Genomic DNA, 70929 nt, shown 5'->3' with positions numbered 1-70929 from the left:
TCCCAATTTTCTCTACTACATCAATTCTTTCACATGCTTAAAGGAGTTGGGTGACCTTGAGGTCAGACACAGTGGCCTGCAGGTGGGCCTCAGTGAGGAGGGTCAGTGGGGAGAAGAGTAGCAGGTGGAGGCCTTGGGGGGTCGGTAGGATGCCTGAAGTGGGTAAGGTGGGGCCTCGGAACGAGGAGAGAGAAGGTGTCAGAAGCAGAGAGAGAGACGTCACAGAGACAGCAGCCATCCACTCTATGGTTTTCCCTCTGGACTAGGGGAGTTGCACCGAAGAGCTGAAATGAGCACAATATAGGGGTAACAGTTGGGGTTCAGGGGAAAGAGGGGAGAAGGAAGCAGAGAGAAAGCAGGAAAGCAGTGCTGAGGAGCTTCTTTTATGAAGGGTCCAGTGTGCTCTTAGCTGGAAGTCCTCAGCCTTATCCAGTGGCTCTGCCCCACGGGTGACTTGTCCGCTCTTCTGAGCTGGGGCTGTTGAAAGGACCTGGATATGAGGATCTTGTGGGAAAAGTATCTTCAGTACACACTCTAACGCTGGACCCAGGAGACCTTGGTTCCAGGTATAGTTTGGCCTATCTAATTCTCCTATGACTTTAGTCACAGGAGCGCTAACTCCCTAAACCAGACTCCCAAACGATAAAATGGGGTTGCTTATACCTTCCTTGAGGTGTCAAGCAAGGGATGACTAAGGTAAGGTGGGGTCCATCAGTGTGAGCTGTAAGCTTTTGTAGCTTACAGGGGAAGAGGGGTTACCCTGGCTCCTTAGAATTTAGAGCATCTTCACTCCTTGTCTATTTATGACAAGCCCAGAGGGGGAAGCAGAGGTGATGGAAAGGCAGGTAGGTGAGATGTGTGTGTGTGTGTGTGTGTGTGTGTGTGTGTGTTCACATGCATACTGTCTCGTCCCCTCCACCTCACCCAAGTAGTGTGCCGCTCAGAGAAAAGATGTCTGAAGGAAACAGCTATGTCTTAGCCAACTATGCCTCACTCCGGGCATCGTCTTACTGACGTTCAGCCCTCTCTGACTTGTATCACTAATAAATGCCCTGGGGACCAGGTCAGGACCTCACTGTGGCTCAGGAATGGTACAGCCAGTCTTCACTAGGCAAGCTGTGGACCAAGGACTCCCTCCAAATACTTCCCATGTGCTAGCAGCCTAAGCCCTCCACTACCCACACGGACTACGATTTGTTTCCATCTCTAGAAATTAAAATGCAGAACAAACATCACATGGCAAACAGTTGGAGATGGAATCCCATAAGACCCCAGTGACTTTCAGCCCTGGCTCACACCACAAGGACAACAGAGGAGGAAGAGGGAGTGTGTGCCTCGCTCAGAGCCTGAACATGTCCAAGAGGGTAATAGGAATGTTTCGTGGAAAACATTTCAGTAGGAAAAGAGGGCAGAGAGAGAGAGAGAGAGAGAGAGAGAGAGAGAGAGAGAGAGAGAGAGAGAGAGAGAGAGAGAGAGTCCATAGCCAGGTGGGCTTAAGGAAGGTGAGCTCAGTGATATTAAAGCTAGTGTTTAGTTTTTTTAAACTCAGTGGCATTTGATACCTACTTAAGTGCTAAGGATGCTGTGTATCTCTAAGAAAAGCTGGCTATGTTTGGAATAACCTTGGTCAGTGAATAAATGCATCTTCCTTTCCTCCTCCTCCTCCTCCCCCTCCCCCTCCTCCTCCTCCTCCTCCTCCTCCTCGCCGCGGCTGACCTCAAGAACACCATGTAGCGGAGGTGGAGCCTCCTTCTACCTCACAAATGCTAGATTCCGAGCCCGAACCACTCTGCCCGGTTTATACGGTGTTGGGGGTTAGATGGGAGCTTCGTACCTGCCCCCCTGAGCCACAGGACCTTTTTTTGTAATGTGCTTCTACAGAGTACTGTCTGGAAACTCTGATCTAAAGCTGAGGGAATCTCTCGAGCTCAAAAGTGAGTAGCCAGCAGGTCAGGGTGCCCGTGCTGTGACTGTCTGGCTATCCCTCCTCCTCACCACCACACAGGCACACAGCAAGGGGAGCCTTCTTGCGCCGGTATATGACGGGAGCTGCCGCCGTGTTAACTGAGTCTACATATCTTCACAAAGCCCCATCTGCTTCTTAGAAAGGAGAGGGCACCAAAGCCAGGGACCTCTGGACTCCTGTGTGGGGACCAGGGAGACTGAGGTAGTAGACAGAAACAGATCCTGCCTTCTTGCGGCCTGTGCTCTGTTCCAATTTACTGAGGCATCCTCGGTACTCACTCCAAGAAAGTCCTGCCAAGGGCAGGAGGTATTTTTAGCCCATGACAAGAGTGTCCACTTATTGTCCTGTCTGAGTCATGCCCTGAGCCCCATTTGGGAACTGTTTTCTTTGTAACTAGAACCCCAACAACAGAAGGTAGCGGAGGCACTGGCCCTTTCCCCTCCTCCAGGACTATCACTATACTCAAATGAGCATCACCAAGCGAAGGAAGCTTCCCACACCCCAGGAGCAGGAGGCCAGCGTTGCAGGCTACAGAGGATGCGATTCGATTGTCACCAGAGCGAGCTCTTCTCGCCCACTTCTTCAAGAGCCACAGAGGTGGAGGCTAGCCCGCCCAGGGACTGCCAAAGCTCGAGTGCTTTTACATCACGTACTCTGTGACTTGACTTTACGCCATCTCGACTCAAGTTTCCTAAAGGCCTGTCTTGTTTTGAATTAAGTTACTTTTAAATCCAACGATGCGGTTTTTTAGACGCGTTAGATCACCACCGGAGAGGGAGGCTCAATCCCGCTTACTGGAAATAGAAGGGGACTGAAAACCCGCACAACGGAAGCAAAGCAGGGCTGACAGTTCTGTACACCGGCCTGCCCTGGGCTCCAGGGGACCAGCAGCAACTGGTCCTCCCATGATGGTATTAACTTGTGACCGCCTCACTGGCTTAATCGAAATGAGGCAAAAATGATTTTAAAACCACCACATGAGGCTGAGGGTAAAATGATGACTTGCTTGCATGAAGCCCCAGGTTTGGGAATAAATGATGGTGGTGGTGATGGTGATGATGGTGATGATGATGATGATGATGATGATGGTGATGATGGTGGTGGTGATGGTGATGATGGTGGTGATGATGATGATGGTGATGGTGGTGGTGGTGATGGTGGTGGTGATGGTGATGATGGTGGTGATGATGATGATGGTGATGATGATGGTGATGATGGTGATGGTGGTGATGACAATGATGTTGATGGTGGTGATGGTGGTGGTGGTGATGGTGGTGATGATGGTGGTGGTGATGGTGATGATGATGGTGTTGGTGGTGGTGGTGGTGATGGTGATGATGGTGATGGTGGTGGTGGTGGTGATGATGGTGGTGATGATGGTGATGGTGGTGGTGGTAGTGATGTTGGTGGTGATGATGGTGATGGTGGTGGTGGTAGTGATGTTGGTGGTGATGGTGGTGATGATGGTGGTGGTGGTGGTGATGGTGGTGATGATGGTGGTGATGATGGTGGTGATGGTGGTGATGGTGATGATGATGGTGTTGGTGGTGGTGGTGGTGATGATGGTGATGGTGGTGGTGGTGGTGATGATGGTGGTGATGTTGGTGGTGATGGTGGTAATGATGGTGGTGGTGGTGGTGGTGGTGGTGATGATGATGGTGGTGATGGTGGTGATGGTGATGATGATGGTGGTGGTGGTGGTGGTGATGATGGTGATGGTGGTGGTGATGGTGGTGATGGTGGGGTGATGGTGATGATGATGGTGGTGGTGGTGGTGGTGATGATGGTGATGGTGGTGATGTGGTGGCAGTGATGGTGGTGGTGGTGTGGCAGTACAATAATAGTAAATGTGGTGGCACAAACCTGTAATTCTAGCATTCAGGGGACAGAGGCAGGAGGATTAGGATTTCAAGGATATCCTCTGCTAAAAGGCAAGTTTAAGGCCAGCCTAGACCACAGGAAACTGCTTCAAAATAACAATAAAGCCATACTTACCGAAGGGCACTGGGTAAATGCCATCTAACCTCAAGTCAACACGCTCAACTGCTCTCCCTTTAGCAGAGAGAACTCTCCATGTCCTTCCTATTTCCACAGGGACAGTGGGTATTTGATGCCACGCCCAACTAGTACGGGAAGAGGACAGAAGTACAGACATCCTGATTCCTGAGGCAGGGCACCGAGGGGGTGTGCAATAACACCTTCACATCTTCTCTTCCTAGACATGGAGCAGACAGAAGGGAGCCCCTCTGAGGATGGGACCACTGTCTCCCCGGAGAATCCTGGGACACCAGGAAGTCAAGGCACTGCAGAGGAGGTGGCCGAAGGCACAGTTGGGACAAGTGACAAAGAAAGGCCTCCAGATGGGGCAGAACATTTGTGTGACACAGCATCAGAGGGCGGTGCATCAGAGGGACGCCCAGGGGAAGCAGGTAGACTAGATGAGCTCAAGACAGACTTGCAAAGGGAGGCCAGAGGGAAGGAGGAAGCCAAAGCTGACCTTGCCGAGGAGAAGGGTGAAAAGGAAGACACCACAGTGGCTTCTCAGGAAGACACTGGCAAGAAAGAAGAGACAAAACCCGAACCCAATGAAGTTAGGGAGGAAGAGGAGGCCATAGCGGCCTTGGAGAAGCAGAAGGTTGGTGAGAAAGAGACCAGTCTAGAACCTAAGGAGAAATCGGATGGGAACAATAAGGCCACGTCTGAATCCAAGGAGGATGCTGGAGCAAAGGTTACTGTCAAAGAGGCTGAGACTGAATCTCAGAAGGAGGCTGATGTGAAAGACCAGGCCAAGCCTGAGCTTCAAGAAGTTGACAGGAAAGAGACCGGAAGTGACACAAAGGAGCTGGTGGTGAGTGGGGGGAAAGATCTCAAGCCTTCTCCCCACGTGGAATCAAAGCCCCCCTGGTCCCCTTGTTTGTGGGTTTGTTGTTTGTTTGCTGTTACTACTACAAAACACACAAGCAAATCAAGTTAAAGGAGGAAACTCTTGGACATGGTTTCAAAGGTTTCAGTCCTGGCTCCGTTGCTTTTAGGCTCTTGACAAGGCAGAAATACATGAAAGTATATGTTAGAAGGAAACCGTTTTCCTATGGCAGCCAAGAAGCAGGAAACAGAAGGAGACAAGAAATCTCCAGACATAAGATACTCTTTTCCCTGGGCACAAACACTTGCTGAGCAAAAGCCAAGTTCTGAGTTCAAATCCTCAGAACCCACGTCAAAGTCAGGCTGGTAAATTAACACACATTTCTAACCCCAGTGTGCTTGATGGGAGGCCTCGACTGAGAAGAGAATCCTGTTATACACAGACAAACAACAAAGAAAACTTGTGTCTCAAAGAAGGAGGAAGTAAAGGTTATACCTAAGGTTGTCCTCTGACCTACACACACACACACACACACACACACACACACACACACACTGCAGCATGCAGGCGACCATACTCACGCATGAGTCTATTCACACAGGAACACACACCCAGACACATGCACATATCACACAGGGACAAACACATATGCACATCAGCACATAAAAGATAGGCCCTTCAAAGGCACAGCCCCAGTGATAGATCTACTAACTAAGCCCTACCTCCTATAAAAGCCTCAGTCAGCTACAAACTCATCAATAGGATAGTCTGTTGATGAGGTTAGAGACCTCGTGATACAACCAACGACCAACAGAGGTGTGACCACTTTCTATCCATACCATAATACCTTGGGAAAGGTACACTCTTCCTCCACCAGGTATCAAGATACGAGAGTGTGGATAGGGGAAGGGGAGTGTGGTTCAGGCTGCCTTCCAAATTTTCCTGGAGTTCTTAGAAAGCTTTGGGTAGCTGCCTACACAGATCCCGTTCCTCCCAGGAGCCAGGGAGTCCCACTGAAGAGCAGGAGCAGGGTAAGGAAAACGAATCAGAAGAAAAGGCGGCGGTGATTCCCAGCTCCCCCGAGGACTGGCCTGAGAGCCCCACAGACGAGGGGCCCAGCCTCAGCCCAGGTAAGGGACAGCCCAGGACGCTGCATGGCTAACCTGAAGGAGGACATAGCCCCAGCTTCCTTCCGCTCTATTCCTTCTCTCCAGATGGGTTGGGTCCAGAGTCTGCAGCATCTGGAGAGACCAGTCCTTCTGCCTGGTAAGGTCAAGCCCTGGGGTTCCTGCCCCTCCTTTCTCCTGATCCTTTTGAAGTTGATCATTGTCTTGTCCTGGGCCTCCCCAGATCCCAACTTCTAGGATCCCTGGCCCTCAGCCTTGTATCCCAAACAGATCCCAGAAAACAAATGGAGTCAGAGGCATGAAAGATGCCTGGTCTACCTCCTGCTCCGTGGCTGAAGCCTCTTCAGGCCCCCATGACTTCACCACAGCTCTCTAAGAATTCAGTCCTGAGTTCGGACAACGGCTCTGCCATTTACCAGACAGACATGTGACCTTGGTTATGTCACGCAGCTTTTTCACATATGTGAAGTGGACATACAACTGCATGGATGTCCCAGGGTTATGTAGGCGCCAATGGCTAGTGAGCAAAAAGCACTTGAGTACAGTGCCTGGCAGTGGAGAGCCCGTCTTACTCCTTCACCACCCCTGCGTTCCCTTGGGGAAGTGCGACCCGTGAATACTCACCAAGCATTTGCACAGCTTTGTAGCAAGTTCGGCTATCTGACCCTGACCTTCTGTAGGCCTCAGAATCACCTTGTCAGGTAGGCATTCTTGTCCCCACTTTACAGATGGAAAAGCTGAGGTTCTGAGAAGTAAGGTGACAGTCCCAAGATCACACAGCGAATAATAACAAAGCCAGGATCTACACTCAGGCCAGACCCCAGATGCGCCCAGATGCATCATGTGGCCTCAACAGACCATATGCTCCGCAGAGTTAGCTTGAGTTTGTTGATTGTTTCCTTGGCCCTTCCAGTGCTAGGCACAGGATGAGTGTGTGCACTGATCAAGCACACATGTATAGACTTGCATATGGCAGTGACCTCTGCCCAGCCCCCATGCAGCCTGTGCTGTCGGTCCAATCACCGTTCCTGCTTCTGCAATCTCTCCATGTAGTGAATCTTCGCCCAGTGAGGTGCCGGAGAGCCCCACGGAGCCCCAACCCACGGAGAAAAAGAAGGAACGGGCACCAGAACGCAGGGTGTCAGCTCCCACCAGGCCCAGGGGGCCCCGTGCACAGAATCGGAAGGCCATCATGGACAAGTTTGGCGGGTAGGATCCCAACCAGGAGTCAGGGTGGGCTGATATTTCCTGGAGACTTGTGGATGGGGCCAAGGGATAGAGGCCTTGGGGCCAGTAGAAAATCAAGCCCAAACCTTCCACCCGGAGCTAGAGATTCCCCACAGCGGCCCTTTGTAGCATCTTGCCCCTCCCTTCACAGGGCAGCCTCTGGCCCCACTGCTCTGTTCCGGAACACAAAGGCAGCCGGGGCAGCCATTGGTGGTGTTAAGAACATGCTTTTGGAGTGGTGCCGGGCCATGACGAGAAACTACGAGGTGGGTACGGGCTGGGAATACAGAAGGACATGGGACACCTTTCCCTAGGGCAATAAATACTGTGGTGGAGAATCTGAGAGCTCAGATCCCAAAGGGTGGGAGAGGCAGAGGCTGGGCTCTCCAGCCCAGGGGTCGCTAAGGTCTTCTGTTCCCTGCCCGCCTATCTCAGCACGTGGACATCCAAAACTTCTCGTCCAGCTGGAGCAGCGGAATGGCCTTCTGTGCTCTCGTCCACAAGTTTTTTCCAGAAGCCTTTGACTATGCAGAGCTGGACCCAGCAAAGCGCCGGCACAACTTCACCCTCGCTTTCTCTACTGCAGAGTAAGCCTCAGTTCCGGGATGGCAAGTCAGACGGGACGTGGGTGGCCTCGGGGGGCTCCAAATGGGTGCACAGGGTGCAGGGCAGGTAATCAGATGGAGAATACTGCCACATAGCCTGGTATCTGAATTATTGTTGCTTTTTTTAAGTACCTTTAGATTTGTAAATGGCTTAAATAGACAAAATTACTATCCTTGTGACTTATACTCTAAATGAAGAGATAGATCATAAGAACATACATGGAGATAAACATGTAATGGCAGACAGTGAGAGGTGCCCTGAGGAACATTCAGTGGGTAGGAGAGCTGCTTCAGTTGGTAAGATGGTTGCTGCCCAACCGTGAGGATCCGAGTTCCATCCAGGGCACACGTAAAATCCCAAGTGTAACCGAGACAGGCAGGTTCCTGAGCTTGGGGACCATATGGTCTAGCTGGTAAGAGACCAAGACTCAGATAACAAAATGGGTTGTGTCCAAGGTACAGCACCCGAGGATGACTTCTGGCCTCCACAAACCTGCATACACATGTTCATGTGAACACACACATCCCGAGAAAACTTGACATTCAAGCAGGGGAAGGGAGAGAAGAAAGGCAGGACTCGGTATTGGACAAGAAGGCACAGATTTTGATTCTGTGTAACCTCGGACATAGCCACTCTCCTTTATTTCCCACAGCCTCCAAGTCCCATGACGTCTCCTCCTTTACAGAGATAAGAACTCGGTAACACAATCAAGTCCCTGTAACCTATAGTAGGGCCTAACCCACAGCAAGTACTTCAAAAACTCTTGGCTACATCACTGTTACCATAACAAATTATATATCATGGTTACTATGACAATTACTTTGGGATCTTTCTGAGATGTGCACTGAGAGTCCATCTTAATACAAAACCAGCCAACCAACAAGAACATGGTTGCTAGGGAGATAACAAGGGCCTGAATGGGATTCCTGCCATCTTCAACCTCACAACTCCACCCTAGGAGAGGATCCCAGCAAGAAACATCTAAGTCACCAATGGAGACAGAATTATACAGAGGGAATGACCAGCAAGAGAACAACTCAGGCCCCTGATGGACAGCCAAGTGCTTTCCTAAAGCCCATGAATAGTGGTATGTGGCTACAGTTTCAGCACCTCAAGGCTGACGCAGGAGGATTGCTGTAAATCTGAGGGCAGCCTCATCTCTATAGTAAAACCCAACCCATCAGTCAATCAGTCAATCAATCAATGGCTTCGAATGTAGGTCAGTTTGTAGAGTGCTCATTTACCGCACACAAGGACCCGTGCTTGATCAACAGCTGTAATGAGGCATACCTGTAACCCTAGCCCTCGGGAGCTGGAGGCAAGAGAATCAAAAGTTTTAGTCCGTCCTTCACAGAGCTGGAGATCAGCTTGTGATACAGGAGAGTCTGTATCAAATAAATAAACAAAGAAACAAACCCTAGGAATTGGAATGCTGAAGTATCTGGCCTGGAAAGCAAGCTCTCTAGTCTAACCCTACCGGCCACCCACCCGTAGGAATGTGTATCTCCATCAGGAACATGAAAGTATATTGACCCAGCTTTGCCCGAATGTATGTCTGAGGGTATTGGATTCTCTGGAGTTGGAGTTACAGATGGTTGTGAGCTGGCATGTGGTTGCTGGGAATTGAACTCAGGACCTCTGGAAGAGCAGCCAGTGCTCTTAACCACTGAGCCACCTCTCCAACCCCTCTCTCAACAACTTTTTTAACAGCAGGTTTTCTCAAACATTAGTCTAATGAGCTACATACTGCTCATATTAAGGGGAAATCTCACAGTTAGGTGGAGATTGGTGCCCAACCCTCTCTTCCCAAGAGCGTCTCTGAGGCAGGTCCTTAGACACAAGGAAGCTATTAACAAGCCACCAGATGGCCAGGTGTGATGGAATTCGCCTTTAATCCCAACATTTGGAAACTGAGGCAAACAACAACTACAAAATTCCAGCTAGATTCTGTCTTCCTAAAGTGCTCCTCCAGTTTCGTGTTGTTCTGTTGTGGGACAGAAGACACGGCCAGGGACCATGAAGTTCCAGCCCAGCCATACCCGGTGCCGAGTGAAAACTCTAGAAACCAGTGTTTGTCCAGTCCAACTCACTGACTCCTCAAAGGGGGAGATGAGCAGAGGGGTTAAGGTCTTCCCAGGTCCCTACCGGAGGACTGTGGCAGGGTGGGTATTATGTGACACTCCTGGTCTAGCTAAGCTTAGAGACAACAAGAGTAGGGCAGCTCTGCCCCAGGCAAACTTCCCTAACCTAGAGAGTCCAAACCTGGTTCCAAGTAAGGATGACCACAGGCGCCTGGCAATGGAATGGGAGCAAGGCTAGAGAAAACTGAAGGGATAGAGAGTGGAGAGTCATAGTTGAGGTGCCAAGGTTTGAACCCTCACTCTGTGACCGGGAGCTGGTGTGCCCCTCCCCTAGTTCCCATGCCAGTGGTTTGGTTTTCAGCCCCGCCATGGCAGCCCCAAGAGAACATTTCCGCTGGGCCTTCTTGCTCCCATTGCTAGCACCCACGGTTAGTGGGTTTCAGCATCCCAGACTGCTGAGACCTAGTGTTCTCAGAGCCAAGGTGCCACAGGCTTTGGGCAGGCCTGGGGTTGAGTCCCAACTGTTACATTCTTTCACCTGGGACAAAGCACCAAACCCTCTCCGCTCAGTTCCTCCTCTGCTCCTTAGCGATAGAGAGGAGTAACCGAGACCATCTCCAAGCTGATAAGACACCTGGCACCGGGACGTGGGCCCCAGCAGTGATTAGCCCAGCTTATCGGCCTTGGCAGAGCCCAGGGGTATCAAGTAGCCTCAAAGTACAGCCGATACGTTAGAAAATGAAGTCTTGCTAAGTTCCCTGCAGTCCGGAAACACCAAGCAGCCCTGCTTCACGGCCCTCGCAAATGCTGTTTCTCTGCCTGGCTTCCTTATTTACTCTTGAAGCCTTCCTCCAGCACCCTATTGAAATGATCGGAAGCCCTCTCTAGCAATAATGTGGGCCTTTAGCTCTTCTCACCAACCCGATACACCCTCTGCCTCGCGTATAACAGAGTTTTGGCTATGCGCAGCCAACAAGTGGAAGAGTGCCTGGCACACAGTAGGTGCTAAATCAACGGATGATCTAATTGAGTGAAGGTGCTGGGGTTGCTGTAAGCCGGTACTCTGGGTAGGGTTCATGTTTGTCCTCTTAAGTGTTTGCTGTCCCTGCTCCAGACCGCAGCTCTACATGTGGAAGGTCCCATGTTGGCTCCCTCTTCACCTTTGACCCTGTGCTCCTCCTCCTCCTCCCCTCCCCTCAGGAAACTAGCCGACTGTGCCCAGCTGCTGGAGGTGGATGACATGGTGCGTCTGGCAGTGCCCGATTCCAAGTGTGTCTACACCTACATCCAGGAGTTGTACCGTAGCCTTGTGCAGAAAGGGCTGGTGAAGACGAAAAAGAAATGAATGGCAAAGCCGTGCGGGAGGAGGATGCGGGGGCCCAGCTGCCAACCCTGGCCTCAAGCTGCTTTTACGACACCAGGCATAAAACATGCGGCACCAGTATCAACGGCATTAAAAGTACTTTTGCACAATTCTTCTCATTCCTTGCTGCTCTCCGCACCCCAACCAGCCACACGCGTGTAACAGGCGGTGGCCAAAAATAAAAAGAAGCCTGCATTTGGAGCCATGCGTGGCAGTTTGCCCGGTGTCTTTTGCTCTCTCCGCTTCCTCCCACTGAGGGGCGGGGGTGGGACGGACTTCTAGACAGGAAGTAGACAGTCTCTAGACATTTCACAGAATTGTGCTTCTGGGGCCGGTCAATGGGTGGCGCTCTTGAGGTGGCCAACACGCTAACTAATTGGTGTCCAACAAAATTGATCATTCCTGCTTCGGCTGAAGTTCTGCCCTGTGCTGGCCCACCGTATCAAAGCTCAGTTGCTGATAGAGGACTCGTCTGGCATATACGAAGCTGTGGGTTCTTCTCTAGCACCAGGGAAGGAAATGCTTCCCAGGATGTAGGAAGAAACAGGGTCGCTGCTGATTGACAGAAAGACTTGATCAATGCACTGGTGAGCTGTTGCCTCGAGCAAAGCACTGGCGTCCCCCGTAGACCTTTGGCAGGCCCGCCAGAGGATGCCTTAATTAGCTCCAGCAGTTAAATGTGGCCATGCCTATGACAAGAGTGGTTGATTTCAGTCACTCAACAGTAAATTTGGCACCTTCTGTAGGCCCTGCCTTCTGAGCAGAGTCCTGCCTTACTCACCCCTTGGTGCCTGAGCCCTGGGGCATTCAATTTTCTGCCAGTTGACCTGGAAGGTAGCCTAAGATGAAGGGCTAGAGAGCAGGCCTCAAACTGCGTACCTAACTTCCAGTGACTCTGGAACCACCAAGGATGTGGGGACAATACGTCTACAGCCAGATGATTGCAGGAAGGAGCACCCCACACCACTCCCCCCAACACTTACACACACACTGGGTACAATATTTATAATTTGCAGCTACAAAGGAAACCTTAGGCTCAGGATGGGCTTCCCAAGGCCTCTGATATCCACCCATTAAGCAGAAGATCCAGGCAGAGAGGCTTCAGAACCAGAATTAAGAGGGTCGGTCCACTCCATATTTAAGGGTGAATTCTTCCGCCTTCTTCCTGAACATCTCAGGGTTCCGAGTCAGGAGGTCAGCAAGTTCCAAACGCACAGGCTCTTCCAGATTTGGTCTACTCACCAGCACGTTGAGGGCCTCCAAGACTGAAGGAGGGGACAGACAAGGGCATCAGGACCAAGGAGAACCATGGGAGGAGGTAAAGGCTACCCGTCCCCAGATTCTTCTGAAGGCCCACAATCATCCTCAGGGTACCCCAAGAGCATACCATCACTTAGGATGCCTCTGCAGCAAAGCAGATGTCCCTCTCATTCTTGATGGCTGAAGTTAAAGCCCTGACTCATGGGTCAGTAGCCCTCCATCCTCTCCTTTTATACAGGGTCTTACTCTGAAACCCAGGCTGCCCTCGGAACCAAGCTCGTCAGCTTCCCATGTGCTAGGATTACCGACACACACCACTGCACCCACAGTGTCCAAACAACTAAGCCTCAAAGACGTTTCTAATGAGATGAGCAGATTCTCCATCCTCACTTTCACGCTCTTTTATCGCTTACTCTTCTCTCATACATCAGATTACAGCCTCCCATCTGACGGAATGAGACCTGATGCCCTCTTTTAGTAGACAGCTACAGAGTCTTATATATAATAGTGTATATATATATTTATTAATATGTTTATTATATATTAGTATATATATTTAAAAAATAATTCAGGTCCAGTTTCAGGTGGACTACGACGTCAGCCACTCACTGGAGATACATCTGACATTTCCAGCACCAGGAAAGTGCCGTATCTGCTCTAGAGTCAGGGGTACTTGACTTGGGGCTCAACGCAAAATTATAAGCTTACCTAAACACGTTTATTTTTGCCTTTTGGGGCAATAGCTTGGTCATACAGTTCTCAAGCATGGATACTGTAGCAACATACTTTGACAACATCAGGAGGCTGGCTACATGCCCTAGGGCTTCTGTGTGATTAAAAAAAAAAAACAAGGCCCAAATCAACTTGTTGAAGAAAGGTCTTGATTAACTGACAACTCTCAGGTTACACTCCCTCATTGAGGGAGGTCAGGACAGGGCTGAAGCAGGGTCTACAAAACAGCTTACCGCCTTGCTCAAAGGCTGGCCTGCTTTCTTACACTACTCAGAACCAGCTCCCCAGAGCTGGCACCGCCCACAGTGGGCGGGCCTTCTTACATCAATCTTTAATCACAGAAATGCCAGCCAGACTTAGCTACAGGTCAACCGTATGGAGGCATTTTCTCAACGGAGAGCTCCACTTTCCAAAGGGTTCTAGCTCGAGTTAAGCTACTATAAAACTAATCAACATACTATACCTGCTACACGCTCTGCCCCTCAGTGCCTGTAGGTCCTTTACCTAAACCTTAGTGTCCCGGTTTAGGATGATGGTCCTCTTATTCCCAGATCTTCCCTCTGCAGCCCCCCCCTTCTTTCTGTGACAGGCACACAGAGACAAACACACACAAACACACACACACCATGGCTAAATGTCTAAACCATGCCTGCGAGAATATGCCAACCATCCAGTGTCTCAGAAAGCATCATTCCAACCAGCAGGAGGTTTATCTCACACTAACATTTTTATCACTCCAACTTATTTACTTTTAAATGCATTTACTAGGTATAGGTAGATAGCTCATCAATTAATAGCACTGCTTTCTCTTTAAAGAAACTGCATTTGATTCCCAGCATCTACGTGGCATTTAAACAAACATTCCAGGGTTCCGACACCCTCTCCTGGCCTTTACTAGACACACGCACGGTACACAAACACACATGCAGACAAAAATATCCTTACATATTAAATAAATAAATGTTTAAAATTTATATACGTTTTAAATGTTTAATGGATGTGTTTCATCTTGCACATACTTGTGTGTATCATGTAATGTACACTCTTCACCAGAAGAGGGCGCTGGATCCCCTGGAACTGGAATTACAGATGGCGGTGAGCCACCACTGCAGGAACAGAACCCTTCAGAGCAATGACTCCAGCAGCGCCATTTATTTCTGACACAGGGTCTAATGTAGTCAAGGCAGGCCTCAAACGTGCTATGTAACAGGATAAGCCTTTTTTCTTAAAGACATATTTGCTTATTTTATGTAAGTACACAGTCGCTGTCTTCAGACACACCAGAAGAGGCCATCAGATCCCATTACAGATGGTTGTGAGCCACCATGTGGTTGCTGGGATTTGAACTCAGGACCTCTGGAAGAGCAGTCAGTGCTCTTAACCGCTGAACCGTCTCTCCAGCCCCAAGGATGAACTTTTTATTTACGTGTGTGTGTGTGTGTGTGTGTGTGTGTGTATGTGTGTGTGTCTGTGTGTGTGTGTTGTGGCACATGGAAGCCACTGATCTCATGGAAAGGGCAGAGAACAACTTGTGTGAGTTGGCTCAACTGTTCCACTGTGGGGTCTGTGGATCACACCAGGTCGAGGCTTGCTCAGCAAACCTTTTTGCCAGTTCAATCACCTTACCCTAGGAGATGAACTTCTGACCCTCCTGCTCCCACTTAACAAGCACTGAGATCCCAAGTGTGGTTCATCACACCAGGTGTGGGTGACTGAGACAAGCACCAAGTTCCACCCCAAGTCACACCCCCTTCCCTGGGCCAGGCCCATCCCACCTTGATAGGTCTTGTTGTAGGGCTTCCAGTTCTCGGTGCCGATGAGAGGCAGGCACACCAGTCCTTCCTCACTGATGTTGGGGTGGTAGATCTTGGTGGTGAATCTCAAAGTAGGAGGCTTAAGTGGATAATCCCTGGGGAAATCAATCTGCAGACGGAAGGCCTTGAGGCGATAGGGAAATTGGTCCTGATCAAAGAGAAGAGGTTGGACTCTGTTCTGAGGACACCACTCCTCGAAAGACTCCATCTGGCCTTCTCTCCCCTCCCCATCCCAGGGTCCTAGTGGCCTCTACATCCAGGAAGAGAGGAACATTTGGTGATGGTTTTAGGAATAACAGATCTTCTGTGAAGAGCTCTGTGCCAGAACCTTTTATGTGTATGTTCCCACAAGTGAGCCACTGCCCATCCCTGAACCTCAGACTCTTCATCTGAAAACGGGGCAGAAACCCAGAAAATCGCACGGACCGCCCTGGTTAAGTGAGTCACAACACAAAACAAACCGGCATGTGAGAGAGGAAGAGAGGAGGCAGGCGGGAGAGCAGCCAGTGTGTGAATGCTACAGGTATGAAACCATCACAGGACAAATTTACTAACTAAAAATGGTGCAGATACAGTGGAAAGCCAGAAAGCAGCTCTCCAAAAATAAAAATACAGTCTATGAGTTCCACTTTGGCATATAGTTCTCAAAGAATTTTTTTTTCTTTTTTAATTTAATTTTAATTTTTTAACTTATTCACTTTACATCCTGTTCACTGCCCTCCTCTCCTCCCGGTCACCCCCTCCCAAAATCCTTCCCCCGTTTTCCCTCCCCCAAAGAATTTTTTAAAGATCCATTTATTTTATGTGTATGAATACCTGAATGTGTGTATGTGTGTGTGTGTACCACATGCCCATGGAAGTCAGAAATTGTTGACTCCCCTGGGACTGGAGTTACAGATGGTTGTGAGCCATTATGTGGGTGCTGGGATTTGAACTCAGGTCCTCTGCAAGAGCAGCCAGCACTCTTAACCACAGAGTCATCTCTCCAGTGCTGCTCAAAAGATTGTGTTTGTTTTTTTGAGACAGTTTCTGTGTATAGTTCTGGTTGTCCTGGAACTTGCTCTGTAGACCAGGCTGGCCTTGAACTCAGAGATCTGCCTGCCTCTGCCTCTTGAATGCTGGGGGAAATGGTGTGAACCACCATACCCAGGAGAATTTTTATTTTTAATAAAATCACTCTGTTGTAATGGTCTTACAAATAAAAATGTCACACAAGCTAATGTAGTCACTCAAACAAACATTTGCCAGGTCCTAAACTGTACATCTCAATAAACACCGACAGGAAGAGCAGCCATTCTGAACCCAAGTCATTTCCCTTAGTATGTTTGTTTGTTTGTTTTTTAATATTTTATCGTATTTTCTCTGTGTTTACATTTCAAATGTTATCCCTTCCCCCCTCCCCCTCCACTTGCTTCCAGGAAGATGCTCCCTCTCCCACCCATCCTCTCTACCAATGCCTTGTCATTCCAATACACTGGGAAAACGAGCCTTCACTGGACCAAAGGCCTCTCCTCCCATTGATGCCAGACACTGCCTCCTCTGCTGCATATGCACCTGGAGCCATGGTCTCTCCATGTGTGCTCAGTGGTTGGTGTTTTAGTCTCTGGGAGTGCTGGAGAGTTTGTTTGGTTGATAATGTTCTTCCCATGGTGTTACAAACCCTTTCAGCTCCTTCAGTCCTTTCTCTAGTTCCTCCTTTGGGGTTTCCATGTTGTTTGTTTTGTTTTATTCTTTTCTTTTTTAAAGTTTGTCTTCTCTCATACAATACCTCCCAATGGTTACTTACCCTGTCCCCCTCCATCTCCCCTTTCCCCCCAGATCCACTGCCCCTCTGTTTCCCTAGTGATATCAAACGATTAGGGTTTTACATTTTCACTTTTAATTACACGTTTATGGGCTTGTTCAGCACACACCATAAAGGAAAACTACAACAGAGTTCAAATTGGAAAAGCAATCACGTTTTGAAACAATGTTTTAAGATGTATCTTTCTTTTCAGTTCATTGGTGTTTTGCCTGCAGGCACAGAGAGATGTGAGTCACCGTGTGGTTGCTGGGAATTGAACCTGGGACCTCTGAAAGAGCAGCCAATGTTCTTAACCCCTGAGCCGCCAGTAATCACTCTGACAACCTCTTTCTGCACCTTCTTTCCCCCAGCACCTAAGGTCACCCTTTCTTGGTCTCCCTTCTAAGTGTTACTCTCCGCCGTACCTTACAGCTGCTCACACGCATGCATTACAGTCTAATATCCACCTAAGAGAGAACATGCAAATTCTCTTCAATTTAATATTACACTTTCCAAGTCTATCCCTCTGGTCTGAAAGCTTTATGGTTACATTTTTGCATAAAGTTGAAGAAAACAAACAAAATGAGACATGTGTTACAAAGAAATGTAATTTATCTTTAAAAGGTAAAAAAGTGTAATGTGCACTATAACTTGAACAGACCATGGAGATGCCACAATAAATGAAACAAGCCAGACAGAGACCCACATATTCTCCGATGGTGTCAATACCCTAAATGCTCAGACTCTATACATAACGCCTAGAGTGGCCAGATCTCAGAAGAGCACTAATGGGGTGCTGGAGGGATGGGCAAATGTTATCAAACGTAAGCAGAGTTTGAAACACAGTTTGAAAAGTTCTAGAAATGGAGGGGGATGGTGACTGCCTAATGTACTAATGTCACTGAACTCTTTTTGCCCTTTTATTTCTTTTACTTTTGAGATTATAATATAATTACATAATTTTCCTCTGCCTGGTCCTTCCTCCAAATTCATGTGTGTGTGTGTGTGTGTGTGTGTGTGTACATTTCAGTCTGTGTAATGTTCCTCAGTTGTATGTTTTTAGGGCCTACCACTTGGTACTGGACACCAGCTGGTGTGCTCCTTCCTGGGGAAGACCCCTCCTCCCACTGTCAGACCCCACAGCAAAACAGCTACGAAACAAAAACCATAGACTTGGGGGCTGGAGTTGATGATGAAAAGCTAGTACAAGAAGAATCGAGATCACGTGACCTGAAGACTCTCCGGGGCACCTGCCCTGGGCCGTCTGAGACTGGGGGTGGCACACATTAGTTAACCTGTAGAGCAGAGTGCAGGGAATATAAAGGCCCTGAAGCTGCCCCGCATGACTCCTGCCCATACTAGCTGGGTCGCTCTATGCCTTCTTCTAGCAATAACATTCGGTGTCTCCATAGGACTTAGATGAGAAACTGGTGATTTTAAGCCTTACAAAGGTATGGTGTGCCAGCTACTACCGATAAGTATGAAAGCCACGTGTCTCAGCATCTCACCTTCCAAAAAGGACATTGTGGCTGTGCTGCACTGGAAACTCGGTACCTGTTTGACGTGACAACCACATATGACCACTACTCTGTGCCCTCTGGTCACATTCCAGTGGGTAGAGATGCAGCCCAGTTGGCAGAGCGCTGACCTCGAATGGGCAAAGCCCTGGGACCAGTTCCCAGCACCACATACAACAAGGTGTGATGAGGCACGTGTGTAATCCCAGCCTTTGGGTGGTTGATGGAGTCCTGTCTTTCTCGGCTATATCGGAGGCTTGAGGCTAGCCTGGGATACATGAGACCCCTGAGACTTGAGGCTAGCCTGAGATACATGAGACCCTGTAAGAAGGAGAGGAAAGGGAAGAGGAGACAGCACAGAGATCAGGGTCCTTCAGGCTGGGGCCAAAGCTCTAAGTCCTTTTAGAATGTCCATTATTGAAAACACAGGGTAAAGACAGCCAGAATTACAACAGTGGTTGAACAGAGTCAAGTGTGTTGTGTTGTGTTGTGTTGTGTTGGACCCAAGGCTCACACATGCTCAAGAGGCACATCCACTATGACTTCCATCCAGAGTCATGATTCTGACTAAGTGCTCCTCCCTCACAGATTGCAGGCTTGGCTGTGTGGGAATAAGGCGGGATGCAGCTCCTGGGCAGATAACGGAAATGCTCAACGAATCGTCTCGATAAACAGAGACAAGGATGAGGTAAGACCCTCAGCGTCTTTACGTCCCGTCTACAGGCAGCTGAGGCCTAGCCTGCTCCTGTTCTTCCAGCCAAGTGACTCTGAGCTTCCCCAGGACTCCATCTTATATCTTTGAGCAAGGTGGGCCGGATGTTGGATTTCACACTCCATCCTGTGTCAGCCGGAACACTGCCATGACTTCCACATTCTGGGTTAAATCAAAAATGTTTTGACTGAAGACTATCCGAGTACTGGTTAAGACAGAAAACAAGAACTGGAAATGCAGCTCGGTGGCAAAGTGCTCGCCCTGGGGTCGGGTCTCAGCGTGAGCATTCGGACCTGACTTGGGTCCCTCAAGTTCCCGAATTTAAAAAAAAGCTCGACATGATGACATGCCTTTGTAATCCTGATGTCCAGAAGTACAAACAGGCAGACCCCTAGTCTACAAGAAAGTTCCAGGGAAAAGTCTAAACATAACAAAAGGAAAGTGGACAGAGCTTAAGCCGACCTCTTAGCTTACACAGATTCATGAAGGCAAACACAGATAAGGGACAGAAGGGAGGGTGAAGGAGGAGGAGTGGGAAGAGGAAGAGAGGGAAAGGGAGGGGAAAAGAGGGGAGGAGAGGGGAGAGGGAAAGGAAGAGAGGGGAGGGGAGGGGAGGAGAAGGGGGGAGGGGAAAGCAGGAGAGAAGAAAAGAAACTCTGGAACCAACTGATTTCCTGCCCTGCCACCTTATTCTGTGTAACCGTGAGCACATTCCTTAACTTCCTGGTTTTCCACATCTTTATCTGTAAGGTGGTGAGGGTTCTCAGTGTGACCTCTGCGGGTCCTCCAGACAGTAATCCATTCACTGAGCTTCAGGAGGCCAGTGCAGCCCTGACCCAACAAAGCTGAAGTCACAGGCAGGTGCCACGAATCATGTGTAAATTGAAACTCAGCCTTTCTGGGGCAAGAGGTCTGCTCACCCCCAAGGCCCCTGTTCTCCTTCCATGTGGGCCAGCTCGGTCCCAGTACATCTAGATCCTAACAAATCTCCAGAGTGCTGATTGGCTGGGAAGGTTTTGGCACACCTGCCTGAGGAGCCAATCACAGAGGTCCTCTGATTTCATAGTATCTCCCAAGCATGACTTTCCTAGTTCTTCCTTTTGACCTGCTCCTCCTCTGTCACTGTCGGCATCCCAAAACTGGTTTCCTAGGAGACATAACCAGGACCCCATTGTACTGGCTGGTTTTGTGTCAACTTGACACAAGCTGGAGGTATCACAGAGAAAGGAGCTTCAGTGGAGAAAAATGCCTCCATGAGGTCCAGCTGTAACACATTTTCTCAACTAGTGATCTAGGGATGAAGGCCGTTGTGGGTGGAGCCATCCCTGGCCCCACCCATTGTGGGTGGTGCCATCCCTGGGCTGGTAGATGTGGGTTCTGTAAGAAAGCAGGCTGAGCAAGCCAGGGGAAGCAAGCCAGTAAGTGACATCCCTCCATGGCCTCTGCATCAGCTCCTGCTTCCTGACCTGCTTGAGTTCCAGTTTGACTTTCTCTGGTGATGAACAGCAATGTGGAAGTGTAAGCTGAATAAACCCTTTCCTCCCCAACTTGCTTCTTGGTCATGATGATTGTGCAGGAATAGAAACCCCACGTAAGACACCTATTTTAGTGTCTTCTTCCCCTAGCACTTGTAGCCCAGAACCATTCCTGAGTTCTGGGTTGAACCCAGAACCATGTCCTGTTCCAAACCCAGCACCTGAACTGCTTCAACCCAGGGCTAGAGGCCCGTGGCAGGACTCACATGTTGGCCTAGTGCAAGCCTTTCTCCATTTTTCTAGACCACAGGTTATGGGAAAGAGAAGGTGAGACCACGCATGGCAGGCACAGATTCTAAACGATCAGACCACCCGCTTCTTCTAAGGGCGTTGGTTAAGAAAGGGATGTGGGCAGTTTTATCCTCCTTCCAGCCAGGCGTGGTACACACATTTAATCCCAGCCCTCTGAAGGCAGAAGCAGAACAGCTTGATCTACAAATTCCAGGACAGCCAGGGCTACACAGACAACAAACAAACAAGCAAAAACCTCTGGTTTCTTAGGTAATATTTATCAAGGTGAATTATGATCCTGTATCAAACAAGCAAACAAACCCCAAGGTAGTTTCATTTTGTCAAAAACTTTATTAACCAGACATGGCAGCCCATGTTTTTAATTCAAGACTTAAGAGCCAGCACGCTAGAGTTCAAGAGCAGACTTGTCTACAAATCAAGCTCCAGACCCAGCAGAGCTACATAGAGTGATCCTATCTCAAGTGTGTGTGTGTGTGTGTGTGTGTGTGTGTGTGTGAAAGCGAGAGAGAGAGAGAGAGAGAGAGACAGAGAGAGAGAGAGACAGAGAGAGACAGAGAGAGAGCACACACACGTGCGTGTGTTACAAACAGGGCCTCTTTGTAGCTTTGTAGCTACAGGTCTGAAGGAAGGTGTCCTCTTAAGTCTAAGTCTCTGTTGTGTTCGTTAGTCTGACTGGACTTAGAAGCAACCTGTCTAGAGGCAGATTTTTTCCACACACCACAACCTCCAGGAAGAAGAGATAGATCCTAGACATGACCCTCCCTTCCCAGGCTAACCTAAATCTCCCAAGCGTCCCCGTGGACACTCACAGGCAGCAGGAGCACGTGCCACACCAGCACATTGGCGTCATCGCTACACAGTTGGCGCAGGTACGGCGGGAGCTCCTTCAAAAGATCTTCCAGCTCCTGCAGGGAGTCACATCAAGGGTAGTAAGCTGAGCGCTCACAAATTCAGCCCCTCAGCAGCAGCTCGACAGAGAGCCCACTCGGGATATCCGAAGAGCAGAGAGAGAAGGTCAGAGCCCCAGCACAGGGAGCGCTTAGCTGCTGTGAGACCCAGCGCTGAGTAATGAATCACCTGGTTTCAGCCTCACCACAATACTGTAGTCCCCAGGGAAGGATTAGGTGATCTCACATAGTAAGAACTCCGGTGTAAGTAAGTTCTCCTAGGAGCTTTCTTTCTAAAGGTGTGTGTGTGTGTGTGTATGTGTGTGTGTGTGTGTGTACTGTAGCTGTCCTCAGACACACCAGAAGAGGGCATCAGATCCCATTACAGATGATTGGGAGCCACCATGTGGTTGCTGGGAGTTGAACTCAGGACGTCTGGATGAGCAGTCAGTGCTCTTAACCACTGAGCCATCTCTCCAGCCCCTGGAGCTTTCTTTCTTTCTTTCTTTCTTTTTCTTTTTGTTTTGTTTTTTAATTATTTTATTTATTTAAATCCCAAATGTTGCCCCCTTTTCTGGTCTGGTCCCCCCTCCCAGAATTCTTCATCTTATATTCCCTTCCCTGACGCCAGCATCCCCCTTCCCTGGGGCATCAAGTCTCTACAGGAGTTTCCGGAGCTTTCTTTCTGAAGGCAAGATGCTCTGTCCTCTTGTCCTTTCCCTAGACACTCACTGAGTCCTATTTCACCCTCTCTCAGTAACATCGGAGTTTCCAGCACAATATGCACCGGCAGAACAAACAGGAAGGACATCAGGCACCTACTCCACCACACCTACCACACCTACCACACCTACCACACCTACCACCTCCACACCACACCTACCACACCACACCACATCTACCACACCTACCACCTGAAGGGTAAAGAACCGATCCAGGCTTCCCAGGCGAGAAACTCTGCACGTCACACACGGTAACCAGGGGACGAGTGACTGACTCGCCTTCTCAGAAATGTGGCCTCATCACTTGGGCATCCCTGAATTCTCCTAAGGGCAGTTCACTGGACACCTCTGCTGACCCTTGACTAAGACAGGGTGCAGCCCTCGAACATCTTTGGGTAATGGCAGAAACAAATCGGAGGCCATGAATCGTGTGAATGGGCACACAACCAGGAAGGAGGGGGTGGGAAGGCTTCACGGAGGCCCTGACAGGAGGAGCACTTGCGGGTCCCTTTGGAATACTAATGGTTGCCACAGGAGACTGACGGCTGAGTACATTTGAGAAAGCTGATCTAAACGGCTGCTTCATTGCAGAACAACCCACAGGCTGTGAGTTTGGTTTGGTATTGTAGTAGTGAGGATGGGACCAATGACCTGAGCATGTTAGGTGGTTCCCTGCCACTAAGCCACACCCCCAGCACCCCCAGAGTCCCCAGTATATCATGGTGTATCTGACCAAGCGACCTCACCCAAGGGCTCCAGATCGTCTCATTTTGAGAAGGGGGTGGTGGTCTGAAAAAGCATCCACATATTCAAGGCAGCTCTGGGAAAAATGAGTAGATACAAACTCATCCAGGGGTGTGCTACCCACCCGGGTGCCTTTGCCAATGTCTACAAACATTTCTATTGTCACAAATGGGGATGGGCTGGAGAGATGGCTCAGTGGTTAGAGCACTGACTGCTCTTCCAGAGGTCCTGAGTTCAATTCCCAGCAACCGCATGGTGGTTCACAACCATCTGTAATGAGATCTGATGCCCTCTTCTGGTGTGTCTGAAGACAGATACAGTATACTTATAATAAATAAATCAGTAAATAAATAAGTCTTAAAAAAAGAACCCACGTAAACAAACAGAGTGTGTGCTGCCACAGTTCAGTGGGTAAAGTCCAGAGATACTGATGAAACGTCCTTCATCAGAGAATGATCAGGTCCCAAATGTCAACGGAGAGAGTTGACAAAGGCTTGTGTGCACACAGGCACAGAGAAAGTTCCCCGAAGCCAGGGCTTGGGGGTGGGGTCCTTCCCTGCTGGGTGTTATTGTCCCACACTCCCTGCACCTCTGAGCCTGTCCTCCACAGATGGCTTCTCCTGCCTCTACTTACAGCCTGACCACTCACTTCCTGCTCTGTCTTACCCCAAGGGCTTAGGAATAACCCAGATCTCGAATGGACATTTTCTGGGCTGAAGGTGCAGCTCAGTAGGCAGAGTGATTGTCTAGCATGCACAAAGCCCTGGGCCCAATCCCCAAAAGTGGAGCACGTGAGATGGCTCAGCAGTTGGGTTCACTTGTTCTTCCCGAGGGTCAGACGACCTGGGTTCGATTCCTAGCACCCCAGCTCCAGATGGTGTGGTGCTCTTGCCTGCTTCTGCTAGGCATGTGGGAAGTTAACAGATACACACACAGGCAGCACATAAAATTCATACACATAAAATTAAACAATCTTTAAAAAAATTAAAGGTTATATTGTGAGCTACATAGCAAGTTTAAGGCCAACCTGAAGGGCACAAAATAGTATTAAAAAATACAGAAGGAAAAATTTCTCTGTTACCACTGGGAGCACTTGGATTTTATGTGTTTTGATGAATTCTGACTGAATTTCCCATAACTGTTGAAACCCAAGCTAGGACATGCAGCTCCTCCCAGAGCCTGCTAGTAAGTCACCTGACTTAGGAGAACTGAAAGTGAAGACAGACAGGCCATTAAGAGCCCTGTGAGTCTGGGCTCAAATTCCAGCCCCATTACTTCTATCTGCAGGGTATCACTCACTGGTCAGCCATGTTTCTTTCCCTGATGTCTCAGTTTCCTCTTCTGTGAAATGGGAAGACATAGTTATTCCACAGTGGTTGTAAGAATTAGATAAAGCAAACTGCCTGGTGTTGAGGATTCCTGAGCGACAAAAGCCAGTCTGCCTCTTAGCATCAAGCAGCAATTACCCTCTGTCCCATTTTGTACCAGCCTAAAACCATTTGGCTCTGGTTTAGTTCTGCTCTAGACTTCTCCATTTTTAAAGGATTTTCTTTTTGGAAGATGAGGACAGCAACCATCCCTCCTGTCTCCCGAGGCAGCCTTGCTCTCAGTTCTGCAGACTAGGGGGTGTTTGGAGGTCCCAGCATCCTCTCACCAGTGTTTCTCCTCTCCGATCTCCAACCCTGGCTCCGTTCATCCCTCTACACATTCCTAAGGAAATACCATCTTTCTGCAGTACCAAATAGTGTTGTACATAGAAATGAACGTTCAAAGGGAACAAGATTTTTGTTCCTTTTCTGTCCCTGGCCCCTGGTACTGAGCTAGTACTCAGTAGGCTTTTAGCATCTGTAGCGCGACTGCATACAAATAACCCTCTCGGGTCATAAATTGTTACTTCTCATCCAGGGACTATTCTGGATACTTTTATTCCAGGGTCTGCCCATTCACCATCCCACTGCCCAACAGCATCTCTGGCTTCTGAGGCCTTGGGTAAGGTAGGTATTAAATTATGGATGTATCCACTAGGTGGCGCAATGGAGCCCCTCCTGTGCCTGAGATAAGCTCCACTAATACATTTCCAGCAGAATTGAAACTGAAAGCAGTTTGGAAAGATAGTTCATTCTCGCGCCCGGTACAACTTGGGGAGCTGATGACAACTCTTTTGTTTCCAGTCCCTCTCAATCAGCCCCTCTCCCTCCCTTCCTCTCCCTCCTCCCCCCACCCCGCCGCCTTCCTCTTCCCACTCCTTCATTGGGAGAAGGTGAGGATGCTTGGGTTTCAGCCAGCCCTGGCAACCAAATAAACGAAAGCGCTCAGAGAGCCGAGGGAGGGGGTAGGCCGTGGCGGGAGGGGGTCAGGAAAGGGTCGTCCCACAAAGGCTTACTTTTGTCACTCGCTTGTAGGCCGTCATCCCGAGTTGGAGCGTCGGACACCAGCAGATTCCTGTGGGACTCGGATCTCTGAACTGCAGCTCCTGCGCCCCGCCCACGCTCCGCTCCACCCACCCGGACTGGAGCGGCAAAGACCTGCTTCGGCGCATACCTGGAGGTCGAGTGCCCAGCTTGGCGGTCTTGGATCTAAGGAACTCACGCTCTATGCAGATCAGAGACGACGTCCGTGGTTCCTGCATCTCGCGGGGTACATCTCGCAGGAGCCGGGATGGGGTTTATACCCATCCTCTGTCAGCGCAAACTCGCCCGAAGTACTGATGAGATACTCTCGATGAGAAGTAGCTCTGCTGCAGGGGGATTGTGGACCTAACCCCCACCTCTGGGGAAATTCTCAGAGTCCTGGGCCAAGTCACTTTGCCTTTGTGGGTCCAGTGCCCCATCCTAAAAGAGTGGGAATCTGTGTAGACTTTATGCCCTCCAAGGACCGCTCCCTTAGCTGTGTGGGATCCAGCAGATGGGCGGAGACGCAGCGATGGATGCGTCTTTGTGACTTGGTGCCGAGCACCACTAGAGGACGCTGCTGGACCCATTCGCTTTTCGTTTGGGGCGTTCTGTCAACCTTAAGTCTTTCACTCTGCAGAACTCATAGTAGCTGAAGCCTCGAGATAGATTTCAGGAGCCTATTATATTTTATCACCAACCAATTACAAATTGTGTGTCCTCATAAACAGCCAAGAAGTCTCTGGGTGGGGCTGGAGAGAAGGTTCAGCGGTTAAGAGCTCTGACTGCTCTTCCAGAGGTCCTGAGTTCAAATCCGAGAAGTCACTTGGTGGCTCACAACCATCTGTAATGGGATCTGATGCCCTCTTCTGGTGTGTCTGAAGACAGTGACGGTGTACTTATATATAATAAATAAACAAATCTTCCCATAGCAGCCCAGAGCATCTGGGAGAAATTCTAAAGCTAGAGAGGAATCTACCTACCTGCCTCACCCTCTCAGCCTGGGTATTAGCATATTTTGAAGTCCAAGATTTTGACCCAGTATGCCACATGATTTTTTTTTCTGTCCAGGAATTAAATATCTGTTCTGCTTAGATATAGGATGTGTTTAAAAAACGACTTTTCTTTCCAATTCAATAACTTTAATCAGATACCTCCTAAATCCCAGCATTAAGCAGGGCACCGTCAGAAGTGCTATGTGTAGACAGGGGGCGAGGGAGCAGGCATTTGAAGCCATTTCCGGTTAGTACAGGGCACCGTCAGAAGTGCTATGTGTAGACAGGGGGCAAGGGAGCAGGCATTTGAAGCCATTTCCGGTTAGTACTTAGTTAACACCAAGTGCCAGGCACTATCTCCGAAACACTGCAGATGGAGGAGTTGCGGCGTCCGACTCCGAGGATCTCTCAGGCAGTTGAAACACAGGGAACTTAGCCTCTGAATTTTTAGATTTGTAGTTCTTTGAGTACGTAGTCCTGACTGACCTGGAACTCGTTGGTAAACCAAGCTGGCCTAGAACTCAGAGATCTGCCTGCCTCTGCCTCTGTGGTGGGATTAAAGGCCACCATGCCCAGCAATTTAGCCTCTGACTCTTGAATGACAATCACACAACGACTCAGCCCCAGAGTGGAGGAGGAGGAAGAGGGTAATCACTCGATCTTGTGGAAGTGGGGCAAAGGCTTCCTGGATGAAGAATCCAGGTGAGGGAGCCCAAAGCGTTAGCTCCACAAGAGCATAGGAGGGAGGTGTTGGAAACCAGAGGGAAGGAAGAGTTGATAGCGTGGGACACGGTTCTGCTACTTTCCTTTACAGCCCTACATCCTGGTGTGAATCCGGGCATTCTAGGAAGGGACCAGAACCAGCTTGTAAGAGCACAGCCACACAGAGCCACAGGTAAACAAGTAAATAGTTCATTTATTTCAACCAGAATATAGTAATTGTACATACTGATGGGTACCGTGTGGTCATTCAACACACGTGTGAATGTAATGACCAAATTAGTATTTGCACGGCAAACATTATCTCCTTGTGTTTGGGACCTACAAACTCTTCTACTTCTTTATGAAACATATCATGACTCACTGTTAAGGAAATTTGCCCTAGCATGAGAAGCAGTTCCACACTAAGGACACTTGTTCTCACAGCATCTTGAGTCCAGTTTCTTGTACCTACGTGTCTGCTCACAAACTACCATAACTCCAGGAGATCAGATCCTCTGCTAACCTTCCCGGGCACCAGGCAAACGTATGGTGCACACATATGCAGGTAGAAGAATCATACACATAAAATATTCTTTTATAAATTAGAAAAAGAAAGAACTCAGGGCTGGTGCGATGGCTCCACAAGTAAAGATTTCTCCAGGACCCACGTGGTGGGAGGAGATAAGGAGAGAGCCGAGTCCCTTGGGTTGTTTTCTGACTTCCACATGAACCCCATGGCATATATATATATATATATATATATGTATATATATATATATATATATATATATATATATATATATATATACACATATATATGTATATACACACACACACAAACACTAAGTAAAATATAATGAAAAAGAACATTAGAATTTATTTCTTTTACCTAAGCATATTTGGTATCTATTAGCTTCCTGTATAATCCCCTCTGCCACCCTTCCTCCATTCCTGCTAATATTTATCCTATTCTCTGCTTCAGTGAGAACTTTTAAAACTTCCACGTAGGGAAAGAGCTGCTGTGTTGGCACACTCCTCACACTGGGAGGTGGAGACAGCAGAATCGGTTCATGTCAATATTGGCTCCTTAAAGAGTTGGCAGCCAGCTGGGGGTTACAGGAGGCCCTGTCTCAGACAAACAAACAGAACAGAAACCCTATATGTGAGTTACAATATGTAGTATTTGTCCTTCTGTGTCTGGATTATTTTATTTATGACACCCACCAGCCATGCAGAAAGTTTGAATAACTCTCCAGTCAAAGTCATAGACAAATACATATTTTAAAGGTTACAGGTGAACATTTAACTTTTAAAATGTATTTAAAAATAGATTAAATATAATAATAAAATAAATTTCATTATATTTTATATGCATGAGTGTTTTGTGTGAATGTATGTGTTGGTACCACATACATGCCTGGGCTGGAGCAGGTCCCCAGGTCACAACATTATAGCAATTGAGTTTGTCATTTTTCTTTCCTTATCATTCGGCCCAGTGACCTCCAATGCAGGAAGATTCCCCCAAAAGGATACTGAACATTTTAAATGGGTGTAAGAAGCAAAACCGGGTCTCTTAAAAAAATTGGTAGAACGCTTATAAAGCCTAGCTTTACTCTTCAAAGCTACAGAATGCACAGGCGGATTTAAAAAGCATTTTCTGCTTTGGGTCTGGTTGAACTTGGCATGTGATGCTTATTATTAAAAAATAAAACAAAACAAAACCTTGCATCCAGACAGTGGTGGCTCATGCCTTTCTTTAATCCCAGCACTGGGGAGGCAGAGGAAGGCAGATCTCTGAGTTCAAGGCCAGCCTGGTCTACAGAGCAAGTTCCAGCCTAACCAGGGCTACACACTGAGAAACTCTGTCTCACAGAACAAGCAAACACAAAATCTTCGTGTTAAAAGTATTATTAAATCATAATAAATAAGAATACAATCCATGTCTGGGCAGGGTAGCTTAGTGAGTGCTGTGCAAATGTGAGGACCCAAGTTTCAATCTCCAGAGCCCAACAGCACGAACACGTGACCCCAGTGCTCCTATGGGGGTAGAAACGGGGAGGCGGAGGCTCCTCTGAAGCTCACAGACCAGCTAGCATCCCAGGAGAGACAGAGACCCCATTGACAGACACATGTACTTGTCCTCTGACCCCCACACTCAAACACACACACACACACACACACACACACACAGGTATGTACGTACACACGTGCACACATCCAGGCAAGGAGCATGCGTTACAACACTCACTGTTACTATACTTAATTTTTCTTCTAATTTTAAAAGAAATTAAAGTATATCCACAGGCCCCTGAAAGTTTCACGGGCTTGGCTGGTCCAGATCTGTTCTCGTTGTGGTGAGTGCTATTGATTTTCCATTTATAGAGACGATGTCCTGCTCTGTTTTCCTATTAGTGTCGCCAGTAAACAAAATGAACCATTAAGCAATTTGAAAGTAAATAATCCTACGGTTGGGTAACGGAGACCAGACCAGAATGGGATCTAGAGACATTCTTCCAAAGGGGCTGAGGCAGGAAGTACAGAACTGAGCAGTCTCAACCCTATTGTGATGAGGCTATTTCAACCGCCCCAAAACAATCCCGGAAGGGCTGATCTGTTCCCAATGGCCGGTTTTCGCAGTTCTCGGGAAGTTCCAGAATTACCCCATAGCCTGCTCTTGCCAAGCCTGAGGGCCCGGGGAGTCAGCTTCCCAGAGGACCCTGTGAAGAAACCGCTTCAGACTGGCCTTTGTTTCCAGCAGAGCACTCTTTCTGAACTGCTCGGGACTTTTGAATCCACACTGCCACATCTTACTGAAGAAGAGAAAAAGAGAGGGTGGGAACTCTGAAGAAGAGCAAATTAATGAGGCTAGAGTGAATGCTCAGCAGGTTAGAGTGCTCCCTGCCTTCCCAGGAATCCAGAGTCAATTCCCAACACCCACTGCCCATAGGAAATGAAACCAAAGTAAAGTCGCACCTCTGAGTTGGAGGGGGGAAAACAAGCTTCTGTCACCTAGGTAACCAAATCTGACCAGAGGCCCCACCTCCTGAGATCTGAGAGTTTTGTTCCCTCCTGTTTTTATTTTTTTAACCTGGGGGGGGGGGCGGGGGAGGGGCTAAAGAGGCTCCAGAGTTGAGTGAGACAGCCCACGCACGGTCAGCTTTCTGGACCCGCTGTTTAGAAGTCAAATGCGAACGTGCTAAAAGATAAAAATACGATCATTGGAAATGCAGGCAGAGGGAGAAATTTGAAGGCTGAGAAGGGGCCTTTGGGGAGCCTCAGTTGCTCTATGGCCCAGGTAAGACCCAGAAAGTGTCTAGAAACCTTGACTAGGTGAAAACACAGCCTGCCTGGTGATGGTGGCCTTTAATCCCAGCACTCCGGAGCACAGGCAGGTGGGAGGGGGTGGCAAACAAACAAAAATACCCCCCCCAAAAAAGCCCAAATAAACAAAAAGAAAAAGATAAAAGGAAAGAAAAAAGAATCAGAGAAAAGGAAAAAACACGTGCATGCGTGTAGATAGACCGACATACCATTTCTGGCGTGCAGGCACACCTTCCCACCTGTGTTCTGAGGCAGGGTCTTTCACTGAGTCCAGAGCGCACCACGTGGCTAAACTAGCTAATCAGAAAGCTCTCGGCATCCCATCCCAGCCCGTGCTAGGGCTGCAGACACTTAGGACCACACCTAGCTTTTATGTGGTTTCTGGGGATCAGAACCTAAGTCCTCATGCGAGCACTAAAGCTCGTGGGAGCAGATGATTGGTCAGCTGAACTACCTCCCTAACCCCAAATTGTATCTTAAATGAACACCATGTGAGCAATGTCCAAGGCAAATGTGAAGGCCGTAGAGGGAGCGTTGTTGTTGTTCTGTATTTTTGCCAAAGGATCACTTTCCTGTTGTGTGCACGGCAGACAACTCATTTAAGGTTTAAATACTTGACTTAATAAAGAGATGTCTTTATAGGGAAGATGAGTGCCGTTCGTTAGGAGAGGGTCAGTAAAACAAAACTATGCCTTCACAGGGGATCATTCCTGAGCTCCGGCCGCAGCCATTTCTCTGGAGTTGGGTAGTGCAGCTCTCCCCTTCCACCCGCCTTGGAATATCTTTGCATCTCTCTTAATTCCTATCAGCTCCCTAGAGGAGGCAGCAACACCAGCTTCTTTGTAAGCCGCTGCCAGAAGACACCGTAAGGAGGGGTGTGTAGGAGAAATAACACTACAGGCTTAATTGCACAATCTGTGTCCTTGACAGACAATATTCAGTTGGTCAACAGCTACTTACTGAGTTTCTGTTGTGAGCCCTGTGTTCTGTGGGCGTGAGGTGGTGGGGGAGGGGTGACAGGAAGTTGCACAGACCAGAACTGAAATCTGAACTTTTCAGGAAGCAGGCAAGAATTCTGATGCTGGGTCACAGGGGACATCCCTTGACTGGCTCTATTGGTCACAGTATAACTTGGAAGGTAAAGCCGGTGGGCGGTCAGTCGGCTTCCTTTAATGCCGGTCTCTCAGCGTGTACGCAGAGCTCTGTTGGTAAAGTACTTGCCTCACATGCAGGGAGCCTGGGTCCCCAGAGCCACACACTCTATGACGATGCTCACATGTGATCTCAGCCATCAGAAGGTTGAGGCAGGAGGGTCAGAAGTTCAATCCTATCCTCAGCTACACACTAAGTTTGAGATTAGCCTAGGATACAAAAAAACCCGTCTCCAAAACAAAAAATGACGCTATTCTCCTTAGCTATTGTGTTCTTCCTGTCACTTATTCAGATGAATCAGGATGTATCAGAATGATAGAATTGTTAGATTATTAGGGGTCAACAGAGGAGACTCTTTCTTTTTTTAAAAGATTTATTTATAAGTACACTGTAGCTCTTTTCAGACACACCAGAAGAGGGCATCAGATCTCATTACAGATGGTTGTGAGCCACCATGTGGTTGCTGGGATTTGAACTCAGGACCTCTGGAAGAACAGTCAGTGCTTTTAACCTCTGAGCCATCTCTCCAGCCCCAAAGGGGACTCTTGAGCAGCCCTGAACTAGGTAAATTTGTGTATGTGTGTTGAATAAAATGTACTCTGAGTGACAGGCATCTTTCTCCACAGCCACAACTCCTAAGTCTCCCCAATGGAGACCAAGTATTTAAATGGCAGAGATTATGAAGCACATCTGTCATTTAGGGCCAGTGTTCCAGGTGGGAAATGGCCGTGCTGGGCTGTAGCCGTGCCTGGCTGTGTGACTATCAGGACAGGAAGACAACTGTAATGTTCAGCTTAAACCAAGAAACAAAACCAAACGTGAGTGATAGCCTAACTCATTTGCTGGCAAGGAAATAAAAATTAAGACCACAGTAGAGTAACTAAGAGTTTTAATTAGGGCGCCACCAGAAGTTAACAAAAAATAGTAACTTTTATTATTTTAAAAGAATAGTAACTTCTTTTAAAGGGATTTTATTCATGTGTGTGAATGAAGTTCATGAAACAAAGCTGGGTCTGTCTGTGATACAGCCACCCAAAGCCTCCTGGAAGGAGTCTGTGTCTGCGGAGGCTGATGAACAGATTGAAACGTCAGTACGGAGAGAGATTGAATTTTTGTACATTCAGAAGCTCACGTCTTTGTCTTGGGCTAATTTTGGCCTTTTGGAGCAGCCATTCCTTGCCCTCTCTATATCTGATCTGAGACCTCGTGATAATAGATTAAGACCTCTTAAAAGTTGTTAACTTAGAACTAACATCTTGTGATAATAAATAAAAACCTCTCTGAAGCTACTAACATAGCAGAACACCAGTTTGCACCAATCTAAGAGCAAGAATATGATCAGATAACACTTTCATAAAACAAGCTTCCATCTCCACGTATCTACCGGTGTGGTGTCTCCACCAGTACATTTTAGACTTGCTTTGATTTATGATCTTATTTGTTTTATAAAACTAAAAATATCATGAAACTGTTTCCATGCTGGAACAAGGATTTGGGGGTAACCTAAATCTGTGTTCCAGGACCTTAGTCACTCAAAACAGTTCCAGAATAAAATGGTTTTTGTTCCCTTTAAGATGAGAGGTGTGATTTTTACATCAGTGTGTGTGGGTATGTGTATGTGCTCACGGAGGCAAAAGAGAGCACTGGCTCTCCTGGAGCTGGAGTTACAGGTGCTTATAAGCAACCAGAGTAGATGCAGAGAACTGAAGTTAGCAAATGCGTTAACCATGGAGCCCTCTCTCCAGCCCAAAGAAACAGTAGCTTTTGCTCCAGTCACTTCCTGTTCACCATGGGGCTAGAGGTTCTCAGTCTGTAGTGAGGAGGTAGTCTAACATGTTCTGCCAGACGCTGGATAGATAAGAGGAACAGTGGTTGGTTAGTCACATACAGGCTATTACCCTGAGTGAGGACCACACAGGGTCTGAACTCTCAGAGAACAGAATAAACAGCTAGAGGTGGGATTCAGACATTATAATAACAAGAGTCTGGGGTGGCTCTTGTTTGACTAGCTCTGCAGTCAGCCAGGGAACTGAAGATCATTGCTCATTGGTGCAGGAATGTAAACCCTTGACAAAGAAGGTTATCAGCTAGGAGTCTTATCCAAGGGAGCAGTCTGTGAAGCCCCTGATATTCTCCAGCTGTCAGGGAAGCACACGCTATTGAACCTGACTATTCAGCCTGCATTAGTCACGTTTTCCCAGAGAAACAAAACCAACAGGATGTGTATATATAGGAAAGAAATTTATTTTAAGGAATTGACTCACGTGACTATAAATGCTAATCTAAAAGCAGCCTCCTGGCAAAATTCTTCTTTTCTGGAGAGGAGGAGGGAGGACTGTTCTATCAGCTGACGTGACGAGGCCCTCCTATATTATGGTGGGCAATTTGTCTTCCTCAAATGTGAAGCTCATCTAAAAACCACCCTGGCCTAGATGGCTCAGTGGATCCCATCACTGTGATCCACACTGGTAGAAGGAAATAACAACTCTTGCTGGTTTCAAACCTCTAACATATACATGTGCACACATATACACATAAATGAATAAATAAATAGATAGATAAATAAATAAATAACATTTAGAAAGAGAGAGAGGCTGGAGAGGTGGCTCAGCAGTTCAAAATGCTATTTTCCAGGACTGGAGTTTAGTTCCAGGACACACATGGGGCAGCTTACAACCTCCTGTAACTGCAGCTCTAGGCCATTCAGCATCCTCTTCTATAATCTGTGGGCATCTGCACACATGTGGCGCTCACATACATGGCACCTGAAATATACCACACACACACACACACACACACAAATAAACCTTTAAAAATAAATAATCCATGCACAGTGGCACATGACTTTAATCCAAGCATTGTGAGGTAGAGGCAGGTGAAATTCCAAGTTCAAGGCCACCTTAGTATATATAGCAAGTCCCAGGCCAATGAAGGCTACACTATGAGACCCTGCCTAAAAACAAACAAAAGCAAAAATTTTAAATGACCCTCATAGACTCCCTCAGAACGTTTGACTAAATAAAAGAACACTGGCATAAGCAAGTGAATCTATAAAATGCACCAGCTGTGGCGGTGCGTATGTGTAAGCACAGCAATGGATTGGAGCAGGAAAGTCTCCAGTCTGAGATTAGCTTGGCCAAATAGCAAAACCATCTTAAAATATACAACAAATTTAGTTGGGTGCCGTAGGCTTAGATTTTCCAAAAGCTATTTTTATAAGTGTTCTTAGATGCATTAAACTTCCTTCTAGCCATCACCCACCAGAGTTACTGGAAAGGAAAATTTAACTGAGTCAAGGAAGATATGGGCCTGGTTAGAAATATTTATTTGAAGCAAATTCAATCTGCGTGGTCAGGATATCAGCAGTTCAGTTCACACAAATCAGCTCAATCCACTTGCAAACACCGTTCACTAATCAACAATGACAAGTCAATCCAGAAGAAACTGCAAGGCTCTGCCAATCTCCCAAATCTTCCAAAGTGGCAAGAAGTCGGCAGAACGCCATCAGAAGTTTTTTGGTGTGTTTCTCTCTATGAAGTCGTGACCAGCGAAGAATGGTAAGGGGCACTAATACCATCCAGCATCACCCACCGTCTGTTGGGTTATGTTTATACCCTTTCCAAACATCACCTGTCCTCTCGAGCATCCGCTCTAACAAAAGATCATATGCTCTCTTTCCAGGCTGCGTCCAGAAAACACCCCTGTCTGCTCTTAGCAAAACATCCTCCCCCATGTCTGCTCCAGCAAAAACATCCCCTCATAAGACAGTTTCCAGGGAAACATCACATGGCACAACAGAATCTCCAAAGAAACCAGAAACGTCAGGGTGTAATGATAAACTGCAAATATCCCAGCACTTGGTGGGCAGAGGCAGGAAGATCAGGGGTTCAAGGCCAGCCTGTGACAAATGAATAAAAATAAGGGGAAAAATTTAAAGAATGCTCACAATACTTTTTAAAAACTTCTTGGAGAGTCTCCACTAGTACAGACATGTTGGGAAAATGTCAGTGAAAGTGAGGCTGCATAGTGGGTACTCCCAAAGAAACAGACCAAAACCAGGTATGTCCAGAGGAGCATTGCACAAAACGGCTTGAAACTGGAAGCAACCCAAAAACCCGTCAACAGTAGGTCAGATAAAACTGCTGAAGACTAAAATGATTGAAAATCAACAAGGTGTAATGGCATGCATCAGCAGCCCCAGCTCTGAGGCAGGGGGACTGACTGGGCAACACAATGAGGTCCTGGTCTCTCCAATTTCAAAAGAAGAAAGGGAGCTGCAAAATGAAAATGAACTACGGCCAGATGCCATAATAGTTGTTTTTTTTTTTTTTTTTTTTTTTTTTTTTTTTTTTTTTTTTTTCTTTCTTTTAAGACAGTCAAACTAGGGTGATAGTTAACTGGAAAAAAGCTTGCCTTGCACACAAGAGGACCCAAATTCAATCCCCCGAAGCCTTTTTTTTTTTTTTTTTAGGAAGGTGGACATGAGGCCAATTGGAGATGGCTCAGTTGGGAAAAGGAACCAACTGCCAAGACTGATGATCTCAGTTTAATCCCTGAGGTCCACAAAATGAGAACTGACTGCCTCAAGCTGTCCTCTGACCTTCACACATTCCTCATCCCACACAAATACCCAAAGGTGATAAAAATAAAAAGGAGGCCTAAAGAAATGGCTCCGTTGTTAGGAGCAACTATTTATTTATTTGGATCTTTCGGTTCTGTGAGATAGGGTTTCTCTGTGTAACAGTCCTGGCTGCCTCTGGGATTTGCTTTGTAAATCAGGCTGTCCTTGAACTCACAGAAAGATCTAACCTGCCTATGTATTCTAACTGATGGGATTAAAGGCATATGCCACCAAGCCCAGCCTCCATAAATAATTTTAAATGATAGAAATTTGAAGACAGTAGACAGTCATTAGAACACAAACTTCATCAGAAAATAAAACTGAAAGTCAGTTGGACTGTGGTGATATTCATTTTTAATCCCAGCACTCAGGGGGCAGAGGCAGGCAGATCTCCTAGTTCAAGGCCAGTCTGATCTACAGAAAGAGTTCCAGGACAGCCAGGGCTACACAGAGACACATTATCTCAAGTAACAAAAACAAACAAGCAACAACACTGTGGTGGTTTGCACATGCTTAGCCCAGGGAGTGGCACTATTAGAAGGCGAGGCCCTGTTGGAGGAATTGTGTCACTCTGGGGTTGGGCTTGGAGACCCTCCTCCTAGCTGCCAGAGGAAGCTCAGTCTGTTCCTGGCTTCTGCTGGATGCAGATGTAGAACTCTCAGCTCCTCCTGTACCATGTCTGCCTGGATGCTGCCATGTTCTCACCTTGATGATACTGGACTGAACCTCTGAACCTGTAAGCTAGCCCCAATTAAATGTTGTCATTTATAAGACTTGCCTTGGTCATGGTGCCTGTTCACAGCAGTAAAACCCTAACTAAGACAAACACCAAAAAACAAAATGCCCAAACCTAAACATCTAGGTGATTCCACAATGCTTGGTTCCATAAATAAGATTATGACCCAAGCATGGAGTATAAATCTGTAAATTGAAATAATTTTATGATTTATCATGTTTTATCACAGCAATAGAAAGGTAACTGATACAGAGACCAAATTCATATTTGGGTAAACAAGACAAACCTTGACCTCTTCACATAAGAGATGACAACCAACACCTGGGGATGAAGGTTAAACACAGAGAGGCTGCAAACACACCAGGTAAGCTGGGCAGGACGGGTAACCATTAGTAAGTGAGAGAACCTTCTGGAATCAGCAGGCAGCTAAGGCTAGTTTACAGGTCAACTCAAATTTCATTAAGCCTGAGATCAAAGACAGAGTTTGTGATACATCCATACAATGGAACGCTACATTTGTTAGAAAGAATGAACTAGAGCTACCTCTAATCACTCAGCCAAGTTCTAATGATACCTTATTAAGTAAGAAACAAATTATTCTGAGGGTTAGAGATACACTTGTGTTGGTGGCATGCCTGTTTAACATAAAGCTCTGGGCTCAATCCCCAGTACCACAAAACCTAGTAATGTGGAGGCTGAAGGATCAGAAGGTCAAGAACATCTCATACACCAAGTTTGAGTCCAGGGTTATATGAGACCTTAGAGAGAGAGAGAGAGAGAGAGAGAGAGAGAGAGAGAGAGAAAGCAAGAAATAATTATGTATTCAATATAAGAGATACTAGAAGGATACACTTGGAGTGTATCCTTAAAAAGCAGTTGTGTTTGCAATGAATTCTGATTTATTTTAAACTTTTTACAAAGCAAATATATGACATCGAAGTGAGAAGTTGGAAAGGATAAGTATCTTTAGATAAATGAATGAACCAATTAAGAATGTCTATATAAGGATTTATCGAATGTTTCTACTCTAAAAAGTTTTATGCTACTAAGGAAGTCATTTAGAGTTTTATGGGTTGGAAAGTTTGTGTCCCAACAAATACTTGTACTGATTTCTGGTCTCCGTCTCCCATCTCCATCCACCTCTTGGTACCAGCTGGAGACCTGCCAGGAAGAAAAGAGCAGAGGTTCTACCAGAGAGTTGTGGATGAACGAGATCTCCAGAAAGGCTCAAACTCTGTAGAGCTAAGCAGAAAACCACCCATGTGAGGTGACAGTGGTACATAAAAGTACCAAGTGCAGATTTACCGTCTGTGGTAACAGTGACACCAGGAACCCACATCCAACTTTTTACATGTGGCTGCCAACCCTGTGGTTTCTACAGAAAGAAGTGTGCTGTGAGAAATCAGAGACGAAGCTCATTTACACAAAGCACAAGTACTCAAAGCAAACACCTGCCCCCAGTGGGGAAGGACTGGATTCACAACCTCAGCCAGGCTGGGAAGAAATCCTGTAGACATGGTGAAGCAGTGAGCCTGTGTCATCAAACAAGAAAGCTGATATAATGAAGCCACCCTGGGAATGGCCAGGGTGCAGACCGTGGTGGCCAGAGGAAATCTCTGCTTCTCCACTGTTCACCCTGAAACTTTGGCCAGACAGCACTGCAGGGGCTCCACGTTCACATTCTGGGGACTGCTATGGATTGGTCCTAGCATGGACCAGTAACCACAAGGATTTCAAGGTCAGCCAGATTTGGTTCAAGCTTCCCTTTGACACTTGCTAGCTGTGTATTACTTTTAGTTAACAGTGACCAAGTTGTCTAGCATGGATGAATAAAGAATATTCACTTTGACTAAGAACTCCAGAGACTTCGATTACACCCAAGCAGGAAGTCTCTGACCAAGGCGATGGAGATGAGGTGGAGGCCCTTCTCACTGTGGTAGACTGGTCAGCAAACAGAATTGGAATCAGGATCTGGGTGTAACCTTCAAACACTTAGCCCTAGTGTCTGCCCCATCCCAAAATAGTGGCACCAGCTACCGAACAAGCACGTGAGACTCTGGGTGACAGTTCAGACTCGAGCCAAAATGCCCCACACCTGGCTATCTCGTAACGAAAAATAAATTTAGTGCAACCTCAAGAATCCCTAAAATCTGCAGGAGGGTAGCAAGGAGACATGAGATCCAGGTGAGAATGAGGCCAGTGGGGCAAAGGTGACATCCTGTAGGTCCGTGTTCAGCATTCCCAGCATGTAGTAACACCGTGTGAACTTTTTATTTTCATATTTATTTTATGTATATGAGTACACTGTAGCTGTGTTCAGACACACCAGAAGAGGGCATCAGATCCCATTACAGTTGGTTGTGAGCTACCATATGGTTGCTGGGATTTGAACTCAGGACCTCTGGAAGAGCAGTCAGTGCTCTAACCACTGAGCCGTCTCTCCAGCCCTGCACCATGTGAACTTAACAGGCTTTGGCATACCCACTCCTACAGCCATCTCATTTGTACTACACAGATTCTCTCTTGGGATGGCTTCACATGGTACCTGTGACTTTTCCCAACAGGATGGCACACACTTCCGGCACACCCATCTTGAGGCCTCTTATTTTTACCGTCACAGCTTCATCCACTGGTCTGTCAAGGATTTGCTGCAGGATTCTGATCTTGATACCTATGTACCTGGGTGCAAGCTTCCTTGATCACAAAATCCTCATTCTCATAAAACCAACACTATGCAGATAAAATCAGCTTCCACTGTTAGGTCCAGTAGTATCCGGGCTCCCTTGGACCTCAGCTGAGTTTTTACAGAGCGTCGCTTGGAAGAAGCTTTCTTAGGTGGAAGTCTTTCAGAACTGGAAAGATGGCTTGGCAGTTAAAAAAGTGTTTACCGCTATTTCAGAGGACCCAAGTTCAATTCCCAGCACCCACATCAGGTGACTCACAACCACCTGTAAACTCCAGCTTCAGGGAACCGGAGGTCTTTATTCTCTATCCTCTGAATGTGACACACACGCACAAGAAAAAAACAAAAGTTTAAAGAGAAAGTCTTTCTAATGGTTTTTCGATTGTACGCCCTGGATCTACCTGTTAGCATTTCCCCTAGGCTTCGCCCGTTACCTAGCAACAGCCAGGTAAAAGCCTGGCTCCCATATAAGAATTGCTTGCTAGCTCACGGTCTCCCCCCACTTGTCCATGGCCAGCCTCTTTCTTTGTTCCTCTCTTCCTCTCTCTTTGTCCGTCTCTGTTCCCCCTTCCTTGTCTCTACCCCTCTCCCAGATCCCAGACAAACTCTCTTCCATACCAAGCCTATCGTGTGGCTGATTTCTCAGAAGGAAAGCTTCCGGGTGGGCCGCCCAGGCGCTGCCTTCTGCGGCGCCGCTGCACTGCTGCCATTTTGTAACACAGCGTTACCTTTGATGTATGGAGTCCCACCCTAAGACACATAGAGTACAGTTTCTTTCCTGTGGCTTTCACCTCTTTAACAATTACAGCCACTTTGTGTGCAGCTGATAGTCTGCGACTTCAGACCATCCGCGCATCTTTCCTGGCCACACTGGATTCCAATCTTCCTGCCAGTCTTCATGCTCCTGATTCTCAACGCCTCTAAAGTTCTTTTTTAAAAAAGATTTATTTATTTATTTCATGTATGAGTACACTGTCGCTGTCTTCAGACACACCGGAAGAGGGCATCAGATTCCATTACAGATGGTTGTGAGCCACCATGTGGTGGCTGGGATTTGAACTCAGGACCTCTGGAAGAGCAGTCAGTGCTCTTAACTGCTGAGCCATCCCTCTAGCCCCTCTAAAGTTCTTCTACCAATAAATTATTCTATTACTTTTCAACCCAATCTCACTCAAAATTTCAGGACTCGAACAGAATATGGCCAAATTCTTTGCCAGACCGAATGTAATTCATTTCTTAATAGAATTCCTATTGCTATCAGCAACCTCATAATGTGTCCTTACATGTTGGTTGGCAGTTAGTCTTCCAATCTTCTACCCCAATAGCCCATTAAATAGAGTTTACAATATTGTAACATTACCCTCACCCTCATTTCCTAATTCCTCCTTATTCTCCCCAAGACTAGCTTCAAAGGCCTCCGTACCACAAGGCTAGATTTGGTCCCTGAAACTATTCTACTCTGGTGCCAATTTTCTATACTAGTTACTTTCGTGTCTCTGTGACCAAAATACCTGACACAGCCAACTTCAGAGTTAGAATGTCTGGTTCATAATATCAGAGGGATTCAGTCCATCGTAGTGGGGCGGGCACTGCCGGCAGCCCTCCTGCTGGCCTGAGCATGGGGTGGAAGCTGATCACATTGTCGCAGACCAGGAATCGAAGGTAGACGAGCCAGAATCGGAGGCCAGGTGTAACTTTCAAAAGGCAGCGGTAGACACCCACCAGCGGCCATCTCCTGGACATTCTTCAGCCTTCACAGAGAAGTGTTCAGCACAGATTCATCTGATGGTGACATGTCAGATCCAAACCATGCACTTTGTCTTCCATAGATCTAGTAATTTACTCTGAGCTTCATTTTAAATTATTCATCCATTTATTTTATACAAATATGAGCTGTATGGGCACCGCATGTGTGTGTGGGGGGAGCACCACACGTGTGTGCGTGGGCACCACATGTGTGCTTGGTGCCCGTAGAAATCAGGAGAAGGTATTGGATGCTTAGAACTGGTATGACCGATGACCGTGAGCTACCCAAGGATGTTGGGAACTAAACTCAGATACTCTGCAAGAGCCATCAAGTGCTGTCTTACTGCTAAGCCATCTCTCCAGGCCCCCAGCCTCATTAAAATAAATACAAAATAATAAAGACCTCATTAAAGATGTGATTAAAATCAGTACTTACTTCCTGGGTGTTATGAGAGCTAATGAGAGAATAAACGCAAAGATGCTGTAACAACGCAATGAACATATTGGCTTTTCGTTTAGCTCACCCATTTCTCAGAATCCACAGTTCCTCCTGCCCCAAGGCCATCAGTTGGTATAAAGTGGAATTTGCCTGCAACTGTTGGAAGGACAGCTCTGGGATTTTGGAGCCTCCCTGGAGGATCATAGAATATGAAGCACAGACCGAAGTCAAACTTCTCCAAGGTCCCCAGGAAGATACAAACGCTCTCTACTCTTTGAGGGTCGGATCTCAGGCTACGAACAAACTTTCCAGAAAGAGGCAAAGGCAGGAAGGGTCAGGCCTACGGTTAGACAGTCACAGAACTCCCCAAGTCACAGTGCTTCCCTGGGGAGAGCAGCCTGCTTTTGCAGGGGATGTAGGACTGTTCGATCCAAAATAAAACACAGACTGCTCACTCAGATTTGAATTTTAGATACAAAACAAATGGCGAAAAGGTTTTATCACAAGCATATTACGAGACGGCATGAGATTTACCTAAAATTCAAGTCTAGCTGGGCTCCTCTTTGCAGGGTCTCCCATAATAGGCCTATTGTGACAACTCATTGTGACAATGACAAATACATAAACCTCAGGATTTGTTTTTTTGTTGGTTTTTTTTTGTTTTTTGTTTTTGGGGGGCTGGTTTGGGGTCAGGATTTGTTTTTTTGTTGGTTTGTTTTTTGTTTTTGGGGGGCTGGTTTGGGGTCAGGATTTGTTTTTTTGTTGGTTTTTTTTTGTTTTTTGTTTTTGGGGGGCTGGTTTGGGGTCAGGATTTGTTTTTTTTGTTGGTTTTTTTGTTTTGTTTTTTGTTTTTGGGGGGCTGGTTTGGGGTTATTATTGTTCTGTTTTGGTTGCTGGGTTTTGTGGTTGTTTTGGTTTGCTACTAGGGGTTGAAGCCAGGGCTCAGCTGGGAGCCTCAGATTCCCCAGTCTCAAATTGGAACCAGTGATTATGTGTAGGATGGAGACTAGCCATTAGGTTTTAGGAGACCTGGGTCCAAGCCTGGCATATCTCCAAACCAGAGCAATGGAAGACCAGACATTTAACTACTGAGGTTGGTTTCTTAACTGTCAAGTGGCCCATTTCCAAAGGCTTACTTTACCCATTAATCTGAAAGAACTCATCCCTTGTCATACACTGGGCATGTTATGTTTCTTCTGCCTTTATCTTGATCTACGAAACACACTAAGATGGCTAAGAGCTGCTCATAAGCCTCCTTCCCAGCCAGTCACACCCTACCCCACTCCAGGGGAGCTCCAGGCTCTCTGGGCCACCGTTCCATCCTGATTTACAGGAACTCACACTAGCAATCAATCATCCTTAATTTTTAACTGGGCTGTGTCCTGAACCAGCCAATAGCTGAGACTGCCCCTGACACCCCACCCTGACCCTCTGCGACCGTCCACTCAGTCTGCACTGAAGCTGCCTAGTGACCAAGAACTTGGACCAGGTTTGGTAATGGGGGCTTAGGGAGGAACACGAAGTTAAAGAGGGCTTGTCAGGGAAATCTCCAGCCTTCTCCATACTCTCCATCAGTTTATTTCTGCAGCTTCATAAGCTTGATTCTGCTTGAGCCTTCAGCCTCCTCCTCCTCCCCTTCCCCCCCAAAAGCTGCGCTGCCCACCTCGCACTGGCCCTCCTCCTGCTGCCTCTGGCTTATTGTTTAGTTAAGCGGACCAGGGAGATTGAACAGATGGGCAGAGACCTGGGCGTGAAGGGAGAGAAGGGCCAGCCGGTGCCGGGAAAGGGAAGCGGTTTGGGGAAAACAAAACAGAGGGCGGAGCCAGGGAGAAGGTTGCCCCAGAGGGAGGAGGAGAGAACACACCAAGGAAGGGTCGAGGCCTGGAATGGAATGGGGGCGGGCCCGGGGATGGGGTGGACCCCTGAGCTCCTAGGCACCGCGCCTGGCTCTGAGGCTAACTGGCTTCATAGGACGCAGCTGACATCGCTGCCCAGATGGCCTCCAGGCTGACCCCACTGACCCTCCTGCTGCTGCTGCTGGCTGGGGTAAGTGGTCGCTCTGTGAGGAGGTGGGGTGGGGGTAGGAGTGGGAATTAACCCTTCAGGCCTTGGAGGAGGAGGATAGTCTCTCCTGGGAGTTCGAGCCTTGAACTAGCGTTAGACCAGGGGCTGGAGGGACTAGGTTGTATATTGGAAGGTACGTTAGCTGAATGACCTTGAGCAGACCCCTTTTCCAGGCTTTCTTAGCCCGATTTATAAAAGGGAGAATACACAGACCCTACCCAGCCCATCAGCAGGGCTTACGTGGGCCATAGAAAGGACAATGAAGAGCAAGCCCGAAGTTGTGAAAAACAAAACACCCTCTACCCCTGTGTGCTGCTGTGATGGGCTCTTGTAGGCTAGGGTCTGTGGGAAGTGGGTTGCAAGAAGGAAGGCTAGCAGACTGACCTGGACCCGCCCCAAGGCTAAGAGCACTGTGGTCCCAGTAGCCTAGTAGGAGAGGGATAACATGAAAACTCATGCGAGTGCTTGCTTCCCGTGGCTGAGCAGTGGAATATGCTGGAAGCTGGTATCCTGGGTGACACTGAGAGTTAGCCACAATGTCTAGTTAAGCAAGGGTCTCGATTTTATACACCCCTTTTCCCACTTCTGTGTACACTGCCACACACGGAGATTCTCCTGCCTCCACTTCCCAAATGCCCAGATGACTTGGGTTACAGGTTAAGCCATGCTACCTTTCCTTTTGGAATACTAAATGCTTTCGGTACCCACTGGGGCACCACGTCTACTCTTGGAAAACCCATGGTCCTCAAACAAGACCCGCAAATGCACTAGCCTAGCAAGTGAGTCAAAACAAGTAGATATTTACAAGAAAATGGCTTCTTGTGGGGCGCTCACTGAACCCAGATAACTGATAACCAAAATTCAGAATTGCCTCATGTCTCCTGCAGAGAATTCCCCCAGCATTGCCTATTTTGGAAGGAACTGTGGTAGGCGGGTTTCACCTGCTAGGTTGTACCAGAAGCAGCTGGTGCGATGCGTTCCCAATCTTCTCTTCTTGCTTGGAATGGTTGAGAGGACTGTGGCTCACCCGGAAGTGAAACATTGTTTCTTGAACCACAGGATAGAGCCTTCTCAGGTTCCGAAGCTCCCAGCCACAGCCCCCAGGATCCACTGGAGGCTAAAGCAGAAAGCAGAGACAGCTTCCCTGAAAAAGATGGCCCCTGGAAGCCCACCAAGCATACAGCACAGTCTTCTACCTGGCCGACAACCAGCGTATCCACCAAAATAGCAAATGACACCATGGATAAAGTAGTCAACGAGTCCGTCATCCAGCACATCCAACCCACGGATTCTCCAAGCCAGCCCCCTCTGAATTCTTCCAGCCAGCCCGCCACAACCACAGACCCTTCCAGCCAGTCTCCCACCAATTCTTCCAGCCAGCACTCAGATCCTCCCACCCAGGCTCCTACCGAACCCTTCTGCCCAGAGCCACTTGCTCCATGCTCTGACTCAGACAGAGACTCCTCAGAGGCTACACTGGCGGAGGCTTTGACAGATTTCTCTGTGAAGCTCTACCATGCCTTCTCGGCTACCAAGAAGGCTGAGACCAACATGGCCTTCTCCCCATTCAGCATTGCCACCCTCCTCACACAGGTCCTTCTTGGTAAGACTGACTTCTGTCCAGGCTGTAAGCCGGGCCCTTTGGTGGGCATCGCCGACCACAGACCTTCTGTGAGGCTGTCTCTGGAAAGAAGCTGGAAAATGGGCGACATGCTAGGGCTGGCCGGCTTTCATTCTTGAACATGGTTTCATTTAGCAATGATTTAATTAGGTGCTATCACTTATATTTCTGGTTGTGAGCCTCATCTTTAATGCTGAGCCATCTTTTCTGCCTGTACTGTTGCTTATAATCTAAACCCCTCGGGAGTCATTAATAACATATAAAATAAGGTCCCAGTTACCAGTCATGGTTCGAAGCAATGGAAGGTGGTAAGAGACATGGAATTTCTGGAGATAAACCTAAGACAGAACCGTGGTGATGCACTTGCTGACTGTGCAACCTTGGACAGTCCACTTCACCTCTTTCGACTGTGGCTTATTTCCTGTTAAGTAGAGATGGTGATAATCTACCTCTGCGAAACAAGAGTTAGATCAGGTGGTGCCTTGACCCCCTGGGAGGTAAAAAGCCTTCTGCCTTCCTTTGGGAGAGTAATCCATCTGGAAATCCAGCATTAGAATGCCTGGAGTAGAAGAAATGCTCTCCGAAAATCTTAGCTGTTGCAGCAGAGAGGATGTGTACAGTAAGCACTTAATAATGAATAACATCCGTCCTCCTTTGTAATAGTGATCAGATGCCTCTGCTTATAGGATGACCCTTTGTAAATCCGAACCATCTAAATCAGAGTTAGTGTGGAAGTGGTTAGAAAGAGAATATATGAAGCCCTGGAAAAGTCTAGTGGAATGACTTGGGACTGCCCACTACCTTCTTCCTGACACACGGACTGTCTTCCAGAATACAGTTCTGATGCCCTGAGACGCCCAACATAAAAAACAACGCCCTTCATTCTAGCCAGGCCTTAACCCCAGTCTCAAATAGCAGGTCTCCCATTTCGTCCCCAAGAGCCCTCATCTCTCTCTGTTGCAGGGGCTGGAGAGAGCACCAAGAGCAACTTGGAGAGCATCCTTTCCTACCCCAAGGATTTTGCCTGTGTCCACCAGGCACTAAAGGCCTTTTCATCCAAAGGTGTCACTTCTGTGTCTCAGATTTTCCACAGCCCAGGTGAGTGACCGGGGCAGATAATAAGTTCTGGATGATTCTGGAAAAGAAAGCCTGGGAAAGAAGATGAGCTGGGGATGGGTAAGAGCAGATGGGGTTCAGGAGGATCGTTCTGGGGGAATCCAGGTTCTATACCGTCCTTCCTAGATAAATCACTTGCATCCTTTAAAATAAGAAAGCCCTGTGCATCCATCAACTGCAGGGCCAGAGGTTAGAGGCTCTGGGTTTTAGGCTGCGTGAAGCAGAAGCAAAGCCTAGGGTTTTTTTGATCTGTCTTGATCAAATGTGTCTCTGATCAAATATGTTGATCTATTTAGTCCAGTAAAGCAGTCTGCTTTTGCAAAGACTCACATTTCCTCCAGTAGACTTGGGCTGTGAGAGCAAAGGTCAGGAAGTTTTGTCCTGAACTTCTACTGAGGCCTGGAAGTAAGGTCTATCCCTGAACAGAGGGGAAAACGGAGTGCAGGCTGGACCTCGGAAGGTGGTCTAGGGAGGGCCAAGGGTGGGTCTGCAGCAGGGGTGAGGAGGAATGGCTCTACCACCCCTTTGTTCCCTTGAGTCTAATCTGCACATCTGTAATAGAGGAGTGGGCTGGTCCCTGCTCCAGCATTTTGTTGTCATTGGAGAGAGCAAGAAGAATTGTGAAAACCTGGACAAATGTGATGGTCTCTAATCCCTGCCCTCTGAAGGCAGCTCTGTGAGTTCCAGGCCAGTCTGGTCTATGTGAGTTCTAGGTTAGCCATCTCAGAAAAAAGAAAAAGGAAGTGAAACCGGAACCAACAGGAAGTGTGCTCGCTCTCATACTTGCCCTTTGAGGGAGGGCAGGACTGCTCAGAGGACTCACCGCCCTGCATTGTCCTGCTTCTCAGATCTGGCCATACGGGACACCTATGTGAATGCCTCTCGGAGCCTATATGGAAGCAGCCCCAGAGTCCTGGGCCCAGACAGTGATGCTAACTTAGAATTCATCAACACGTGGGTGGCTGAGAACACCAACCACAAGATCAGGGAGCTGCTAGACAGCCTGCCCTCTGACACCCGCCTCATCCTGCTCAACGCCGTCTACCTGAGTGGTAAGGGAAACACCAGGCAGGCCCCATGCCTAATGCGGTTCTGTGTCCCCTCCTGTCTTCACATGCCACCGTTCCCATGTGACTGATGGTCCTACCCTTCCCTAACAGGCTCTTTAACACCCTTTGTCCCTACCTACATTACAGCCACCCTTTCTTCCTTTAGCTAAGTGGAAGAAACCATTTGAGAAAAAAAAAATGACGGCATCTTTCCTCTACAAGAACTCTGTGATTAAAGTGCCCATGATGAGTAGCAAAAAGTACCCTATGGCCCATTTCAGTGACCAGACTTTGAAGGCCAAGGTAAGTTCTGAGCTCACTGCAGTCCTGATTCAAACATGAGTGTCCTGGCTTTGTTTCTGCAGTGACTTCCTTTCTCCTGATCATTATGGGGTACCTGCTTACAAATTTCCCGTTTCAGCTTCTTCTGCCCATCAGCCCCGCCTACTTTTCTCCTTCTCTTCTCTCTGGTTTTGGCCAAGGCAGGGAATTTTAGGTTGGAAGGCACGAATCTAGACACGATTCTAAAGCGCCTTCATTCATCTCTACTGCATCAAATGGCAAACAGTGAGTCGTTTTCAATTCTGCGTATCACCCTCTTATAACAGCCAGCACTCTGGGTACCTCGCCAAGTCCTCAGTGTGTGCTCTCGTACAGTATTCATGTGCATGTGTAGCTGTAAACTGTATACGTGTAGATGTGTATTACATACAGGTGTTAATTCTTTTGTTGTGTTTTGGGTTTTGTTTATTGGTTGTTGTTGGTTTTTTTTTTTTTTTTTCCTAAGATAGAGTTTCTCTGTATAGTTCTGGCTGTTCTGAAACCCACTCTGTAGACCAGGATGGCCTCAATTTGGAGATCTGTTTGTTTCTGCCTCTTAAGTGCCGGGATTAAAGACGTGCACCACCACACCAGGCTGAGTTAAGTTCCTTATCAGAAATTGCGCAATATAACTCTAGTGGGGAGAGAGAGAAAAGACGGAACATGGAACCTGTAGGATGATGTCATTATCCAGGAGCCTATCATTGGATGAGAGGGAAGGATGGAGGGAGGGGAGGCTAGGAAAGAGAGCCAGAGGAGGAGCACAGGAGAATGGAGAATCAAGATGGAGACAGTGGAGAAGCATGGTTCAGATCAAGGTGAACTAAATCAATTTTATGTTGTCTGGGGCGGGGGCGGTTTATATCTTTATTAATTGGCAGGGAACTTGTTGTTTGGATGTATTGTGGATTGAGAATTCTACATGTAAGTCTGTTTGATAAATTATTGATTGTTGAGTCCTGATTTTACTGGGCTGTGGAGAATTTGAATAAAGTTCCCATCGGGCAGGGAGACAGCTGAGAGGGCAGCCCGTGACCTCCCTGGTCAGACAGAGCTGAGGACAGCGCGGAGCGGTAGCGTGCAGAACAGTCACAGCCTTTTTTTAGTTATTTACTGCACCAGGAGCCCAGGCTGGGTTTGCCAACGTGAGCCTTTAATCCAGCACTTGGGAGGCAGAGGCAAATGGTTTTCTGTGAGTTCGAAACCAGCCTAGACTACATAGTAAGTTCCAGGACAGCCAGAGCTTTATAATAGGGAGTTTCTGTCTAAAATAGTTGGAGGGGGAGGAGGAGGATCCCTAAAAGATTCTGGTTAGTAGATTCTTCAGTGCCTAAGCTAGAACTTCTTCCTACCTTGCTAGAACTTCAAGACACAGATCTGTAGGGCAGAAGGCAATGTCTCAGCACAGAACATAAGGAAAACACATCTTTGTAGCATAGCTATCCTGGTTTCCACCTTGGGAGATCTCTGGGTCCCTTTACACTCAGGTGTGTGTGTATCAGTGTCTCAGGAGGGTGTTTTAGGCCAGCATCCCATAGCCATGGGTGGTACATCCATGGATTAAGAGAACTATCAACAGAAAACATTTTGAGCAAAAAAATTATACTAAACACATCCAAACATTTTTCTTGTTGTTATCCCCTAAACGATACAGTATACAACTATTTATATGGCAGATTTGTTTTTGGTATTAAAACTAATCTAGAAATAATTGAGATTATAAAAGAAACAGGGTTTAAATAAACTGCATCTCAAGCCCATTTGATAGAGTGCTTGTCAGGCCCACACAAAGCCGTGGGTTTGATCTCGAGCTCCTCATCAGACTGACTGTGGTGTAGACCAGACGTTCTAGCACAGAGGCTAAAACAGGAAGATCCTAAGTTCAGGGTCAGGTGAGTAGTGGTGGTGCATGCCTTTAATTCCAGCACCTGGGAGGCAGTCTCAGCCAGATTTTTGTGAGTTCCAGGCCAGTCTGGTCTACAAAGCAAGCTCTAAGACATCCAGGGCTACACCGAGAAACCATGTCTTGAAAAACGTAGGGGTTGGGGGAGGGGAAGAGACAAAGGGGGGAGAAAGGGGGAAAAGTTAGATGTTAGTTCAGGGTCATCCTCTGTTTGAACCCATCCTGGATTGCATAAGATATTATGAAAGAAAGGAAGAAAGAAGACAGAAAGAGGGAGGGAGGGAAAGAGGGAAGAAAGAGAAGATGGAAAAGAAGAAATTCAAAACCCAAATTACTTCCCCATTACATAGCTAGCTAGTCAAGGTATGACCCAAAAACCTGTGCTCATCCCTTGGGCTCTCACCAGGACCAGCATGCTTCAGTCAGATTGACTGGCACTCCCATTTCATGGCGCAGCATGCTAGTCAGTTTAGCTGCTGCTTAGTGAGACGGTATACACTAAGAGACAGTCCTGGGGCACAGGAGGTGGAACGGAAGAGCTAATAAGGTGTATCTCATACTTTTCAGGTAGGACAGCTGCAGCTTTCTCACAACCTGAGCTTCGTGATCATGGTACCTCAGAGCCAGAAGCACCACCTTGAAAACTTGGAAGAGGCACTCAACCCCACTGTCTTCAAGGCCATCATGAGGAAGCTGGAGCTGTCCAAATTTCAGCCCACTTACCTGATGATGCCTCGCATCAAAGTCAAGAGCAGCCAAGACATGCTGTCAGTCCTGGAGAAACTGGGTGAGCTGCAGCCACCTGTGGCTACTCCCCATTCCTGAGGGGAGGCAGGAGAGGTGGTGCTGGAATGTGGCTATCTACAGTTCCCTTTCCCCTCATCTTTAACAGGAACTTACCCCACAGCTATGCAAGTTAAGGGGACGGGGGTCTTATCCCACGAGCTCGCTGAGAAAGCTGAAAGTCAGAAAGTTTGCCTGGCTCCCCCCTGAACTAGTTGGAGTCAGCACAGTGGCAGGCCAGATCTCCAGGATGTTTCTCCTCTGGCTCACTGACCCATGTGACCCAGACAGGCTGCCAACATTCACTACCTCAGCCACACTCGCAGGATACGCTTAAATTCATCTGGGTATGACAGTTAGGGGCTCTGAGTTCTTGGGAGACTTTAGAAGCACCATTTTAATTTTTTCATTTTTTCCCCCACTGATTGGGAGACTTACTATTATTTAACTTTTTATTGATTCTTTGTGAATTTTACATCACCTGCCCTAATCCCACTTATCTCCCCGTCCTTCCATATCTACCCTCCACCCTCGTGACCTTCCCCACAAAAGAAAACAATCAGAGATCTCACCACGGAAGTTGTAGCAGGGCACAGTGTCTCGAACTGTGCACCCTTTGGCCCAAACAGTTTCACTTGCTAATGTTCATTGTGAGGCCTCTGACTTCGGCTACACCATCAGTACCAGATCCTCGCCAAGTTGCTGGGTGTTGTGCAGAGACGCTGCCACCTTGGTTCTGCAGGACCGGCCCTTTCGCGAGCCCCAGCAGCTCATAGATGGGGTGGATGTTGGGTCGGCTCTTCCACATCCACACCATCAAGGCCAGTGTTCCAGAACCCAAGCTGCCCTGGCCAGCAAGCCAGCTCTGCCCCACAGGGAGCAGGGCCAGCTCACTGCTCCCACAGAAGCACCATTTTCTAAGCTTTAACTCCATCCCTCACTAGATTAGCCACTCCCTTCCTGTTCTGACACTTGACCGCCTAATATAGAATCTTTCTAGGATCAGGATACAAAACCAAATAGCAGACTAAAGGGTGCACCTGGTTCTCCTACTCTGAAGGAACTGCAAAGGCTTTAGGAACGGGCATCACAGAAACAGATATTGAGGCATTTGGTGGTGGCACACACCTTTAGTCCCAACACTCGGCACACAGACTTAGGCAGATCTCTGTGGGTTCGCGGACAGCCTATATAGTGAGTTCCAGGGCAGCCTGCGCTACATGGAGAAACCCAGTCTCAAAATCAAAACAAAACCGAAAGCAAATATTAAAACAAAATGTTTTTTTTAATATTTAAATTAAGATATTTAAAACAGCACCTCTGTTGCTAAGGAAATGCTAGGGGTTTGGGGGCTCTTTGTTTGAAATTTACGGCAAAGACCAGTATATATTTATGACTTATGACTTGACAGCGTTACACCCTCCTATGATCTCATTCTATAGCATATTACCCATCTCTATTTTCTAAAGTCCTTTTCAAAGCAACGATGTCATTTTCTCCAGAAGAGAGTTGGTGGTAGGCAGAGTGAGGCCTTCATCTCTTGAGAGTGGTAGGTGGGCCGCCGTGACCAGACCAGAAGGCATGCTGTCAGAATCCGAGGAGGAAGTTAAGAGCAGAACCTCCACCCACCAAGACTTTCCTGCCGATGTCTGATTCTGGTTTTCTCGTTTCTGCCATAGACTTCTTCGACTTCTCTTACGATCTCAACCTGTGCGGGCTGACCGACGACCCAGATCTTCTGGTGTCTGCCATGAAGCACGAGACGGTGCTGGAGCTGACGGAGACCGGCGTGGAAGCAGCAGCAGCCTCCGCCATCTCCCTGGCCCGAAACTTACTCATCTTCGAGGTGCAGCAGCCCTTCCTCTTCCTGCTCTGGGACCAGCAGCACAAGTTCCCAGTCTTCATGGGCCGGGTACATGACCCCAGGGCCTGAGACCCAAGGAGACCTGCAGGAGTCGGGCTTGAGTAAACACCGCAAGCTTCTGCCCATCCGGCTATTTCCGGCCGGTGCCTGCCCTGGCAACTTCCAGCCTTAGGAACCGGCAGACGGAAGTTTCCATCCACCAACCCCATGGTGTCGACCTGCTCTCTAAACCACTATTTTGCAGCTTTTTATGGTTCAAGCTTACCAGCGTCTACAAATAAAACTTGCAGACGTTTTCTTCTCTCGCCAGCCTCTCTGTGTTCTCGCTGCCCCAATATCAGAAAGCAGGAAATCGCCATGCTTCCTGCATCGGCTGTAATAAACCACTCTATACTTGGTGGCTTGACGTCCCTGATGTTTCCTGTTCCGTCCAGGTCTCGGGGTTGGCCAGTGGTCTTACTGATCTGACTAGCCAGCTTCCCTGGGCATAGAAAGTCATCTTCCATCGTGAGCAGATTGTTTGGGGGATGGCCTGTCTTTGATGGCTGTCTTAGTTCAGGTTTTATTGCCCTGAAGAGACACCATGACCAAAGGGACTCTTATAAAGGAAAACATTTCATTGGGGCTGGCTTACAGTTTCAGGGGTTTAGTCCGTTATGGTCACGGCAGGAAGCATGTGCAGGCAGGCATGGTGCTGGGACAGATGAGAGTTCTACATCTTGATCTGCAGGTAGCATCTAAAAATTGTGCCGCTGAGCCTGGACTTAAGCACCTGAGACCTCCAAGCCACGCCCAAAAGTGACGTACTTCCTCCAGCAAGGCCACACCTACTCCAACAAGCTTATACCTCCTAAGGCATTCAAACACAGTCTATATGGTAACCTATTCAAACCACCACAATGGTCCTGGGTGACACTTTTTGACACTCTTCTATGTCTCTTATGTCCTGTCACCAGGATGACCTGTGTTCTAAGAACGGAGCCTTTCTCTCTTGTCTGCCTGTATCAAGTTTACCATGTTGTTCTTCAGCAAGCAGCATGGTGAAATTTTGACTTAGAGTGTGAAGCCACTACAGAGTTATGGGGCAGAGAGAGTCATTAACTGAGGGACCACAAATGCATTGCAGCTGCCACGATCCTTGAGTATCTGCTTGCCCCTCCCCCTCCCTGCAAAACAAAGTAGCAATAGGTCAGTGGTTAAGAGCACTTGCTATCCTTCCAGAGGACCCAGGTTCAGTTCTCAGCATCCACAGCAACTCACAACCGTTTGCAACCTCACCCTGACACCCTTTCCCCCTCCACGAGCACTAGCTAGGTATGCCCACGCCCAGGCTCACACCCACACCCACGTGCTTAAGTACTGACCCAGGAAACAAATGATAATTTTACAAATGTAGCTGTAGCAGCCGTGGCGAACATGGTGGGAATAATCGTGGGCCTTCTGCTAAGAGTTTCCGCAGACATTTAGTTGCTGCAATAACTTTGTATGACTAACTCAGGCTGTTCGAAGTCTTTCTGAAAAGGCTTTCTTCGGGGCACGGCGCACAAACCTGTAATTCAAACGCTCTGGAGCAGTGGTTGTCGACCTTCCCAATGCGGTGACCCCTAACCATCAAATTATCTTCACTGCCTCCCCACAGCTGTGATGTTGCTTCTCTTGTGAATCATAGTGCAAATATTTATGTTTTATGATGGTCTTAGGCAACCCCCCTGAAAGGGTCATTCAACACCCTGCCCCAAAGGGGTTGAGAATAGGTTGAGAGCCACTACTCTGGGGGCTGAGGCAGGAGGAACATAAATTGGAGGATAGCCTGGTGTATATATAACAAGACTGCCCCCCCAAAGCTTTTTCTATTTCTGCCTCCAAATTTGTTTTTCCTCCTTGTAGGCTATACCCATGGACTCACTGGTGCCTCAGCTCTGACCTGTGCCTCTCCCCCTTCTCCCTCCTTAGTCCTTGCCTCAACCTTCTGTCTCTGTTCCCCCACCTCCTCGATATGCCTCACGTTGTCTCCTCCCTTTCTCAATCTTCTTTCCTGCTTAAGGCACATCCAACTCAAACATGCAGACCTCATTCCTCGGTTTAACCCACCAGCTTCTCTTACGGATGAGGCGAAAGGTCCAGACTCGTCGGTCTCCCCTCCCCAGCTCTGGCCCCACACGCATCAGCCCCTCATGTTCCCATCCACCACTAGCCCAGAAGTACGTGTACTCCCTGAGCCATCGCTCCTCAGACATTTCCTGAGCATCTTTCAGACATGGTGAAGATTTAATTCTCAGAAGTGGATTATACCAAAGGTCAAACCAGGCCGCGCGATGCCGTTCTAGGTCAGGGAATCTCCCAAGCAGATGGACAGGATGTAGACTCAAACAGCTGTTACCCCACATTCTAAGAATTTCTGTCTTCCCCATCCCTCCCTCCCAGAAAATATTGTGTAAGAAACTGAGACACTTAAGAAGTAGGTAACAGAGTAAAATGTCACCTAATCTAACTGTACCCAAGCACGGAGCTCTTGGGGCCTTTGGGCTTTTCCCCTTCTCCAAGGTGCTGAGCTAAAGAGCCAGGTTCATGGCTAAATACAGGATGTGAGGTCACCTAAGCGTCTAATGACCCTTGGCAGAATAAGCTTAGCATGTGCCTGGTAGCTGTCTTGTTACTTTTCTATTGCCCTGATAAAACACCATGACCAAGGCTATGGGGGGGGGAGGCAGTCCCAGAGTTGGAGTCCGAGACCATCATGACAGGGAACAAATGGCAGGCAGCCATGGCCCTGAAGCAGCAGATCAGAGTTTACATCTGATCCACAAGTACGATGGAAGGAGGGAGGGAGGGAGGGAGGGAGGGAGGGAGGGAGGGAGGGAGGGAGGAAGGGAAGCAGAACTAACTGGCTGCCAGTAGTATAGTACAAGCTTTTTAACCCCCCAGTAATACACCTTTTCCAGCAAGGCCACGCCTCCTAATCCTCCCTAAACAGTTCTACTAACCAGGGACTAATTATTCAACTCTAAGAGCTTGTGGGAGTCATTCTCATTCAAACTTTCCCATAGCCAAGAGACTGATTCCTCAAAGTAGGAACTTCAGTTCCTGTAATTTTCTGGTTTATCTGTTCTGCCTGAAGGCAAAGCATCCTTAGTGGGAGAGGAGATGAGATGGAGAGACAGGCATTGCTTCTCCTTCTCCTTGATGTTCACCTACTATGGCTCTGTTCCGGTCCTCGGGTTTCCCTTCAGTTTCTGACTCTCCATGCAGGGAAAAAAAAAGAAAAGAAAAAAAAAAAAAAAAAAGCAAAGCCTCAGAATGTTGGGCCAATTCTTCTTCGTGTAGCTTGTCTTCCAGTCAAGACCAAGAACCAAACAATTCACCCTAATGTGTCCTAAGACTGTGCAAAGATCCCTGCTTCCCACCACATTTTGTTATCCAAGATCTGTCTACAAGCCCTTCCTTCTGTACCAGTGTGGATCATATGTGGAGAGCTTTGACTTTTCTGGCTTACATAAACTCTTGCACACATTTTAGCACATGATGTTGAAGAATTGCATGGCCAACTGCTCCTGTTCCATCTCACACAGGTATTCAAGGTCTTTTTGTTTGGTTGTTTTGTTTGTTTGTTTGCGACAGAATTTCTCTGGCTGTCCTGGAACTCTCTCTGTACACCAGGTTAACCTTGAACCAGAGATCCACCTGTCTAAGTCTCCCAAGCCCTGGGATTAATCCACCGCCACCCGGCTACAAGGCCTCTTGAATGTGAAGCTAGGAAGAAATACAACATTACTCCTGCTTACTGACATTAGTTAGTGAGTCGACAAACCAGCTCAAATTCAAGATAAAAGGACAGAATCTCTACCTCTTAAAGACAAGACTCTCTAAATCACTCTGCAAAGAGTGTGGGTGTAAGAATGCATGAACCACTTTGGCCACATTTCCAATCTAAGTGGTTGTTCATATTTTGTACAGAGACTTTTAGCAACTCTCCTGAGCAAGCTTTTCCTTACAAAGACCAAGGAGACGGCTCAGCAGCTGAAACTGTTCTATGACCTACACCACACACACACACACACACACACACACACACCACAAATACATACCCTAACTTTTTTGCAACCTACTTTTAGTAAGAGTTCAGCCTCTCCTTTAGCTCACCAGCCAGCAGAGGCAGTGGAAGAGAAAAGTTATTAGGATGTGGGGAGTGGACCTGCTCAGCAGTGGTTCTTTGGGGGCGAGCTCGATCCTCTTTGACAGCCGAGCAGTTCAGTTCTGTAGAGAGACAATAAGACTCAGCAGCTGCAGACCAGTCCTCTAGGCAGGCGGACACAGGCAGCTGCAGACCAGTCCTCTAGGCAGGCAGACACAGGCAGCTGTAGTCCAGTCCCAAAGAAACTTCCAGGCTCACCAACCGTCCGAGGTGGTGACACAGAAGCCTTAGGTGAGTTTCTTTCAATGGCAGCGCTGTCACAGTTGACCTCGACAACGCTATGTAAGACAAACCAATACCCAAATGTCTTTAGCTTGAATAATGGCAAGGCAGAGCAAACCAAACCAAGGCTCAGTGTTCGTCCCCACTGTGGGGACATTTTTATGCTCATCACGTGTCCTTTCACATGGCTGCTACATTCAAACATCCTTTTGACTGAGTCTGCTTCAGGAAAACAGACTTTCATGTGTTTGCTCTAGGAGGACATCCCTTCACCTGTGCCCCAGCAGAACTAGAAATTTCCACTTCAATACCCTGTCACATACACACATATACCACATACACACATGCACACTCTATACACATTCACACACACAAACACATCCCACTAACACACCCCTACACACATGTACATACCCCTCCCTCATATACATATACACCACACATACACTCACACACTCGATACACAAAGACACTTCACACATATATACATCACACATGTATACTCACACATACACTAATACATACATGCAAGCACACACTCACAAACACACACACCACACAAATATGCATATACCTATATCATACACAAACACCATACAAACACCACACACATATGCACCATATACACATAAACACACATACCACACACACACACATACAAGCACACATATACACACTCCAGACATACATTACATACACACACACACATACACCACTTACACTCGACAAACATACCACATAAACACACACAAACACCTGCACCAATAATAATAGTAATAACAATAATTTTAAAGATTTATGGATTATATATAAGTACACTGTAGCTGTCTTCAGACACACCAAAATAGAACATCAGATCTCATTACCGATGGTTGTGAGCCACCATGTGGTTGCTGGTATTTGAACTCAGGACCTCTGGAAGGGCAGTTAGTGCTCTTAACCACTGAGCTGTCTCTGCAGCCCAACAATATTTTTAAGGGAACCAAGGAGAAATCTGGGCTTGTTGCTTGTCTGTAATAACAGTACTGAAGAGGTTAATGGAAGAGAATTGTCGAAATTTTAAGGCCTGCACAGTGAGCTATAGGCCAACTTAGGCTACAGTAAGATCCTGTCTCAAAAACAACATAAAAAAGCCCTCAGGAAGCACAGGCAGGTGGGTCTCTATGAATTTAAGACAAGCCTAATCTACACAGGGTACACAGGGTGTTCCAGAACAGTTGGGGCTACATAGAGAGAGCAGATCTCAAAAAACTAAAATGAGCCAGATGAGGTGGCACACACCTATAGTCCCAGCAGCCAAGAGGCAGAAGCAAGCAGATCTCTGAGAGTTCAAGGCCAGCCTGGTCTACAAAGTGAGTCCAGGACAGCCAGCACTCTGTCACACAGAGAAACCTCAACTCAAAGAACAAAACAAATTAAAACAACACCAAGATTAATTAATTAAAAACGTTTTGTGGACATCATAATACTAGAAACAAACTTGTTACATGCAGTTCGTAGGATGACTGCACTGAATTTTCCTCCTGCTGATTCTCTGACATCCTTAATCCAACATCCTACAGCACATGTATCGTCAGAAGAAGACACAGGATTTCAAGAGTAAGATATATACTCCCAAAACACCCACCCTGAAGCCCTACTTTAGGGCAGACAGGGTCTTATAAGTCAGCAAACCTATCCCCATAATCCTGTCCCCAACTAAGAACTCTAGTGAAATTCCAATTGGATTGTGGTTTCAGTACAGGTTAGCATTTCTGCCACATGATGGCGCTATTGAAACTTTGTCTTGCATAGCCACGTGGACATTACCCTTGAATTTTGGTTGGTCCAGACTAATTTTCTTCTCCTTTCAAACATGGAAAAATCTCAGGAATTTGCATACAGTTTCTGTATGGGGCCATGACAATCTTCTCCTCATAGTTCTGGTTTGGGTTTTGGAGGTTTTGGGGTTTTTTGTTTTTTGTTTATTGTTTTTGTTTGTTTGTTTGTTTGTTTTTTACTGTGTATGGGTGTTTTTCCTTCATGAATGTAAAATTTCCTTCACTTTCATCACATGCATGTCTGGTGACCACAGAGACCAAAAGAGGGTGTTAGATTGAAGAACCAGCCTGCCTCCATCTTCGACTTAAAAACCATCTTATAGTAAAGATAAACTAGATTCATTCCTACTTATGATTAAACTGTGTTTCATGACTAGAGCTATGCCCCACTGTAGCCTTAACAGATGGTTCTGCTGTTCCAGGGATGGCAATCACGTCTTTGTTTCAAAAGGGTTGTTCCTGCTACCTTGCGGTGACTACCTGTTGTTACGACCACCTTGTCCTCATGTTTTTGTTTCTGAAGGTCGCTGTAACTAGTTACATATCCTGCCTATTTTCCTTCTAAATGCTCATCTGGAAATCCCCTACCCCTAAGCGATAAAAAAATCTTGTCTTCCCCACATCCAATACTGACCTCTCAAACCCTGCCTTGGGGAGAAGCAGCCCATGTACACGAATAAAAAGCTTTCTCTAATTAATCACTTTAATTAATTTGGCCATGGTGATCACAGAACTGGAGTCTCAGGAAGTGTGAGCTGCCCTGTGGGTACTTGAAATCAAGCCTGAATCCTCTGGAAGAGCAGTGGGTGCTCTTAACCACTGAGCCCCTAGTTCTGACATTTCCACACGTGCTGCTGAAACCAACGGACTTTGGTCCCTGGACAAAGATATGGCTCTGTAACAGAGGGCTCGTCTAAACCGCAAACACAGAAAGCAGGGATTTCATTGCCAGACCACAATAAACAACCGGCCTTACAAAGTTTGCAGTTCTCCCCAGCTCAGCTGCTGTTTCAATAACAGTACCCTCAGGCTCTGTCAAGACTCCGGAAGGCTCCAGACCTCCGCGTCACAACCATCCCAGTGTGTGCCAGGGTTCAGGGTCTTGTCCAAAGCTATAGCTGGTAGTCACAGCGGTATCGGTAACTACCTAACACAAAGTAAGCCCAGCGTTAGTTTTAGAAGCCAGCTGGACAGGCTTATGCTATTGTCTTTGGATATGTCTTGGAGAATGTTTCAGAGAAGCCCAGCACGTGGATACGATGGACCAGTGTAGAAACTGTACCCTAGGTATAGAGAGGGATTGTTTATCTAAATGAAGATATCTCAGCGGAGGTAAAGCACCAGCTACCAAACCCGAAGATGACCTATGTTCAGTCCTCCAGACCCTCAAAGTGGAAGGAGAAAAGCAACATCTGCAAGCTGTCTCTGGCTTCCACGTTCTTGCTGTGGCACACACCTGCCGACACAGGTACACGCTTAGTGAATAGGTAATGTAATAACAATTTTTATAAACACCTGCACACATAAATATAAAGAAGAAAATGTTTGAAAATGTAGGATAAAGGAAATGAACTAGTGTTCACTCTTTCTTCGGGAGCTGGAGCACACTTCTATTGTTGGACATTAGAACACTAGAATTTTTTGGTGTTTCGAGTCCAGTGATTTCCCTGACAGTTTGAAGTCCTCAGACCTTTGGCCTCTGGCAATTACACCACAAGCTCCTTGGTTCTGAGACCTTTGAATTTGGACTGTGCTATGTCACTAATTTCCCAGTGTATTAATGGCCTGTCATGGAACTTTTCAGCCTCTGTAACCATGGAAGTCCATCCCTGTAGTGAGTATCTGTTGAGCACGGTGTGGTGGAATATAAAGGATCCTGTCCTCAGGAGGTAAGAAGATCGGGAGTTCAAGGATATAACCACAGCTACATAGCAAATTCCAGGCTCCTCTGGACCCTTTCTCAAAACAAAACAAAACCACCAACAAGCAACTAACCAATCAATAGACTAGAAAAACCAAAACAGCACAGTAACCAGAAAACTAAACAAACAGAAACAAAGGCCAGGACCAGATGTGGTGGCATGTGCCTGTCATCTCAGCCCTGGTAGAACAGGGAGCTCTCTAAACTGCTGAACTACCTCTCTGTCCCTATTCGGGTTTTTTCATAGATTTCAAAAATGATCATCTCTAATTTCTGTTACAAAGTTATTGATTTTGGAGGATGCTTTTTGGCACTAACACCTTGGCTTAATGAACCGAAATAAGATCAATCCAGGATGCAGACGGTATCTTATGATTACTCTGGTTGTTAGACTCACATCACACCATCAATAATGTCACTGTCAGAAGTCATGATGTACTTGAACAACAGCTCACTTCCACATGAGAAGAGTGTTGATGGTGGTTATTTACTGTTGCTTAAGCGCTTCTGTCATTAGCAATGTCGGTGAGTATAGTTTACAACCTCCTCAGCCAGAAATTTCGAAATTACATAATCCTTGACAATTATTTAAAATTGTGAAAGATTTTCAGGACTTCAAATTTGTACCATTAAAATTTACATAATATACAAGTCACACCAGGCATTAATATCTCCTATTTGTAAATGAAAAAAAAATGAAGCTTTTTTCTTTCTTTCCTTACAACTTTATTTAAATAAAAGAGATACATGTACAGATTATTAAAAGCATTTTAGCGTAAATATATTTGAATATAGTTTTGTCAGTACTTGATTTTTTTAAAGGTTTGATAGTATGCATTGAAATCTAATATGAAGTTTTATTAATCTAATGCACATATTCAAAGTATCTCAGCTGAGACAAATAGTGAGGTTAGGAGACGCCTCCGGTGTCTAATTCCAGAGTATGTGCTTGTACAAGATCCCCCCCCATGGTGGTTTTATCTTTTAGAAGGTCCTGACTGCTATTTCTTCTCCTGAGCCTTGGTTAAAGACACACTCAGAAGTGCAGCATGGTTTTGGATCTTAGGAAGAAGTACTGAGAACATACGAGATCCCCAATTTTCTATAAAAGGGACCTGGGTGTAACCACACAGGTGGTGTAACCACCACACACACAGGTGGTGTAACCACCACACACACAGGTGGTGTAACCACCACACCTGCAGGTAGGACACGGCCTTGACTGGTCCAGTGGTCTCAGCGTGGGCGGGGCTGGCATCTGCAGCACTGAGATGGGCCAGACTTCTCAAGAGTCTCTTCAAAAGACACATACAAAAAGCCTGCTAGTTGAGCTGGAGAGATGGCTCAGTGGTTAAGAGCACTGACTGCTCTCCCAGAGGTCCTGAGTTCAAATCCCAGCCACCACATGGTGGCTCACAGCCATCTGTAATGGGATCTGATGCCCTCTTCTGGTGTGTCTGAAGAAGTACAGCTACAGTGTACTTATATATAATAAATAAATCTTTAAAAAAACAAATGTTGTTTTTCTCAGTCATGATGTCTCCTCACAACAATGCAAACCCTAAGACATATGCCCACTTATACACGTGTAAGAACACCATCCATACACATCCACACACTGAAGAGTCACACACATGTGCAGACTTTTACATTCACATTCTTGTACAAAAAGCACATATGTGCTGCTGCCTTGAAAGGGGTGAACTTTACATCCCAGCCCCAGTTCCTGAGGAAGGCCTCTTGAGTAAGAAGGGTACATCCATTTTCCACAGAGCTTCTCATCACTAATTACCAGCCTTGAATTAGCCTCATCCATCATTCTGAAGCTAAAGGCAGGCCCCACAGCTCCCTCTCCCATCCACCCTGTTTCTCACTGAGTGACCACAGATCTGTTCCACAAAGCAAAACAAAAACCAACAAAAAGGATTAGCTCAATATTCAGTCCTCTCCAAAACCATAAATGTGGGCACGTCCAGGTTCAACGCCTGGTCTTCTGCCCCTCTCCCTACCTCACAGAGAACTCACGCAGGACTCTCCCCACCCCCATGCCAAACTCCCTTTCAACTAGTCTTTACATGTACATGCAGTACATTGCAACAATCCTGTGGCTTCGAATTGATTTTTACCACAGTCACAAATAAAAATAAGCATTTAACAATTTTTCCAAGGTCAGTGTATAAGCAAGACTAGAAATGCCGTTCAAAGCAGGGTCCCAACTCTGTCCCAACACACTAGCTCGGCTTAGAAGAGCTAGCAGAAGGATCCGCGGCTCAGTATTTGGGTTTGGAAGCCCCACGGGGACCTTCTACACCACCTCTCCTCTATTGCAGTTTAAGATCTCAAAACTGTATCAGCCTCATCGGGAGAGACCAGAGACGAACCAGGTCAGTGACTGAGCAGACAGCACAGCAAACGAGCTGGCGGAGCGAGGATGCTTCCAGTGGCCCACAGTGGCCCACACTGGCACAGTCACGGTCACTTCTCTCTTGGCTGGCTCTAGGCTCCAGCATTAGTATCAAGCCTCAGACTTTCCCATCTGCAACTGCAACCCCTTAGCTATGAAACTCTACTTTGTGGGAACAGGCTGATTTCCAAGACTGAGGTCAGGAATGGACCACATGAGAGAAATTTGCTCTGGTGCTGATGCTGAAATGAATTTGAAAACCTCCCAGAAGGCACACACATCTTTTCGCATTGTCTTTAGCTCTATGCATAATGTCTGGCACCTTCCAAGTGCCACTTGGATACATATTGCTTAAAACAAAACACAGAAGGGGGGGTGAAGCTTTATGTACACTTAACTGTTTCTGCTTGTGTAGTTAGTACAAACCTCACCCCCTTCCTGCGCTGCAGAGCCTGTCTTATCTAGTCAGTAGCATGCTCACAAGTACTTGAGCCTTTTCATTTTCAGCCACTAATAAGCTCATTAAAAAATGTTTTTTCTAGGGGTCTGGAGAGATGGCTGTGGCAGTAATGTTAAAATAAACCTGCAGCTACTGGTCCTCAGAGTTCTCACTCCACGGGAGCCGCTCCAGTGTGGAGCCATGCACCCAGTGTCTTTCTTTACCATGAGGTATGTAAGCCACCCTCTCCCAGATGTCTCCCTGCCAGCCGGGAACTTAGCTCAAATTCTCCACAGCCCCGTAAAATCATAACTCAACAATCAATAACTTATCAAACAGATTTATATGTTAAATTGTCAATCCACAATTCATACTCACAATAAACTTACAACCATTTGACAAAGATGTAAACTGGCCACCTAGATAAAACGAATTGACCCATAGAAACCCTTAGAAATAATCATACCTACCTATCGCCAATTAAGGTCCTCTTTTGCTGCCTCCATGTTGAATCTCCCTCTTTCTCCTCTCTCCCACCTTACAAAAATTTTGTCACCACCCCACCTTCTACTGTCTAATCATGTATCGCTCTTCCAGAGTCCTGAGTTCTATTCCCAGCAACCGCATGGTGGCTCACAGCCATCTGTAATAGAATCTGACGTCCTCTTCTGGTGTGTCTGAAGACAATGACAGTGTACTCAAATACATGAAATAAATAAACTAATTTTAAAAAACCAGACTTGGAGAAAACGATTGGCATTTTAGAAGAAGGTAGTTAGGTGACTGAGAATATCACTCTAGGAAAAAGAAGTTAAAACTGGTCTAGCCAACCAGGCATGGCAGCTCATGCCTGCAGTCGCAACACGTGGGGCGACCAAGGATTTCAGGCCAACCTGAAGTACATAGCAAGACCTTCTCACAAATCAACAAACAAGATTCATATTGGCCGTGTGCAATGAGTCAATGAGTCGGTTCTTGAAAAAACAAGTTACTATAAAGAGCAAGCTTAGCCTGTGGTGGTAGGGGTGGGGTGGTGGTGGTGATGGTGGTGGGGTGGGGTGGTGGTGGTGATGGTGGTGGTGGTGATGGTGGTGGTGGTGGTGGTGATGGCTGTGGTGATGGTGGTGATGGTGGTGGTGGTGGTGATGGTGGTGGTGATGGTGGTGGTGATGGTGGTGGTGGTGGTGGTGATGGTGGTGGTGATGGTGGTAGTGGTGGTGATGGTGGTGATGGTGGTGGTGGTGATAATGGTGGTGGTGATGGTGGTGGTGATGGTGCTGATGGTGGTGGTGGTGGTGATGGTGGTGGTGGTGGTAGTGGTGGTGGTGATGATGGTGGTAGTGGTGATGGTGATGGTGGTGGTGGTGGTGGTGGTGATGGCTGTGGTGATGGTGGTGATAGTGGTGGTGATGGTGGTGATGGTGGTGGTGGTGATGGTGGTGGTGGTGATGGTGGTGGTGGTGATGGTGGTAGTGGTGATGGTTGTGGTGATGGTGGTGATGGTGGTGGTGGTGGTGGTGGTGATAATGGTGGTGGTGATGGTGGTGGTGATGGTGCTGATGGTGGTGGTGGTGGTGATGGTGGTGGTGGTGGTAGTGATGGTGGTGATGGTGATGATGATGATGGTGATGGTGGTGGTGATGGTGGTGATGGTGGTGGTGATGGTGGTGGTGGTGGTGGTGGTGGTGGTGGTGGTGATGGTGATAGTGGTGGTGGTGATGGTGGTGGTGGTGATGGTGGTGATGGTGATAGTGGTGGTGGTGATGGTGGTGGTGGTGGTGGTGATGGTGGTGGTGGTGGTGGTGGTGGTGGTGATGGTGGTGATGGTGGTGATGGTGGTGATGGTGGTGGTGATGGTGGTGGTGGTGGTGATGGTGATAGTGGTGGTGGTGGTGGTGGTGGTGGTGGTGGTGATGGTGGTGGTGGTGGTGGTGGTGGTGGTGATGGTGGTGATGGTGGTGGTGGTGGTGCACACCTTTAATCCCAGCACTCGGGAGCTTTGTCTACAGAGCAAGTTTCCCAGAACAGCCATGGCTACACAGAGAAACTCTGTCTCAAAAACACAAAACAAAAAGAGTAAGCTTGCCTCTGTATGCCTCTGGCTCTTAGTGTCACCATGTGTGAATACTTCCCCTCAAACACCCTCCTACATGCTGGTGTCCGCCATGTTCTGATGCACACAAGGGGCTCCTCACCAGAGCCCAAACTAGTAGGGCAGCTCAATCTTGACTTTAAGCTAATTAACCTTCTTAAATTTTTTTGAGAGTTTTTTTTCCTTAAACATTATGCTTATTACTTTTATTTTACATGTGAGCATTTTATATGTGCACCAAGCACGTGCTTGGTGCCTTTGGAAGCCAGAAGACAGCACCGGATCCTTTGGAGCTGGAGTTACAGACGGTTGTGAATGACTATGTGGGTGCTGGGAATCCAGTGTAGGCCCTCTGCAGCCTCAGCGGAGCGCATAGCTGTTGTCTCAGCGTCATAGGCTGAGGCGGCAGAGGCGGAGGAATCATCCTCTGCTACTTTGGGCTATATGAGACTTTGAGGGATTTATCGGTAGGCACGGTCTTGGCATGCTCACTCCCCATCGATTGCCTCTGTTTACTACCTTGTCACATTGGAGTTTCCCACACATGACGGTAGCTATGACCAGTAGTAGTTCTAAGTTTGCCTTCTTCCACTAACATACCAATCCTAGCAATGTGACTTTTTCAAAGATTCAAGCCAAAAACTATGATTGACTCTCTGATTGGATACTCGTCCTTGAATCAATCATTGTGATTTAATTAGCTGAGTCTGGTGTGATTGACAGCCTTTGGGATGGCTCTCAATGACGCTGTGTCCTGGTATCCATAGGCCCTGTGTAGTTCCCGTCTTTTTTTTTTTAATTAGATACTCTCTGTATTTACATTTGAAAAGTTATGCCCTTCCCCCACTCCGCTTCCATCCCTTCCCCCTACACTTGACTTCACAAAGGTGCACTAGCTCCCAGTCACCCTCTCCACCCCATTGCCTTGGCATTCCCCTACATTGGGAAAACATGTCCTCCCTGAACCAAAGGCCTCTTCTCACATTGATGCCAAACACTGCTATCTTCAGCTACATATGCAACTGGAGCTATAGGTCTCTCCATATGTGCTCAAAGGTTGGTGTTTTAGTTCCTGGGAGCTGTGGAGGGTTTGGTTGGTTGATGATGTTGTTCTTCCCATGAGGTTACACACCCTTCCAGCTCCTCAGTCTTTTCTTTAGCACCTTCATTTGGGTCCCCGTATTCAGTGTGATGGTTAGCTGCAAGCACGCTCAGCTGTATCTGCTCTGGCAGAGCCCCTGAGGAGGCAGCCTAGTTCTCTCCTCTTAAATAACTAGTTTCTTCTCTCTCTCTCCCTCCCTCACTCTCTATTATTATTATTATTAATTATTAATTATTATTATTATATAGTAACTGATTTCTAACCAATAGGTTGTCAATGTTGAGGGGTTGCCACTTCCATGACTTTCATCTTGTCAGCAGGATCTCTTTCCTGTTGGCTTGAATGATTCAAGCCAGTATGTTGAAGAGCCCCACACTGTAAAGAACTTAAGCTAATAAAACTGAAACAGAGGCTCTTGGTCCATCAGCTGGAGAAACTGAATCTTGAAACAATGATGAAAGTAAGCATGGAAACAGACTCATCCTCCATGGAACCCAGCCATGAAAGATACTTTGTAGCTTTTCGAGAAACATTCATCAGAGGACGCAGCTCAGTCTCATCTAGATCCCTGAGCCACAAAAACCTTGAGGAAGACATGTGTGCTGTTCTAAGACATTAAGTCTGGACTAACTTGGTACATAGCAACAGGCAGCTAGTACATTTCAGCTGCCCTTGAATGGGCAGATGGGGTCAGTCTCATAGGAATCATGGTGACCGAAAGCAAATTGACGGTATCTCTCGAAAACGGAAGTAAAAATGTGGTTGCCAAAGGCGGGTGGAATCTAGTCAAGCAAAATCAGCAGCTGTTCATCTCGCACATCTGTCTGGGAATGTAAGGAGACAGCTGGAGACACACGCAGAGATACAGATTTGGCAATGACTGTTGATGCTAAGAATGGATAAAATTGTCACTAAAGACAGAAGAGTCAAGAGCAGCTCCCTTGGGAATAACAACATTAAACAGCAGATGGGGAAAAGAGCCCAAAGGCAGAGGCAGAGGCAGAAGTGTGGAAAGACATAGGTTTGATGTTAAACAAATTGCACTTGTTTGGCAGGTACGACATCTGTCTAAGGAACTGTCTTCTGTTGGAAGTCTGAACTTTCAGCTCAGAAGTTACATATTTGCAAATGTCATTACAGAAATGACTGTACTGCTGAGTGTGGCTCTCAGGGCTGTGACACCAGCCCCTGAGATGCTGAGGCAATAGGATGGAATACAAGGCCAGGCTGAGGAACATACAAGGCCTTGTCTCAGGAAATGAGACAAAGCAAAGGCAAACAAACACAGAAATGTCACCGTCAAAATTAGCCACACAATGCTCTTGTCCAGTGAAAGTACACTTTGGAAATGGGGCTAAAGGTATGCCAAGAGGTAGCGGCTCACGCCTTTAATTCCAGCACTTGGATAGAAGCAATCGGATCTCTGTGAGTTTGAGGCCAGCCTGCTCTACAGGGTAAGTTCCAGGGCAGCCAAAGCTACACAGGAAAACCCTGCCTTGAATAATAAACAATAAAATAAAATAAATCCCTACAGATTCTGTATGCTTAGGCAGTAAGAGAGGAAAGAAGGAGCTCTAGAAGGGGAGCTGAGCGACAGCTGGAGACAGAAACAGTCCAGGAGAGTCTCACTTCCCAGTTATCATGGACATTTCAAGACACATGCGGTTGGGCTGGACAGATGGCTCGGTCATTAAGAATACCGACTGCTCCGCCAGAGGTTTAGAGTTCAATTCCCAGCAACCACATGGCAGTTCACAACTGTCTGTAAATCCAGTTTTAGGGGCTCTGACACCCTCACAGGCCAATGCACATACAATAAAAATGAATAAATTTTTAAAGAGACACATGTAGTCAACAGTGATAAATGATGAGAAGTTCAGAAATGAGAATGGATCGATAACAAAGGGGTCTTGGGAAGTAAGGAGTGTCTTAGTGGGACTATTTCAGTAGAGGTGGGACCAGAAACAGACTACAAGAATTTAAAAATAGCATGTATGGCTGGTGAAATGGCTCAGCAGGTCAAGATACTTGCTGCCAAGCCTGGAGACCTCAGTTCAATTCCTGGGACCCACAAGAAAGGAAAGAACTTCCAAATTTTGTCCTCTGACCTCCACATGGGCACCATAACATATATGCATACATAAATGGATACACATAAATAATCACATACAATAAAAAAAATTTGAGACAAGGTCTCTCTATATGTCTGGCTGTCCTGGAACTCCCTCCGTAGGCCAGTGATCTGCCTCCCAAGGGCTGAACTTAAAGACAAGTTCCGCCACACCTGGCTCTAAAAAGTATGACAATAATTTTAATAAGTTAGTAGAGCTGGAGAGATGGCTCATGGTTTAAAAGTAAGCAACACTCTTGCAGAAGACCAGCATTTAATTCCCAACGTTCACATCTGGTAGCTTACATCTACTTGTAACTTCAGTTGCAGGGGGATCCTTGTGCGCTCACACCTAATTGTACGCTCACACCTAAGTTTTCTTGTCCACTCTTCACATACACAGAAGTTAAAAAAAAATTAAAAATGGGTTGGTAAATGAATCGTGTTAGACATACTAAAACAGCTGCTCTACATTCTCTGGATGTGTGTGAAATTCGTATATGGGAGCTGAAAACATGATAGAAGTCTGTTGCTGCGATTACTGAGTGGTAGAAATTATGGAGAGAGGGGTGGTGGTTCGGCGCAGAACAAAACAGGATCTATGAATGACGGACACTGAGGAAAAGTTGTAGCGTTGTCAGCATAGCAGGGGGTCTAGATCATAGCAATTTGTTTAACTTATGGAAGAAAAGCTAGAGAAAAAGGAGACGTTCCTGTTAAATATCATGACCTGATCGTTGATACACTGAAAGCTTGTGATTGGCTCACATACTGTATACAAAATTGTTATGCATTAATTTGAAATAAACAAACAGAACAGAAGAAGGAAGAGAAGAACTAGAGAGTGGAGCCAACACTGCGGAGAGCTTTGGAGCAGACTAGGAGGAGACAGGAATTGGTCCATGGAGGCTTAAATGCGAAGTGGACTGTGTCCTTCCAGTGTCTTTGGTAGACATCTTGGTTGCCTACTTGTGTTCCCCTTTTCTCTTTTCCATTTGCTCTTCTCACATTCTATCCCTTTTCTCATTCTCTTCCATGTTGTTGTTCTTTGAGAGAGGGTCTTATTATGATGTAACTCAAAGCTAGCCTGGAAGTCTGTAGTCCAGGCTGGCTTCAAACTCATGATGAACAGTTCTCCTGCCTCATCTTTGAGATGATTCCCCAGACACCTTTCCAGGTCCTTTGCAGTTGCCCATCTTATATTTTCCTAAAATGAACAAAGTCTAAAATGTCCCATAAGCTAGGTGTTTGGCAAGCTTTTTACCATGAAGCTCCAGGCACTAAAATATGCTAGGCTTTTGCCAGCATGTTTTCAGCAGCAATCACTCAGCTTGGTTTCGGAAAGTAGCCATAGGAGTATATGCGCTAACAAGCACAGTTGTGTCCTGGTGAGCTTTGTGTACACAGCTAGGCAGATACGGGAGTAGGTCTCTGAACTGTCCCTTGCTGACCCTTCCCCAGGCTTAGGGAAAGGCACTGGAGATACAGTCATCAGGGCAACTGCTCAGAGAAAGGAAAGTACTTCGGAACAAAGGTTCTCATGTCTGTTTGAACCTGTCCCCTTTGATGTGCCTGCTGTCTATCTATCTACTTCTCTGCTTTGCACACCTAGTAGCCAGCAACGTGTTTGAGGGCATCCAGCACCTTCCGTACTGTCGGTGGCCAGATGTGAAGGCCCGTGGGAGAAGAAGGGCAGTGAAGATAAAAAGGCACCTCACTGAGGGAGGAGGGGAGATGAAGAGGCTCTTACTGACAAGCTTGCTTCGGGGACTCTGCTTTTTCCTGAGAAGTTGTTCTGTTCTCTTACCTGAGAAGACCTGGGGTCAAGCAGGGCTTTGGAAGGCTGTGCACAGAAAAGGAAATGCTTCCTGCATATGACATACATGGGCAGAATCTGTCCTCTAATTGGGAAGGAGAGTCTGCTCTGTCT

At 47.2% G+C, this 70929-nt stretch overlaps 3 protein-coding genes across 4 annotated transcripts in view; 2 read left to right on the top strand and 1 right to left on the bottom strand.

Annotated features, from left to right (window-relative positions):
- The window catches only part of SMTNL1 (smoothelin like 1), an 11692-nt gene extending 254 nt beyond the window's left edge, over positions 1–11438 (top strand). Inside the window, exons 1-8 of one of the 2 annotated variants that reach the window (XM_080927410.1) lie at positions 1266–1364; positions 4186–4814; positions 5827–5959; positions 6044–6095; positions 7010–7165; positions 7335–7449; positions 7619–7770; positions 11071–11438. In XM_080927410.1, coding sequence (XP_080783536.1) covers positions 4188–4814; positions 5827–5959; positions 6044–6095; positions 7010–7165; positions 7335–7449; positions 7619–7770; positions 11071–11215 — 1380 coding nt within the window. In that variant the 5' untranslated portion in view covers positions 1266–1364; positions 4186–4187 and the 3' untranslated portion in view covers positions 11216–11438. Of the gene's footprint in view, positions 1–1265; positions 1365–4185; positions 4815–5826; positions 5960–6043; positions 6096–7009; positions 7166–7334; positions 7450–7618; positions 7771–11070 lie in introns of those variants that run through there. The other variant, XM_080927409.1, reaches the window with a different exon arrangement.
- Positions 11439–12346: 908 nt separating this feature from the next.
- Positions 12347–25647, bottom strand: UBE2L6 (ubiquitin conjugating enzyme E2 L6; the record flags this gene model as incomplete). The annotated part of the gene is made up of 4 exons (XM_080927433.1): positions 25575–25647; positions 21648–21743; positions 15001–15187; positions 12347–12498 (listed from the first exon to the last, which is right to left on the bottom strand). The coding sequence occupies exons 1-4, from the start codon at positions 25599–25601 to the stop codon at positions 12347–12349; spliced, it is 462 nt and encodes a 153-aa protein (XP_080783559.1). The 5' UTR covers positions 25602–25647.
- A 17758-nt stretch (positions 25648–43405) lies between these two features.
- On the top strand, positions 43406–53095 carry SERPING1 (serpin family G member 1). The gene is made up of 8 exons (XM_080927823.1): positions 43406–43465; positions 43948–44022; positions 45100–45643; positions 46625–46759; positions 47626–47829; positions 47993–48129; positions 50618–50837; positions 52513–53095. The coding sequence occupies exons 2-8, from the start codon at positions 43972–43974 to the stop codon at positions 52764–52766; spliced, it is 1545 nt and encodes a 514-aa protein (XP_080783949.1). The 5' UTR covers positions 43406–43465; positions 43948–43971; the 3' UTR covers positions 52767–53095.
- The last annotated feature ends 17834 nt before the right edge of the window (positions 53096–70929 follow it).

Source organism: Micromys minutus, assembly GCF_963924665.1.
Source record: "Micromys minutus genome assembly, chromosome: 13".
In the NCBI taxonomy this organism is placed as follows: domain Eukaryota; kingdom Metazoa; phylum Chordata; class Mammalia; order Rodentia; family Muridae; genus Micromys; species Micromys minutus.
This window is presented reverse-complemented; position numbering and strand designations above follow the sequence as displayed.

What these genes read in the sequence shown, in the direction of transcription:
- SERPING1 (XM_080927823.1), top strand. Translation starts at nt 43,972, where the DNA reads ATGGCCTCCAGGCTGACCCCACTGACCCTCCTGCTGCTGCTGCTGGCT. An exon ending in CCTCACACAGGTCCTTCTTG is followed by an intron (nt 45,644 to 46,624) that starts GTAAGACTGACT and finishes TCTCTGTTGCAG; the next exon opens with GGGCTGGAGAGAGCACCAAG. An exon ending in GTCAGTCCTGGAGAAACTGG is followed by an intron (nt 50,838 to 52,512) that starts GTGAGCTGCAGC and finishes TTTCTGCCATAG; the next exon opens with ACTTCTTCGACTTCTCTTAC.